The 72089-nt window shown below is 45.4% G+C and overlaps 3 protein-coding genes and 1 pseudogene across 3 annotated transcripts; all 4 read left to right on the top strand.

The window, feature by feature from the left end:
- The first annotated feature begins 20439 nt into the window (after positions 1-20439).
- On the top strand, positions 20440-21873 carry LOC136506871 (uncharacterized). Its single transcript, XM_066501770.1, has 2 exons — positions 20440-20579; positions 21492-21873. The coding sequence occupies exons 1-2, from the start codon at positions 20440-20442 to the stop codon at positions 21871-21873; spliced, it is 522 nt and encodes a 173-aa protein (XP_066357867.1).
- A 12844-nt stretch (positions 21874-34717) lies between these two features.
- Positions 34718-37637, top strand: LOC136506870 (uncharacterized). Its single transcript, XM_066501769.1, has 2 exons — positions 34718-36107; positions 36317-37637. The coding sequence occupies exons 1-2, from the start codon at positions 34885-34887 to the stop codon at positions 37527-37529; spliced, it is 2436 nt and encodes an 811-aa protein (XP_066357866.1). The 5' UTR covers positions 34718-34884; the 3' UTR covers positions 37530-37637.
- An 822-nt stretch (positions 37638-38459) lies between these two features.
- LOC136506869 (uncharacterized) lies at positions 38460-40406 on the top strand. Its single transcript, XM_066501768.1, has 2 exons — positions 38460-39275; positions 39660-40406. Exons 1-2 carry the CDS (start codon positions 38460-38462, stop codon positions 40404-40406), a joined length of 1563 nt encoding a protein of 520 aa, XP_066357865.1.
- Positions 40407-40606: 200 nt separating this feature from the next.
- Positions 40607-50050, top strand: LOC136506868 (carboxylesterase 15-like; annotated as a pseudogene).
- Positions 50051-72089: the final 22039 nt, after the last annotated feature.

Genomic DNA, 72089 nt, shown 5'->3' with positions numbered 1-72089 from the left:
TCCTTTTTCTGTTAGGGTGTGTTTCATGCTGCGATGCCCACGTATGCCACTCCTTTGTAGCTACGACTTGTTAGTGCAACTAGCTAAGGGTTTCATAGTGAAACCCTGCCACACTTCCTAAGAAGAGGTGTAGTGGGTCTCGCGAACCTCGGCATTGGGAATCATGGCTCGGTGGGTAAAGATGTACAATTTCTACAGAAATAATTAACCTGTTATAACAGCCGTGATCACCGATACGAGCGGTCTGGATCCTTCAAGATTAGTGGTTACTGTGGATGGTGGATGGTTGGGAATTGTGATAAATATGACTATACTTTAATATCACTTGGGAATTGGGACTATTCATAAAGTAGTGATTCAGGATGCTAAAATTTGATCAACTAAAATTGCGAACCGCAGTCAAACAATGTCAAGCCTTTTTGAGCCTCATAGATCCCTTTGATATACTTGCTAAGCATGGTGAGCTTACACTTGCTTTACATCCAATGAAAATCCCGGATGGGTAATAGATAATGGATATGAAGAGTTCCCGGAGGATGTCTAGGACTACTAGGGAGACGTTCACTAGTTGGAGTCCCTGTGGCAGTTGGGCTAGTTATTCCGCTGTGTTTGTAATAATATTGCCATTGAGCAAACTTTGTATTAACTTTATGATGAGATATGCAATGTAATAAGTACTTTACTTTGATACTATTGCAATTTGTGATATATGTGTGTGTTTGGACATCCTGGGCGCACATATATGAGTACTTGGTTTTGCTATGCAAAATTGGGTGCAACAAATTGGTATCAAAGCTATAACTGACTGTAGGACGATCAACCTAGTTAGAAATGGACGTTTCTAGGATCACATTATCTTTATTTTACTACCTTTAATTTGCTATAAAATTTTTGCTTATATTCTGTTCTTTATCTGTTGCCAAAAATTATTTTGTTCTAATACTCAACCTTTTCATTCTTATAGATGGCCCGCACCAAGCAGACCTCGTGCAAGAGGACTATCGTGATGCCCACCAGGAGGACCAGGTTCACATTGGGCAAGCGTGTCCCGGCACATCTGGTGGAAGCTCTGAGGAACCAAGAAGAGGAACTGCCTGTGGAGGTGCCCGTGGGGGAACCTCTAGAGGATGTGCTGGAAGATCTAATGGATGAAGAAACAGAAGAGGGGCCCATGTTCAAGGAGCCCATTGAGATAGAGGAGTTTGAGGAGGATCCTATGGAGGAGCATGAACAAGGTGGCCAGGAGGGAGCTGGTGACCCCGATGATGGAGATGACTCTGATGATTCTGATGCTAATGGAGGTGATGATGGTGGAGATGTTGGAGATGGTGGTGATGGTGGCGATGATGGAGGAGACGGTGGAAATGGGGGTAATGATAGTGATGATGATCACAATGCATTGTTGGCTCAGGGGCGGACCGCGGAGATCCACTACGACTTGGAGGGTGATGCCTACTACCACCCCAAGCTTCTCGCACTTGTACATCGCTACCACCCAGGAGGCACTATTCAGTATAGGATGGAGCATTGGACCCACCTCGACTACACCGGCTTCTGGGAGACAGAAGTGTACATCCGAGAGGGGACTTGGGTGCACTACATCCACCACGCCATCACTGCACGGCTCACACGTGCGGCCATCATCAGGGACGCAGCTCAACAGGCATTGGTGGTCAACCGCGACCGCCACTTCGATGACATCGCCTAGGAGGATGACCGATATCTTCCCCACCGTCGGAGCAGCCAGTCTACATGCAACATCGCTGCACCACTTGGAGAGGTGAACCTGAAGCTGAGGCCTACCTTGTTGTGCTTGGCTGAGACCAACACTGACTTGGATCAGGCCCTGGATGAGCTCGATGTCATGGGGAAGGCCTATCTGCAACTTGCCCGTGAGAACGCTACACTGAAGCAGCAGCAAGGAGGTCCAGATGTGGAAGCACCAGGAGTACCTGCTCAGTCGCCCCCGAGGAACAGAGGAGAGTTTGGAGACCCCAGCACCAGCACCAACGTCGACCCGTACCCATAGGAGAGTCTTAAAATATGTAATAAACACGCGCAGATGCGCGAGAGAGTGTTTAGTTTCTTTCTTTTAATGGTTGAACAAGTGTTACTTTCATGGTTGGATGTTTATCATTATGAACAATGTTTGATTTGGATCTTTGATATGATTGTAATGACTTGTGGGCATGTCCATGGTCATTTAGTTAAGGTTAAGGTTTAAGGATATTATGAATAAATAGTTGGGTTTCGTTTTATCATGCTGTCAATTCTGTATCATTCTGAGCAGTCTGTCTTTATCAGTTCATATCTCATGTTCTAGTTGTCCAATGGTCATGAAAATTTTATGGAGATAAGTATACTTCAACATCTTTCTTTTGGCTCTGGAATCACCTCAATACCTATCATAAATTGTGAGATACAGCTGTTGTAAGTTGAGGTTTCTGTGCTGTCAGAATTCTGGAGCAGTACTACTTGTTGTCTGTATTTGACTAAGTAAACGTCAGAATCTGAAAAAGTGTTCTAAATTAAAGTTGTAGAGAATTTCATAAGATTTCCAGAAAGGTAAAATATGAAATCAGATGATAAACATAGAGTGAGATATGCTCGTTTTACTAAACTGCTATTGTCCAACTCGCCGAAAAAGTTCAGAACAAATATCTTCTTGTATACCCTACATATATCTCTTGTCTTGATCTTGTGACACCTACTCTTGTTACACCATTATCTTTTAAGGGTTATATGCTTGGACATGTGAGACTTATATGATGCATCTACAGATGGTGAACACCAGGAGGAACAACCAGGGAGGCGAGGACCCGCCACCACCTCCTCTAGTCACCATGGAGCAGCTGATGATGATGCAGACATAGTTGCTTCAGCGGATGGCCCAGAACATGCAGAACATGGGGCAAGGGAATGGGAATGCACCCCCTCATGTCAGAGATAAGAGGGGAGAGTTCCTGAAAGGACACCCACCTATATTCAAGCACTCTGCCGACCCACTCCAGGCTGACGACTGGCTACGTGCCATTGAGAGGCAACTGGAGATTGCCCAGTGTGATGATAAGGAGAAGGTTTTATATGCTTCAGGACAGTTGCAAGGAGCTGCACTGGATTGGTGGGACTCATTCCGCTTTGGCCGTACCGAAGCTAATCCCATCACTTGGGCCAAGTTCCGCAGTGCCTTTCGCTCTCACCACGTGCCTGCGGGACTGATGAAGCTAAAGAAGGAGTTTTTGGCTCTCAAGCAGGGGAGCATGACTATTGCCGAATATCGTGATAAGTTCATACAATTGTCACAGTATGCCCCGACTGAGGTAGATGAGGACGGAAAGAGGCAGGAGCTATTTATGGAGGGCTTAAATGATGGTCTCCAGTACCAGTTGTTGTCTCATACCTTTGCTAACTTCCAGCAGCTGGTGGATAAGGCTTTAGTGATCGAGAACAAGTGCCGCCAGATGGAGGACAAAAAGAGGAAGTCTCAAGGACAGCAATCCGGGAGCAACTCTCGCTTCCGTGCCAACCCTCAACAAGCTCAACCTCAGCAGCGCTATCAAGGTCAGTCAGGTCTCAACCGCAACCAGCAACCCCAGCATGCACAACAGCAGCAGCAGCAGTACAAGGCACCAGCTCAGCGCCAGCAGCAGCCCAACAATGTACCTATGAGGAACAATGCCCCCAATGCTCCATAGAGGAATGGCGCACCAAAAGCGCCAAATGCAGTTAATGATAATAAATGCTTCAATTGTGGAGAGCCGGGACATTACTCCAACAGATGCCCCAAGAAGACGGCTAACTCGCAGCAGAATTATGTTTGGGGGAAGGTGAACCATGTGACTGCTGAAATAGCTCAGGAGGCACCAGATGTGGTGATCGGTACATTTCCGGTCAACTCAAACTCAGCTACAATACTTTTTGATTCTGGTGCTTCGCATTCCTTCATAGCATATACATTCATAAAGAAGCATGGTATTCCAGTAAGTGTTATGAAGAAACACATGTTAGTAAGCTCACCTAGAGGGGTAATGAAAGCAGAGTGGATATGCTTGGCTGCTAGTCTCAGCATAAGGGGGGGTAGAATTTCAAGCAAATCTTGTAGTCATAAACTCATCTGGTATTGATGTCATCTTGGGTATGGATTGGTTAAGGTTGCAGAAGGCAGTTATTAATTGTGGCAATAGTTCTATGAATCTTACCACTTCATCCGGAGATGAAGTTGAGTATGTGGCAACTCAGTCAGCTATAGAAATCTGTCGGGTTAATCAGTTGGAGGGCACAACCTTAGAAGATATAAGGATAGTAAATGAGTACCCAGATGTCTTCCCTGAGGAATTGCCAGGTATGCCACTTGAACGAGACATCAAGTTTATAATTGAACTTTTACCTGGAACTACACCCATAGCTAAGAGACCCTATAGAATGGGAGTGAATGAATTAGCAGAACTTAAGAAACAATTAAGGGAATTGTTAGATAAGGGTTATGTTCAACCTAATTCTTCACCCTGGGGTGCACCAGTGCTGTTTGTAGAGAAGAAAGATGGTACACAGAGAATGTGCATAGATTACAGGTCACTTAATGAGGTCACAATTAAGAACAAGTACCCACTGCCTAGAATTGATGACCTATTTGACCAGTTTAAAGGGGCTTGTGTGTTTTCCAAGATCGACCTTCGATCTGGATACCATCAGTTGAGGATAAGATGCACTGACATCCCCAAAACTGCTTTTGTGACCTGATATGGACTGTATGAGTTCATAGTCATGTCTTTTGGTCTAACAAATGCACCTGCTTACTTCATGTATCTGATGAACAAAGTGTTCATGGAGTACCTTGACAAGTTTGTCATTGTGTTCATTGATGACATATTAGTGTACTCTAAGAATGAAGAAGAACATGAAGAACATTTGAGGTTGGTGTTGCAGAAGCTACTTCTTTTAGCCAGAACTCACATTTGCTAAACTTGACATAAAGCTTAGAGAACATCAGCTTTATGTCAAGTTTAGCAAATGTGAGTTCTGGCTAAAAGAAGTAGCATTCCTTGGTCACATAATCTCTAATGGAGGAGTAGCAGTGGATCCCAAGAAGGTTAGAGATGTGTTGAGTTGGAAGCCACCTAAGGATGTTAGTGAGATTCAGAGTTTTCTTGGTATGGCTGGGTACTATAGGAGATTCATCGAGGGATTCTCTAAGTTAGCCAAGCCCATGACTGCTTTGTTAGAGAAGAATGCCAAATTTGTATGGACTAAGCAATGTCGGGAGAGTTTTGAGGAGTTGAAGAAGAGACTGACTTCTACCCCAGTGCTCATCTTACCTGATCTCACCAAAAGCTTCTCCATCTATTGTGATGCCTCACGGCAAGGTCTAGGCGGCGTTCTTATGCAAGAAGGTAGAGTTGTTGCCTATGCATCCAGACAGTTGAGAAAACATGAGTTAAATTATCCGACTCATGATCTAGAGTTAGCAGCTGTGGTACATGCTCTTAAGATTTGGAGGCATTACCTGATAGGTCATAAGTGTGAGATTTATACGGATCATAAGAGTTTGAAATATATATTCACACAGTTAGATCTGAATCTAAGGCAGTGCAGATGGCTAGAGTTAATCAAGGACTATGATTTGGATATACACTATCACCCGGGAAAGGCTAATGTTGTAGCAGATGCCTTGAGTAGAAGGAGTTATGTGAACATGGCCTATACAACTCAACTACCTAAAGAGTTGTGTGAGGAGTTCAAATACCTGAATTTGGGTATTGTGGCTAACACCATGGAGTTAGAGGTAGAACCTACTCTGGAACAAGAGATTCGTAAGGGACAGCTGAATGATGAGAGGATCAAGGATATTGCGGAACATATAGTGATTGGTAAAGCCCTAGGATTCCACATGGATGATCAAGGGACAGTATGGTTTGGCAAAAGGATTTGTGTGCCAGAAGTGAAATCTATTAGGGAGTCCATCTTGAGGGAAGCTCATGACTCAGCCTATTCTATACACCCAGGGAGTACTAAAAAGTATCTCGATCTTAAACAGAGATACTGGTGGTATGGACTAAAGAGAGATGTAGCTGAACATATGGCCATATGTGACCTGTGCCAAAGAGTAAAAGCAGAACATCAGAGGCCAGCAGGTTTGCTACAGCCTATGAAGATACCCGAGTGGAAATGGGAAGAAGTTGGAATGGACTTTATAGTTGGATTACCCCATACATAGAGAGGATTTGACTCTATCTGGGTAATTGTGGACCATCTGACAAAAGTGGCACATTTCATTCCGGTCAAGATAACTTATTCAGGTGCAAAGTTGGCAGAGTTATATATGGAAAGGATTGTATGTTTACATGGAGTACCAAAGAAGATTGTTTTAGATAGGGGTACACATTTCACATCACATTTTTGCAGAAATTGCATGAGTCCATGGATACGAAGTTGAACTTTAGCTCAGCTTACCATCCTCAGACAGATGGGCAGACCGAGAGAACAAATCAGGTCTTAGAGGATATGCTAAGAGCTTGTGCTCTGTAGTATGGGACAAGTTGGGATAAGAGTTTACCTTATGCCAAATTCTCCTATAATACTAGCTACCAAAAGAGTCTTAAGATGGCACCATTTGAGGCATTGTATGGCAGAAAGTGCAGAACCCCATTGTTTTGGAATCAAATAGGGGAAAGTCAAGTCTTTGGACCAGATGTTTTGCAACTGACAGAAAAACAAGTACAAACAATAAGGCAAAACTTGGATGTAGCACAATCTCGACAGAAAAGCTATGCGGACACGAGAAGAAGAGATTTGGAGTTTGAAATCGGTGACTTTGTTTATCTCAAAGTTTCACCTATGAAAGGAGTTAAGAGATTTCATGCCAAGGGAAAGTTGTCACCCAGGTATGTGGGACCATTCAAGATCATTAATAGGAGAGGAGAAGTTGCTTACCAGCTAGAATTACTAGAGAAGCTTTCTGGTGTTCATGATGTCTTCCATGTGTCGCAACTTAAGAAATGTTTGAGAGTACCTGAGGAACAACTACCTTTGGAAGAACTGGATATCTGAGAGGATCTATCATACAAAGAATATCCAGTGAGAATCTTGGAAACAGCGGAGAGAATCACAAGGAGCAAGATAATAAGAATGTGCAAGGTTCAGTGGAACAGATACTCCGTGGATGAGGCAACTTGGGAAAGAGACGAAGATCGGAGAACTGACTATCCCAATCTCTTTGAACCATCCGAATCTCGAGGACGAGATTCATCTTTAGGGGGGGTAGGTTTGTAACACCCAAAAATTTTACTACAAATTAGCAATTAATTCATAGCATTTATTAAATTTTCTAGGATTTTTTAACTTAGGCTAAATAATAAATATTGGATAAATAAAATACACTATAAGGATTAGAAACAATGGTTGTTGCATTCATGCCGAAGCATATGTTTTTAGGTTGAGTGTAGGGCTAGATGATTTGAAGTTGAATTCAAATTTTATTTGAATTTGGCTTAGAATTAAAAATAGAGAAAATAGATTTGGAAAAAGTTTTGTTTTTGAAAAAAATTTACCTTTCTTCCATTCTGGCCCAACCCCAGATTCTGGCCCAGTCTTTTTTTCTACCCCTTCCCGCACTGGCCCGCTAGCCCTTCCTCCTTTTTATTTCTCTAGCGTCGGCCTGTTCGCTCTAGCCCACTCGCCTGCCTGGCCGCACCGACCCACTCCATGCGGCCCTTTTCTTCTCCCGTGCTCGCATCGCACAGCGCGGCCCAGCTGGGCGCACCGGCCCGCTCGGCCTTCATCACCCGAAGCACCACGCCGCTCGCCCTCTCATTCTCTCTCTCACTGCGCCTCCAGCCCCTCATGTCAGCGCCTTCTCTTCCTTTCCTTTCTTCTCTGTCCTGAACCTTTCCTTTCTTCTCCTCGGCACTTTCCTTCCTCGGCGCCCACCGTTGGCGCTGCCGGCATGGAATCCCACCGCTGTCGCCACATATGGCAGGCGGCCAATCACACCCAAATCGTCCCGCTCCCTTTCCTTCAAGTGCTCACTGACCGGCCTATAAAGCCCCACGCAGTCCCTTCTCCTTCTCCCATCCTATACTCGCAGCCGATTCCCACCGCCGCCATAGCTCTCCCTCGCCCGCGCCTCCATCACCGACGCCGACGTGACTCTAAGCTTCGCCATGACCTTCCACAGCCGTAGGTATCTCGAGTTCCTCGTTTTGGCCTTGATTCGCTTGGATTCAACCTCACCTACACGCTCTCTCTCCAGAGCACTGCCGCTGTCGACCTCGCCACTGGAGACCACCGTGAACGCCTTTGCCGGACTCGTGGTGAGCTCTCGACCCTTCCCGTGCCCTTTCTTTGTTTTTTTTCGCTCTGGAGAGCCATACCGGCGAGAGCCAGTCATGTCGGCCATGGCGCCGCCGTGTGAGCCATCATCTCCGGTGTCCTTCTATTCCTTCACAGCAGCGCCGTTGGATCTTGAATGAGCGGTCGAGATTGCGTACCCCTTCGGGGATCATAACCGGTCCACCGGTTGGACCATGGACTCGGTCTGCAGTGCCACATTAGCGCGCCCACGCACGCGTGGTGCACCGTGCCAACCAGAGGGCGCCACGCGTCCGCCCAGTCAGCCGGTGACGCGGTTAACCACGACCCGCCATGCACTTTTGCAGAAAAACCCTTATGTTTTTGTAGATTCAACCCGCAGTCCATTTTAATTCAAAGTAATTGTTTTTCTGTCCTATTTTTATTCACTTTAGACCCTGTATTTTCCAGATTTAGTACCCACAGTCCTATAACCGTGAATATTCATATTTTTAATTGTTTTAATTCAAAAATAGGTTCAGCTTATTTATAGAAATGCCATTACATCTTAATTCATGCATAACTTTCGCGTTTTATGTCTGATTTGAGTGATTCTTTCGCTCACGTGTTCGTAGCAGTACGTAGAATAGATTTATAAGCTTTTCAACTTATGTTTTTACTGTTTGATGTACTGTTCTAATAGAAGTCTATCTTGTATGCATGTAATGATTGGTATGATGCTTGATTGGTGATTGGATCACGATTAGAGGGTGAGCCATTTGAGGTGACTGAGGACCCACAGCAGGATCAGCAATACTTTCAGGACAACTTTGAGGAAGGCAAGTGTACCAAAGGCCCCTTGTTACCTATGAACTACTACCATTCATATTCATGCATGTGTTTAATTTGAAATGCCTTTAAGGACTTTACCTAGATGATTACTTGTACCACATATCCTTGATACCTGGGTTTTTTGGGTAGGTATTTTGGATAGATGCTGCAGCGCTTAACATAAAATAATTGTTAAACATGATTAAAGGCTATATGCAATGTGGTAAACTGGAACTTTTTAGCAACAGATAGGGGGCTAGAGTACGGGGTTGAGTACTCTAGTGTCTCTCCATAAGGACTTAATCCCAAAGCGGCAACCCAGGAGGGACCGTACAACCCCGAGTGTCATATGGCTCTGACTTTAACCTGTTAACTAGATTGTACTAGCTCGTCTGTAGCTCCAGTAAGGGTAAGAGAGTATCTTTCCTTTTTCTGTTAGGGTGTGTACCGTGCTGCGATGCCCACGTGTGCCACTCCTTTGTAGCTACGACTTGTTAGTGCAACTAGCTAAGGGTTTCATAGTGAAACTCTGCCACACTTCTTAGGAAGAGGTGTAGTAGGTCTCGCGAACCCCGACATTGGGAATCACGGCTCGGTGGGTAAAGATGTACAATTTCTGTAGAAATAATTAACCTGTTATAACAGCCGTGCTCACAGATATGAGCGGTCTGGATCCTTCAAGATTAGTGGTTACTGTGGATGGTGGATGGTTGGGAATTGAGATAAATATGACTATAGTTTAATATCACTTGGGAATTGGGACTGTTCATTAAAGTAGTGATTCAGGATGCTAAAATTTGATCAACTAAAATTGCGAACCGCAGTCAAACAGTGTCAAGCCTTTTTGAGCCTCATAGATCCCTTTGATATACTTGCTAAGCATGGTGAGCTTACACTTGCTTTACATCCAATGAAAATCCCGGATGGGTAACAGATAATGGATATGAAGAGTTCCCGGAGGATGTCCAGGACTACTAGGGAGACGTTCACCAGTTGGAGTCCCTGTGGCAGTTGGGCTAGTTATTCCGCTGTGTTTGTAATAATATTGCCATTGAGCAAACTTTGTATTACTGTATGATGAGATATGTGATGTAATAAGTACTTTACTTTGATACTATTGCAATTTGTGATATATGTGTGTGTTTGGACATTCTTGGAGCACATATATGAGTACTTGGTTTTGCTATGCAAAATTGAGTGCTACAGTGGTACATTTCTCGAACTTTTTCTATATTTCTTTAATTTATTTCATTTAATTGAATTTTCTTGGATAATTCAAATTATAACTGCTAGTCATTCGAATAATGAAAAAAACTGAATGGAAAAATGATATTCATGTTATTTAGTATAATGTGAGGCCGTATCCAGGAACAGACCACCAATTTCGAACATCTTGTTCATGAAACATGACCATGAACTTGCGGTCGAGTTGTTTTAAATTCTATAAAAAGCGAACGAAGTCCGAAAATTATGAAACTTGTCAAGATGTCAAGATATCATATGTGGAGGTTGTGATAAAAAATTGAGGAGGTTTCGCCCAAGTTTGTCACGTACGATGCTTACCACCTCGTCGGCCTCTTCACGAAATCATGAAACTTCTTCGGAGATTCTTCGGTTTGCAAGCATCGTACGTGACAACTTACGTGAAACCTTCTCAAATTTTTATCAAAGCCTCCACATATGATATCATGACATCTTGACAAGTTTCATGATTTTTGGACTTCGTTTGCTTTTTATAGAATTTAAAAACAACTCGATCGTAAGTTCGTGGTCATGTTTCGTGAACAAGATGTTCGAAATTGGTGGTCTGTTCCTGGATACGGCCTCACATTATACTAAATAACATGAATATCATTTTTCCATTCAGTTTTTTCATTATTCGAATGACTAGCAGTTATAATTTGAATTATCCAAGAAAATTCAATTAAATGAAATAAATTAAAGAAATATAGAAAAAGTCTGAGAAATGTGTCACATTGAAACATGGAGTACCAGGTATTGTATGAGGACTGAAGAAAAAATTTGGAGGTCAAAAGTGAAAAATATGGTTTGCCGAGTGTCAAAAATGACACTCGGCAAAGGAGCCTCTTTGCCGAGTGTCAGGAGAATACACTCGGCAAAGGATTAACGGCGGCTGCCGGCCGTTAACGGAGACGGCCCTTTGCCGAGTGTTCTGGTTTGCCGAGTGCCGAGCATCGGCAAACCACCTCTTTGCCGAGTGTTATTGTTTGCCGAGTGCACGGCACTCGGCAATCCACCTCTTTGCTGAGTGCTTTCTCTCTGGCACTCGGCAAACAACTTCTTTGCCGAGTGCCCGATAAAAAGCACTCGGCAAAGTCTGGGACACTCGGCAAAGAAGCCGTCTCCAGTAGTGAAAATTCAGCAATGGCTGATAAGAAAATTCAGCAATTTTAATGGCACACAGAAAAATCATAAAATTTCTAATGGCACTGAGGGAATTGGTTCTTAACATTCTAAGTACTCACAGTGCTGACGAACCAACAACAGATAGCCTCCCACATTGACAATGTTAGTTTATTCAAAAAGTAAAAGTAAATTAAAGCAGGGCATCTGTAACATGTGAGAACTTAGAATATCACCATGACACGCAAAGGGCAGCGAATGCAAAGAGTTTTCCACTTTAATCTTTGGATAGATCCTATTTCTTTTGAAAAATTCAGCACGGGCACAGCTATTTCGCTTAAGGAGAACGCATGCGGTTTTACACAAGAAAACTCAGAAGAGTCACGTTAAGGATTAAACCATATATCTCAGGGATTTCGCTTAGCCTTCTTTGGTTTTTTGTCTCTGAAGTTTTGGAAGGGCTACACTATATGTAATTAGAATTGGAGCACTTGTGACTAAATATCCTTCTTTCGACTGTTGAATTGAAGACATTGCGGGTTGTTTGGACGATAGTGGCCCAAAATTTTACCTGGCTAGGCAAGGCAAGGCAACGCCTGCCCTGTTTAGTTTCCATCCAAACAAGCCTTGCATGCAGATCGATCTACCAGCAGTTGTGGTGCGCGGTTGGATGATTAATACTGTGACCATCACGAAAGGAGGGGAACATCAAAGGCGGGAAAGTTCAGAGACAGGAATAACTAACAACAAAGCAGGTATATTTCGTCTCTAATACACGTTAGCACTTTGGAATATTGCCACGGACATCAAAGGGCTGGGCAGCAAGAAGCAACACATAGAAACAAAGTTGTAGTAGCTACTAGAGAGTGTGACCGCTTTTCTCTTTTCTTCTTTTCTTTTCTTTTTTACTTTTGTTTTTGACAAAGTGTGTGATACTAATAATAGAAATAAAGTAGGGATATTTAAATGTTTGTTCCACTGTTTAATGGAAGGCACACATTATTGCATTGTAAGGAAACACCCAACACGCATGCATTATAAACACTAGTGATCGGTATAGGTGTAACATCAGGGGCAGTGATACACAAACACCAAAAAAGAAAAGACAGACTTGAGTGGTGGTAGTGACACTCTCAAAACTAGACATAGACACATCAAGAGCTAACAAAGCTGCTACTTGGGTAGATCCAAGAAACATGATTGACATTTTGAGAGCTGTGCAATGGTGGGACGAGTGGCAGCTGCGCATCCTCGTCCTCGGCAGCCTGGGTCTCCAGTGGTTCCTGCTGCTGGCAGCCCCCATGCGCAACTACACAATCCCTCGCTTGTTCAGATTCTCCATCTGGGCGGCGTACGTGAGCGCCGATGCTCTAGCGATCTACGCGCTCGCCACCCTCTTCAATCGCCATTCCAAGGCGAGCAGCATCAGCTGCAGCTGCAGCTGCTGTGACTACGGGAACAAAGGAAGCTCCCTGGAGGTCCTGTGGGCGCCTCTCCTCCTCGTCTACCTAGGTGGACGGGAGGAGATCACCGCCTACACCATCGAAGACAACGAGCTGTGGACGCAGCATACCGTGACCATGGTGGCTGGACTCGAGCGACCGGAAGCTTGTACCGCACGGTCTTGGATGCTATCACCTATCAATTGGTGAAGGTTTTCAAAAAAGGTAAAAACGCTGACCTCTCCAGTTACACAAGCTTCACCAAGACGGACTACTGGACTATAGACCAAATGGAGAGGCTGCTCAAGACGAAATATTACTCCAAGAAGACGGACAACACCACCGCCATTTCAACTGATCACTACGGGATACAGTAGCTTTACTTGTCAAAGGCTTTGCCGAGTGTAACACTCGGCAAAGAGCACACGGCGTATATTTTAACGGCAAAGAGCTCTTTGCCGAGTGTCAATCATCGGGCACTCGGCAAAGCCTTTTGCCGAGTGTCAATAAACACTCGGCAAAAATAAACTCAGCAAAAAAAGTTAACGGGATGGCACGGTGACGGCTCTTTTGCCGAGTAAACGATGGAAAAACACTCGACAAAGTTTCTAAACTTTGCTGAGTGTCAAGCCCAAAACACTCGGCATAGTTCTAAACTTTGCCGAGTGTCAAGGCCAAAACACTCGGCAAATTTTTAGACACTTTGTCGAGTGTCACACCCAAAACACTCGGCAAACAAGCGGGCACTGGCCAGATTTTATGGTCACTTTGCCGAGTGTCCATTAGAATACACTCGGCAAAGCCAAAACACTCGGCAAAGAAGGTTCCCAAAATAACAGAAATTGGCCTCTTCACCGAGTGTTTTGGCTTGACACTCGACAACGTCTCTCTTTGCCGAGTGTTACACTCAGCAAAGCGACCAATACCCCCTTTTTTACTAATATGTCACATATAATGGACCCCTCTCAATTCACAATAAACCATCACAATTCACAATAAACCATCATCACATGCATAATTATGTCACAGGCATAATAAACCATCATCACAATTCACAATAAACGATTATCACAATTCACAATAAATCATCATTATAGGCATAATAAACCATCATCACAAGTCACAACTAAGTCACAATAAGCCACAAACGCAAATGCAATCACTGCGGAGGCCCTTGAAACCACTGCGACAAATCCGGGTCTTGAGGCTGATTATTTGATGTCGCCGATTGATTCTGCACAAAAGAGAAGAGATTGCATGTGTGAGACAAGATTGATATTTATATGTGATGCACTTAATATCTAAGGTTCCTTGACACATGGAGATTGCACTTAATTCTACACAAAACAGAGAACTATGGAGCCCAAACTAATCCTAAGAGTTTAGTTGCAATATTGCAAATGCACATGCCCAATATCATCCAGCCAACTCGTGGACCAAAACCTTTCTAAGCAAAGCATCAAGACTACCCACGACTCTACATCTCTACCTAGTCACAAAAACATGCAAAGTATTCAATCGAAAGTTCTCTAAGTCAATTTGTGCTAAGATCTAAAGTTATCTAAGTCATTTTGAGCTAACATCTAAAGTTCTCTAAGTCAAAGTATTCAATCTGTAATATAAGGTGTCAAGTGACTCACAGGAGTAGTTGTGGGTGGCTGAGGTGGTGGGAATACATCGGTGGCGGTGGCAAAGGTTGACCCATACTATATGCAAAATTCTGCATGTATTGGAACATTTGGTCCATCCTCAACCAATTTTCTTCCTCGATCCTCTGCCGCTCGGCCTCTATCCTCTGCTGAATCATATGCTCCATCGTCAGCCATTGTTCTTCCTCCATGTTCTGCCGCTCAGCCGCCACCCTCTGCAGAATCATCTCCTCCATCCTCGCCTCCATCTCCCGTTGCTTCGTTTCTGCTTCCACCCGGGCCTATAATATTTTATCCAATGTTACAATGCAAAGCTAAAGTATGTAACAATCAACAAACGATGAATAAAATAGAAATAACCTAGAGAGCCTCCATCTGGAACTGTGTAGTGGTTGGCCGTGGGTGTATCGCCGGGTTCGAGCTCGTGCTCCTTGCTCGGATCTAGGAGAGAGTGGGAGTAGAGGCCGCATCGATTGTACTGTCGTCAATCTAGTACCGGCCTTGCTTCTTGCCTCCTCCCACCCTCATCACAATTTCTCCATCAAGATCCTAGGTGCTCGGATCGAACTCTGACCCATGAACCTCCCTTGCCATCGCTGTGTACTCAGTGACGCGGCTGTGGATGCTGGGATCGCTGTACGCCTCGGGAGGGTCCTCCGGGTTGAAGTCGATGTTTGCCGTTGCCTTGCCCTTTTTGGACAGAACCCATGCCTTGAACTAGGAGCAAGGCTGGCCATTATGTGACGACGACTGCGGCAAAAATGCAAAATGATTAGAAATTATGCAAAATTGAGCGTTAGAATAAAGAAATAAATTCGCGTACCCATTTTTTCCTGTATTCATCGAGGCTTAGGCTGCCTTGATGGTGTGATGCACGTGGCATCAGCAAACGCCGATCCCGGCAAGCGTTGTGCGTCTCCACCCACCCGGGCTCCAACCACTTGTCCACCATGTATTCCCAACACAGGGTATGCTGGGCGCACCAGTACGTAGGCACCTACGTCATCAAGTGTATGACATGTGAAAAAATAAAATTAAGCGTAATTAATCTCATAAAAAGTAAGTATTAATATTCTATATTTACCTTCAAGAATTGTTCCCGGGTCAGGTTCATTGTTCTTGCCTCTTCTTTTTTAACCTTCACCCCTCTGTATTGAGCATAGTAGTCGATGATGGCCTGGACGCGCGCCTCGTAGTGCATGTGAAAGGTCCTTGTTTGATTTTGGTAATTGAGTGACAACTGAGGTGGACTAATTGTGTTTATGTGAGATACACAGGTGATTAGTCCACAGGTACATGTGTGTGAGCAACATATGACATGGAGGTGAAAATGGCTTGGAGATGTTGCAAAGCTCACACATGTGATGATGAAGGAGCTTATTGCACATGAGACATGACATTGAGTTATGTGATCAAGGTGGAGAAGATCAAGACAAGACTTGGCTTGATGGACCGGTTGCAAGCGTGAAGGGCAAGTCGAAGGCTTTGGAGTGATGGACCGCGTGGCGGTGAAGCTTGAGCAAGACTTGGCGCCGATGGACGATGGCAACGGTGAAGAGCAAGTAAAGTCAAGATCGATGAACCAATATGATCACGTGATGATATAAAGTGGATCATATCATTGTTGATCATGTTGGTGCATGTGTTGCATCAACATTGAAGGAGATGGAATGGAATGCGCAAGGCAAATGTATAACCTAGGGCATTTCATTTCACCGGTCATAGGTGTGTAGAGAAGTTTATGACCGGGTTTAGGATAGATGGCCGTACTATCAAGAGGAGCAAACTTGTTTGCATATCGGTCATCTAGTGCCACTCGAGTGATCTAACTTTGCATCGTCGCTAGGATCGAGTGGCGTGGCAAGTTGAGTGGCTAACATCCTTTGGGAAATGATTGTGAAAAGCTAACACACATACACATGGTGGTGTACACTTGGTGGTGTTGGCACATTCGGCGCTTTCGGGAAAATGGAATGCCTATTTTCTATTGCACCGGATGCAAATTCTTGTGGTTGGCACATTGGAGCAAGGGTGAAGAAGTTAGAAGTGAAAACGAGTTAATCGCAAAGACGCTAGCGTCGGTCAACTGACCGGACGCTGGGTCTAAAAGCACCGGACGCTGGTCACGTGGTGACCAGATGCTGGGGTCCTGCGTCCGGTCAGAGGTGGCCGAGAGCATGCAGCGTCGGTCTTCGACCGGATGCTGGCACTAAAAGTGACCGGACGCTGGCTGGGTGTGTCTAGTCAGGCTGACGTACAGTGACGCAGAAGCTGGAGTCTGACCGGACGCTGGGCTGCGTCCAATCACGTGCGATCGGACACGTCCGGTCATGTCTGGTACCTTATTGGAAACGATCGGACGCTGGGGTCCAGCGTCCGGTCAGTTGAAGCTGCTGCGTCCGGTCAGGTCAAGTGACCATTGAAATCAGGACACGTGGCCGTCTGCGGGCGACCGGACGCTGAGGTCCAGCGTCCGATCAACACGATCGGAGCGTCCGGTCAGCCCGACTTTTGCCTAGTGAAGGGGTAACGGCTAGTTTAGCCCTTGGGGCTATAAATAGAAGTGGGCTTCGGCCATGGCTGGTGCTGAGCACCTAAGGGGACTTAATGTCCATGCTTGTGAGTTCTTGGGAGCCCTCCATCACACATATACTTGATAGTGATTATTCGATTGTGTGAGTGAGCGATTCTAGTGCGATTGCATCGTGAGGTTGCATCGAGTGGCACTAGGTGATCGAGTTGCAAGCCGGTGGTGCTTGTTACTCTTGGAGGTTGCCACCTGCTAGATGGCTTGGTGGTGGTCTCCGTCGAAGCGCACAAGAAGCTTGTGCGGCGCACCGGAGAAGTGCTTGTGAGGGGCATTGTGCTTGCCCCACGGGAGCCACGAAGACCAACTCTAGTAAAGCGTGTCATTGAGCTACCCTCACTCAAGGGGTAGGTTCTTGCGGCGCCCGACGTGCGGGCTTAGCGGGTGATGCTAATTAGCCGCCGAACCACCAAGTGAGCGGTCAACACAACGGGGACTAGCGTGTTGGCAAACACGTGAACCTCGGGAGAAAAATCATCGTGTCAACCTTGTTCTTCCTGTTGGTTTGCATCCCCATTACACAAGCTTGCAATTACTTTTATACATATTAAGCTTGTGTAGTTGCTCTTGTAATTAGATAGCTTGTGTAGCTTGCTAATTACCTTCTTGCTTGTGTAGCATAGAAGTAGCTCCCTTGCGTGGCTAATTTGGTTTTAGTAACCTTGTTAGTCACATTGCTTAGTTTGTGTAGCTAAGTATTTGCGCTCTCTGATTAGGCATTGGTTGCCTTGTTATTGAGCATTACTAGTGAGCTTAGTTAGCTTTGTGCTTTTGCTTACTAGCATGTGTAGGAGCTCCCTTGTTGCTTAAAGTACTAGTGGCATAGGTTTGTGTAACCTTGCTCCTAGAATTGTTTAGGAGAGCTCTAGCTAGCCCGGCACCTTAGTTGCATGATTAGTATCTTTGCAAGGTGCTAGTGAACATATATAGAGGGGTGTAGCCTTGGCTAGACCGATAGTTTTAATTCCGCACTTGTTTCGGTTAGCCAACGTGATTAAGTTTCAAAAAGGACTATTCACCCCCCTCTAGTCGCCATCTCGACCTTTTCAGCATGTCCTTCACGAGCTTCTTGGCGCCTTCTTCAGAGATGGAGGCCGCCTTGGCCTCGTACCCCTCCTAACATCTGTAGAAGTCCTGCATATAGACGCGATGTATACAGTCATTACTTCAAGAATGTCCAGTGAATGTGATGTATTGAGCAATGTAGTGCGAGGAATACTTACCCACAACTAGCCCTTCACCCGCTACGCCTTGTTGGGGAATACCCTGCCGTCATGATCAGCGGCGTCATGGGCGGCGACGTAGTGGTCCCACGTGTTGGCCGACTCCTTCTCTTTGCCGAACTGCACTAAGCCAGGGAAGTGTAGCTTGCACAAAAGGCCAAGGATGCCGTTGACCTTGCGGTTGTGATCACCCCCACTGACCTTAATCCAACCCCTGTCCAAGTGATTAAGATAGATTATTAGTTTTCATTGTAATTTTCAACATATCAAATGAAAAATTAGTGAGAACATCTAAAGTTACTTACTTTTTCCCAGAGGGTCGAATCATCGGGCGTCTCTCAAGAGGTATCGGTTGCCTCAGGAGGGTCGAGGGACCTCGCAACCAGACCTGGGAACCAACTGCCTCCTCCTCCACCTGCTCCTGCTCCTCCTGTACATCCTCGTCACCAGAGGCGTGTGCGGAAGGTACCTCCTCCTCCCCAGATGACGACGAGGAAGCTACAGGCGATGGGGGCCTCGCCCCTTTAACATTCCCTTTACCCTTCCCTTTACCCTTCCCTCAACCCCTGCCTCGACCCCTCCCTCGACCTTTCCCTAAAGCTGACCCTGAACCTGTAGCTTTGTATTTTTTGTAAAGCACCGTGATCTTCCTCGTACCGCCCACCATTGTTCAATCGCCTGCAATTAAAAAGAGTAAACCAATCAGCACAGATAAACAAAACATACTTAGAAAGATATGCAAAATAAACTAAACATACTTCAAAAATAACATGGTATGACAAATAATAAATAAATTAGTACGGCTCATACATCTATTAGAAATAATCATCATGATCGAGATTAGATAGATCATAAGTCTCATCATCACTATCACGCGTGTCGATATAATCATGCCCGTGCTCCGAAGGAGGAATGTCGTCATCATTGTTATTGCCTAAATGTAATCACTGGGACTTCACGGCCATTAGGCGTGCAATGGCATCCAGTTGAGAAACCTTGGTATGCTAGTGTAGGGGTTGCTGTGCCGCAGACATGTCGTAATACGCCTTTGCGGTAGCCTCTGGCTCCTCCTCCCTACGTCCTTCATTGAAGTGTGCTTCATGATAGTCATTTAACATGTCTCCTACTCTAGCATCATCATCATATTCCTCGATGCGTTGTCTCACAACCTCGTCTCTCCCACGATCGGCTTCACCATGGTAGTTCCACCTGGTATAGTATGTCGTAAATCCATTCTTGCAAAGATGTTTACCCAAGACCACCTTGGTTTGCCGACGCATGTTTGCACATTTGCTGCAGGGCACCAAGTGACACTAGCTCCTTTAACCCTTGCAAATGCTCATTTCAAGAAAGCATCGGTCTTGTCAATCCATTCATCGGTCAACGAAATCGGACTAGAGCGGCCCGTGTACATCCACTCACGGTCATCCATCCTTTAGCATACCAGCAAGTAATATAAAAAATCACGTTGCATCTACACGTTCCTATACTGTCTAATAGGTGAAGATAGGTCCTAATCCCACCCGAGGATGTGTAGATGGGGTTAGTTTCCATACTCTACTCCTATCCGAGATAGAATTTCGGTAGCACCTCCCGCTGTTCTCCAAATACATGTCCTGGAAGGGAGATTGTGTATCCGGAGAATATTAGGGAGATGCTGCCGAAACTCTATCACGGATCGGAGTAGAGCATGGAAACTAACCGTATCTACACATCCTCGGGCTGTCCAAAAAACGTGGACAATTCGAAATAGATACGGTTATAGATATGCAAAGATCTGCATATTTCTAACTGTATCTCTTTCGAACGAGAGACGCCTAGCATGGTTATGTAATATACGAACATGATACAGAAAGAAGGGTCTTTTATGCCTCACCTTACTGTCCTACAAAGTGACGAGTTGAGGACGTTGCAATAGCCTCTCCTACAATAAAACATAATAGTGTCAAATCTAAATTTCGACTGCACCTCCCCTGCACGGGGAGGTTTCCAAAACCTAGAACAAATAAAATGGCACGATGGCCGACAACCACATACACTCGGAAACAAACGGCACGATGGCCGACAACCACATACACATCTTATACCTTGCAAAACGATGGCAAGTTGTGGGGTGGCGGGAGGGCAAGGCGGAACCAGGTGGCAGGGCGGGGCAGGGAGCGGCGGCAAAAACCTGCAAGTTGAAGATAATTGAGAGGTAAATGCATCGGGTCAGTAAGTTTATAGCGAGATCATTAAAAGAATGGCAATCATTGGCATGGAAATATGCTCAAGTTAATAGTACAACATCACTGTTTGCTGAAGTGATGTTGCTTGTATGTGTATGTCTAGTTTTAACAATTTCGACATATGGAGATTGCAAGAGCTAGCTAGCATGGTTCTTGCGCCTTATCTCCTAGGCAGCATGGATGATGCAAACGTTATTTCCATTTGAGCTTTTACAGATCCATCAAATCAGCCTTTTGATCTCAACATGATATGGTTCGCGCCTGGCTAGCTATTAATATATATGAATTGTATCCAATCTGGTTGTGTTACAGTTGAATCCTTACTCAATTCAGGACCAATAGCAACTAAACACATATCAAGGATTCAACGGTAACACAACACTCAGTGCTGTACATTTCCAACTCAGATTTGCAAACTTGCCAAATAAAAAACAGAGGTGAATGATTTGGTACAACTCGATTCAAGCTGGAGAGTGAATGATTACTGCTTGTGTGTGTATTTCAAATCACACAAGCTTAAATTTGGTACACGTAGCGTGACAGCTAATGGTTACTAGTGGCAGTATGTCAACCCTTCACCTCTAGATTATTACCGTTGGGTAACCACATAGGTTTTGGGATAACTACTACGACTCTCTAGCAATCAATCATATGCCAACAAATTATAAAATAATTACGCTTGCTAAGTATCTAGAAGTAGCTGGTAACTAGTGAAAATTATGAATAAATTTCAACTCTTTTCTATTTAAAAAATAGCTTTTTCTGGAAATAAGAGTCTCAGTTTCATCATGTCTCAACATCAAATATTTCATAATTATTGACTAGTTACAAGAAATAATCATATAAGCATAGTTATTACTTAACTAAAAAATGATATATAGACTACCTGGGGCGGTGGCGGCGGGCTCCCGGGGCGGCGGCGGGGTCCCTGGGCGGAAGCGGGCTCCACACGGGGCGGCGACAGGCTCCCTGGCAGCGGCAGGGGGCGGTGCAAGGGACAGGGGGCCGCCGGGGCGCCGGCAGCTAGGGGGAGGGTGGCAGCGGGGTCCCTGGGCGGCGGCGGGCTCCGTACGAGGCACCGGCCGCTGGGGGGAGGGCGGCGGCTGCCGGGGCACAGGGCAATGGCGGGCAGGGCGGCGGTGGGGTCCTAGGGAGGCCGGCGAGGGTCCGGGCCGGTGGGCGTTCAGGGCGACGGCTGGGGCACAGGGCGGCGGCGGTGGCGTGTGTGAGTGCGTGATTGTGGGCGGGCACGTGTGTGCGTGAGTGTCGTGTGCGTCAGGGGGTGCGGCTGGGGGTCATATGAAAGGTATGCCGAGTGCCCTCGATCTGGGCACTCAGCAAACTAAAGATATGCTGAGTGTCCACATCGGGGGCACTCGGCATTGTTTTTTTTTATTTTCAAACCATCTGATACTGCGCAGTGGGGCCGGATCAACAAAGTTGCCGAGTGTCCCCTGTACGACACTCGATAACTATTCTTTTTGCCGAGTGTCAGGTAGAGAACACTCTCGGCAAAAAAAAAAAAATTCAAGTTGCACCGTCCTCCTTCATAGCGTGTTCTACTAAATTTGTTATGATGGACTTTGAAAGTATCTTGTCAAATTCACTTAACAATGCATATTTGATTTTTCTACGAATATTATTCCATTATTTCATGCAGTTATAGCTCAAATTCAATTTATATTAATTAAAATTCTATAATTACAGTTAATAAATTAAAATTATCAAATGGATCCGAATAATTCCCAAAATTTGACATGGACCAATCTATGTTGTCTATTGCCTATACAAAAAGTTTTGAAGTCAAACCCCAATACGACCGTCACTTTGACTCCAAATCTTACCAGATCCTTCTCAACTCCTTGATTCTTCTTCGGAGATGCTTCGGTTTGTAAGCATGGTACGTAACAAATTGTGCAAAACCTTCTCAATTTTTTCCATAGTCTCCATGTATGATATCTGGAGATCTCGACAAATCTCGTGATTTTCAGACTTCATTTGTTTTTTTAGAATTTAAAAACCATTCGGCCACACGTTCGTGGTCGTGTTTCATGAACAAAATGTTCGAAATTTCTTTTTATTTCCCGGGTAAGGCCCCAAAATGGACTCAATAACATGAATATGATTTCTCCACTCAATTTATTCTATTATTTGAATCACTTGCATATCAAATTTGACTTAAACCAAAAAATTCCTCTAAATGCAATAAATTAATTAAATATAGCAAACACATCGAGAAATATATCAAATTTTAACATGTAGTACCACATGTTGTATGTGGAGAGTAGAAAAAGTTTGGAGGGCAGGAGAGAAAAAAATTATTATTTTACCGAGTACCAATAAAAAACACTCGGCAACATTATTACTTTACTGAGTGCCTGCGCAGAACACTCGGCAAACCTTGTCTTTGCCGAATGTGTCTAACGGACACTCGGCAAAGTTCTAACGGCAGGGCCGCACACCCAAGGCCATCACACGGCCATCGCACGCCCAGTGCATGTGCCTGTACTTTGCCGAGTGTCTGTGTTTGCCGAGTGTTTCGTTGTAGTTTGCCGAGTGTTTTCTTTTAAGCACTCGGCAAAGTTGGGTTTTGTTGAGTGCTATTTGTTTGCCAAGTGTTTCATTCAAAACACTCGGTAAATAAGATATTTGCCGAGTGTCCAATGGAATGCACTTGGCAATTATACTGTTTTCGGTAGTGGATGATCAAGATCAGCAAGGCCTGACGATAGACAACACCGCCGCCGTTTCGACTGATGATCAAGATCAGCAACGCCCGAAGATGGACAAGACTGCCGCCGTTTCGACTGATGATCAAGATCAGCCGAAGAAGGTGGCCAACATTGTTGTTTCTTCGGCGACGAAGTAGATCAGGAGCGCCTGATGAAGACGGGCGGCAGCACTGATATTTCTTCGGCGACTTAAGATCCGCAAAGGAAGGCGAAGATGCCCAACGTGGTGATATGGCGAAGCCTTCGTAAGACGCCATTCGACGCAAGCGTACTCATCTGGCACATCGCCACCGACCTCTGCTTCCGCAGCAAGCCTCCGAGGCACTTTAGGTGCAGGCCTCCGCATGGCGAGGTGCTTCGTGAGGTGTGCCCAGAGGCAATATCCAACTACATGGCCTACCTCCTCATGTTTAGACCCGACATGCTGATGACCGGCAACAGGCGGGATCTGTTCACTAAAGCCACCAAGCATATGGATCGCATCATCACCCAGGCCAGCAAAGAAATGACAGAAAAGGAGAAGAAGCAAAAGCAACCACTCTCCGATGAAATCCTCCTAGACAAGATCAAGGAAAAAGCAGCCAGCCTAAAAAAAAAAAGAGGCATATAGCGTCATCGACGACGCTTGCAACCTCGCAAAGGAGCTGCTCGACATCGAGGACGAAAATGACCGTTGGCATTTGATGCACCTAGTGTGGGTGGGCATGCTGTGCTACTCCGCCAGCATGTGCAGGGGCTAGCTGCACGCCAAGAGCTTGGGAGAAGGCGGGGAGTTCCTCTCCTACGTCTGGCTCCTCATCTCGCTCCTAGGGGCCAGGACCTTGGCAGACAAGCTTCAGATGCCGGACAAAGAACCTGGGGACGACGTCCTGGGCGAAGAGCCAGTACAAGACAGGCCCGTGACCATGGCATGTCGACTAATATTGTTGGTTGCTACATACAATCCTCTGGTCTCGTGTCCTACCTATTTCTGACTCTCTGTTTCGATCTTTTTGTTTGCTTCTTCTTCGTTTTTAATTTTATTTATTATATATTGCCGATGGAGTATATGCGTTTGCTGCTTGCTTCATCCGCGGGCTGGATGTAAGCTGTTTGAGGTCGTCGGTCGTGTACGTCTTCAATCGTGGCCGGTGAAATCCAGATGCGAGAAATAGAGAGGAGAGAGAAAAGTTGGAGAGAAATAAGAGGAGATTGTGTGCATTAATTAGAGGCGTTTTGGTCTTTATACAGCAACTTTGATGGCCATTAGTCCATCCATCCAAACAGGGTAGGGATGGACTAAAAGATCTAAAGAGGTCTTAAGCTAGTAGCCTTCATTTTCTCAATCCAAAGTTGTGCTGCGTGTAGTGCAATATCTGTTGTAACCGCTTTATCTTTTGTATCACTACCCTAAATACGCCATCGCTGTCAGGTGCTAAAGAGCAAACAGTGATATATATTGCATCTGGTGCACCGGCTGTTATGAACGAGGCACCGTGACTTGTTTTACATGGCACGGCTCAGACGACGTCAATTAACTACTGGAGACGTCCTCTTTGCCGAGGGCTTCTGGGTTTGCCGAGGGCTAGATCTCGGGCACTCGGCAAAGGGGGTCTTTGCCGAGGGCCAGCCCCAGGAGCCCTCAGCAAACAAACGGCCCTCGGCAAAATAAATCTTTGCCGAGGGCCTAGCCCTCGGCAAATTGGCCCTCGGCAAATATGGCCGGATGGGTCACGGCGGCCACTGGCGTCAGTCTTTGCCGAGTGCCCGCCGTCAGACACTCGGCAAAGATTTTTTTATTTTTTTTAAATATTCTTTGCCGAGGGCCATTGGCTAGGCCCTCGGCAAAGACCCCCATTGCCGAGGGCCAGGCTAGACCCTCGGCAAAGAGTTTTTTTTTGTTTTTTGAACCCAGTTTTTTTGTGGTGCTATAATACATTATTTAAATCTCAATTTTAAAATTTGGGCCAAATTTGACTTTTCTTGATATATTTTCCTAATTTATTTCTTTTCGTTGATTTTTTTAGAATATTTCAAATTTGAACTACAGGTGGTTGGAATAATGCAATTTAGTGATTCGAAAAATGTTATTCATGGTATTTGGTGTATGTTGAGTCCCTATCCACGAACTCGCATCAAATGTCGGGCATCTTCTTCACGTAACATGACGAGGAACTTATCGGAAAAGTGTTTTTAAATTATATAAAATTCATACGAAGTCCGAAAATCATGAAACTTGTCGAGGTGTCATGTTATCGCATGTGTAGGCTGTGGTAAAAATTTGAGAAGGTTTCGAGCAAGTTGTGACGTCGGATGCCTAAAACCCAGACATCTCCACTTGTCGAGGGCCCGCCCCGAGGAGGAGGAGAACCTCCGCACCATCCGCCGGCCACCGGAGAAGGAGGACCCCGTGCCACCCACCAACCCCGTCCACGCTGTCCGCCGTGCCCACCCCCGTTCCGAGCAGAAGGTGGGAGAAAGGGAGGAAGAGGAGAAGCGGAATAGGAGAAGAGAGGAGGCCGAGAAGAGAGGAGGAGGAGGTGCCCCGCCCCAGCCCCTTGACGTCGCCCCGTCCGCGACCCTCGCCCTGTCCGTGGCCTCCGACGTCCCTCCGACGTCTAGGTATGCCCTTCCCTCGCTTCATGGTGTACATTGCTGGTGAAGGAGGATGTCTAGGTGGAGGTCGAGGTGGTGGCGGCGTGCAATGGTGGAGGTGTAGGTGGAGGTGGAGGTGGAGGTGGAGAAGGAGGGTAGTGTGTTTGTTGAGGTGGTGGTGGTGTGGTCGTTGTGGTGGATGTGGTGGTGTGGTCGTTGTGGTGGATGTGGTGGTGTGGTCGTTGTGGTGGATGTGGTGGTGTGGTCATGGTCGTTGTGGTGGATGTCGTGGTGTGGTGGTGGTGGTGGTGGTGGTGGTAGTGTGGTGGTTGTGGGGTGGGGGTGTGGTCGTGGTGGTGTGGTCGTGGTGGTGGAGGTTGTGGTGGTGGTGGTGTGGTGGTGGTGGTGGTGGTGGTGGTGGTAGTGTGGTGGTTGTGGTGGTGGTGGTGCAGTTGTGGTGGTGGAGGTGGTGGTGTGTTGGTGGTGGATTAATATATATCTGGCTATCGGCCATCGTGCCGTATTTGTTCCCTTGATATGTGGTTGTCGGCCATCGTGTCGGTTTTTTCTTGCAGGTTTTGGAAACCTCCCCATACAGGGAAGGTTTTGCCGAAATTTTCAACTTATAGTATTGTGTTTCTTCTTTTGCAGAGAAGAGCACGTCAGATGGACTCGGTGACCCCGATCCTCTTCGTCTACGTTGTGGGTCTGCCTGCACAGCATCGCCTTGTCACTGCCCCGACTCGCCATTGCCCCGCTAGCCTAACTCCACCGCCACCCTAGGTATAAATAAGCCCTCCTCCCATATCATTGTCTTAGATTGTGTAACCCAGTTAAGCGTCTCCCGTCCGAAAGAGATACGGTCGTAGGTATGCGGATCTTTGCATATCTATGACCGTATCTATTTCAGATTGTCCACGTTTTTTGGACAGCCCGCGGATGCATAGATGGGTTAGTTTCCATGGTCTGCTCCGGTCCGAGACCGAGTTTCGGCAGCTCTTCCCTGTTGTTCTCCGGATACACACTCTCCCTGACAGGACGTGTATCGGGAGAACAGCAGGGAGGTGCTGCCGAAATTCTGTCTCAGAGAGGAGCGGAGCCTGGAAACTGACCTCATCTATGCATCCGCGGGTGGGATTAGCACCTATCCTCACCTATTAGACATTAGGAACACCGCGTAGATGCAATTGATGGTCACAATACTCTGTGATGTAAATGTTAAAGGATGGAGGACCGTCAGTGGATGTACACGGGCTAGAGAAGCGGCAGTGACTACGACTACGAATGGGTGAAGGGGACAGATCATTTCTTGAAACATGCATTTGGCCCAGGAGCAGGAGGACATTCTCTAGTTTGGTGTCCCTACAACAAATGTGACAACAGGAGAAAGGTAGATGAGAAGACCATGGGTAGACATCTTGTGTTCAATGGTTATACGCCTGGCTACCAGCAGTGGATCTATCATGGTGAAGCAGATCATATAAGAGCGGAGGTGGTGAGAGCACGCCTCGAGGCTTTTGATGATGATGCCGGGGTAGCAGACATGCTAGATGACGCCCACCAAGCTCACTTCACTGAACGACGTGAGAAGGAGGAGATGGAGGAATCTGCAAAGGACTTCTACAAAATGTTGCACTCGGCAAAGAAACCCCTTCACGAGCGTACAATGATTTCTCAGCTGGATGCGGTTGGACGCATAATGGGGTTGAAGGCTGAGTTAAACCTGAGTCGAGAAGGCTTCGATAAGATGTTGGCCGTGTTTGGCACCATGCTACCGGAGAAGCACACTTTGCCGACGAACTTGTATGAGGCAGAGAAACTCCTTCGTATTCTTAAGATGCCGTATGACAAGATACATGTTTGTTCGAAGGGGTGCGTCCTATTTAGGAAAGAACACAAGGACGCAAATTACTATCCGAAGTGTAAATCCTCTAGGTACCTGGAGGTAGACTCTGGTGATGGTCAGAAAAAGCAGCTTCTGATCCCCACGAGAGTGCTACAGCACCTTCCTTTCCTGCCAAGGATCCAACGGCTATTCATGATCGAGGAATCCGCAAAACATATGACATGGCACAAAGATGGCAAACGGTACAATCCTGGGAAGATGGTACTTCCGTCTGATGCTGGAGCATGGACGTACTTCAATGACAAACATCGTGACAAAGCAGCTGAGGCCCGTAATGTACGTGTCACGCTGGCAACAGATGGGTTCAATCCTTATGGAATGATGGCTGCCCCATACACATGCTGGCCCATTTTTGTTATCCCGCTCAATCTCCCTCCCGGCATCTCCTTTCAACGACATAACGTATTCTTGTTGTTGATAATTCCTAGACACCCGGGGAGTAATATGGATGTGTTCATGGAGCCTGTGATTGATGAATTGATCCACACTTGGGAGAAGGGGGTATGGACATACGACCGAGCTACAAAGACAAGCTTCAAAATGCACGTTTGGTACCACTACTCCCTGCATGACTTCCTGGCGTATGGGTTATTTGCTGCCTGGTGTGTTCACAGGAAGTTCCCATGCCTAATATGCAAGGAAGCTATGAGGTTCATTTGGTTGAAGAAGGGTGGCAAGTATTCGTCTTTCGACCAGCATCGTCAGTTCCTTCCTCTAGACCATGAATTCAGAGAAGACATCAAGAGCTTTATGAAAGGTGTCAAAGTGACAGACCCTAAACCGCACTTGAGGACTGGTGCCGAGGTTCGTGCTCAGATAGATGCTCTCATGCCCAATGAAGAAGGTGGTTTTGTGGGATATGGTGAGGAACATATGTGGACTTGTGGACTCATAAGTCTGGCTTGACGAGGCTCCCCTATTTCAATGACCTTCTTCTGCCACATAATATTAATGTAATGCACACTAAAAAGAATATCGCCGATGCACTTTGGGGAACTCTCATGGACACTGACAAGTCTAAGGACAATGTTAAGGCTAGAGTGGACCTAGCGACGTTATGCGATAGACCGAATCAAGCGATGCAGCCTCCTAGTGGCCGAAACAAGAACTGGAAAAGGCCTAAGGTCAATTTCATCTTGCAAATCGATCAAAGGAGGGAAGTACTAAAATGGATCCAGACGTTAATGTTTCTAGATGGATATGCAGCGAATCTTAGCAGGGGAGTGAACTTAGGCACTCTACGAGTCAACGGGATGAAGAGTCATGACTACCACATATGGATTGAGCGGCTTCTTCCGGCGATGGTCCGAGGCTATGTCCCTGAGCATGTTTGGCTAGTGCTAGCAGAGTTGAGCTTTTTCTTTCGCCAGCTTTGTGCCAAGGAGATATCTCGGACCGTCGCTCAGGACTTGGAAAAAGCGGCACTTGTGTTGCTCTGTAAGCTGGAGAAGATCTTTCCACCCGGCTTCTTCTTGCCGATGCAGCATCTGATTGTGCACCTCCTGTCCGAGGCACGTTTGGGGGGGCCCATGTAGGCCCGTTGGTGCTATCCAATTGAGAGATGTCTAAAGACTCTTCGCAAAAAATGTACAAATAAAGCCAGAATTGAGGCTTCCATTGCAGAGGCATGCCTTCGGGAGGAGGTGGCAAACTTCACAATGCAATACTACAAGCCGAACCTTCCTAGCAATCATAATCCACTCCCTCGTTACAATGCTGGCGAAAATGAATCGACCCTCAGCCTTTTCCAAGGCCAACTTGGCAGCGCAAGTGGATCAACCCCGAAGCTATTGGGAAATGAAGAGCGGCGTAGTATCATGCTATATGTGTTGAATAACCTTACCGAGGTGCAGCTATTCATCAAGTAAGTTCTCAACGAACTTGTTTCAATACGCCGTCACTATTCTGCATCCAACCCCATTAATTCTCGTTCGGACAGGGAATTTGTTCATGAATTCTAGCATCAATCAAGGGATCCTACCTCACATGAACAAGACACCCTTGTTTCGCGGGGTGCGCGAGCGGGGAGGCCTAATTTTATTTCTTGGTTCAAACAAAAGGTAATGTCCAATTTATCTCATACGTTCGATCGTCCAAGGTGATCATACGTTTGATTAATATAACGATATATCATGCTTCACCTTACAGGCCCAGACCAGTTTGTCCATGAGTGATGAGTTGAAACAGGTTGCAAACGGCTGTGACATTAGGGTGAAGTCATTTACCGGCTATGATGTGAACAGATATCGCTTCCACACAACAAGTTACAAGTAGATTCGGCCCAAACGAAAAACCACAAATAGCGGAGTTTGTACGCCCAACACTTATGGCCTCGACTATCATGGTAGAGTTGAGGGAATCTATGAACTCTCATTTCATGGAGACAAACCTCTTAAACCTATCATGTTCAAATGCCACTGGTTTAATCCTCGATCAACGAGATGAACCCCTCATCTTGGGCTAGTCGAGATTCGAGAAGATTCCATCTATCCTGGAAAAGATGTCTACATTGTGGCTCAATAGGCCGTGCAGGTGTATTATACTCGATACGCCAACCAAGACAAAGAGGATCTTAAGGGTTGGGCTATTGTGCACTAGGTATCTCCACACGGTAAACTACCTGCCCCAAATGATGATGATTACAACTTCAACGCAAACACATATGATGGACAGTTCTATCAAGAAGATGGGCTACCAGGCACGTTTGAGATAGTCTTACCCGAAGCAATCAAAATGGTAGTAGACAATGAAATGGTTGATGGCGAGGTCGATGGAGATGTGGTGGTAAATGCCAAGGACATAGCAATGCTTGAGCCATTACTTCTAGGCAATGACTACGATGACAACATAGAACCTTCGGATAGTGTTGCCCATTTGGACAATTTTGACAGTGATGATGAGACCTATGATCCCAATCATGAAGATTATTCCTAATACATGTAATACTATGTTTTTTTAATTTGTATTTTGTTTATATATTTTGAATCTATTTCTAATATATGTACTAATTAGTCTTGTTCATTCTTTGTGATTGCAGGTGATTGAACAAAGATGGCGAGCAGACGTCCATGCCATAACATGCCCTCGGTTTATGGGAGAGACCGCCCTCTCCTTCGAGGTGAGGGGTCGTCGTCCGGGGCAGTGTCCATAGGAGGTGACGAGAGGAGGACCAGGGGCAGCAAAGGCAAGAGGCAGCGGTATCCTCCCTCACCACGTGACGAGGTGCTAGAGGAGGAGCACGTGATGGCCACGGCCACATCCTCGTCGAAGGACGTGAGGGGTCAGCAGATGGGCAAGGGAGGCGAGGCGCTCGAGGGTGAGGGAGGCGAGGGGCTCAAGGGTGACAGAGGGGGTACCGCTACCCGGACTCCCTACGAGCGAGGTCCCATGAGCCTCCCTCCGGTTCCGCTTCCTCACAACCACCCAGTGATTCGGCCTATGGCAAAGAGGTAAGTAACTATAGATGTTATCACAACTACTTCATAAGATATGTTGGAAATCATAAGAGAAACTGATAAATTTTCTTAATCACTTGTGCAGGGCCTGGTTGGTTTTGTCAGGTACTCCAGCACGCACCCCCATGAGCATCCTTGGTGTCTTGTGCAGGAAATGGTACCCCGACATTGTGCAACTGTCCGAAGAGCCGGTGGTGCGGGAGCCGGCCTCCAACTGGGACAGGTACGCGCTGGTCACGGATGACACTTACCGCAACAAGCAGGAGCGGGTATTGGCGGAGTTTTGGGTAAGTTTGTCTCGCACAACATTGCTTAATACATCTCATTCATTGGTTAAATATTTTATTGAAATAATGAATGGATACATCAGTTTTGTATGCAGAAAATTTCAAGGCCGAAGAAGGACTTGAGGCCCAGGCGGATCGGGTGGCTGCCGCAGCTTGTAGGAAGTACGTCACCGAGATGCACCACCATGGGCGCGTCCAAGCCCACATAGACTACTACAGGTCGGTACTTAAGCAGTCCCTCCCCAAGCCTCAAGCGAGACTGATTACGCTGACCCGGGACCAGTACCTTGAGGTAGGTGAATAACATTCATAATGATTCGTTTTGATATTAAGTAGGTTCAATTTCATCATCTTATATGTCAAATACTCGATGACTTGTAGGTGATTCCTTGGTGGTGCCGATCGTATCCCGAGTGCTGGGCCATGATCGTGGACAAGTGGTTATCACAGGACTTTGTTGGCACGCACGAGAGGCAGCGGGAACAACGTCTGATGAGGCAAGGTCCAACTCACCATCAAGGTAGCCGCAGCCTCCACAGATACAAACAAGCATACGTAAGTGATTTCTTTCATTTATTTTGATGCTCAATTCTGCTTGATTTCTCACCATCTTCCCGTCTTTCTCGCAGGAGGCTACGCACCCGGGCAAGGAGGTCTCGGAGTTCTCTGCGTGGGCTATGTCCCACATGGGCAGGGCATCGTCCTCTGTCTCCTTCGACCCGGCTGCCCCGCCCTAGGTGTACTCTGACCCAAACGTATACACTAAAGTCCAAGAGTACACGTCCTCGGTAAGGGAGATCTATGTGGAAGATTACAATGTGCGCAATGAGCCCATTGATGCAGAGACGATCATGATGCAGAGCCGTTGTTTCTTGCAGGTTTTGGAAACCTCCCCGTGTAGGGGAGGTGCTGCCGAAATTTTCAATTGAGTCTAATCTTTTTGTATTCCTAGATTACTAGATGCAATCTCTAAGTTCCAAAACTGTTTTCCCTAATTACTCACACATGCAATCTCTACTTCTTTGTGCAGCCTCCGTCCGTGGGTTCCAATCAATTTGGTAGTGCGTCACCGGGTGATCCCGCCTTTCCTTCACCACCGTCTCATAGGCTACCTTGATGAGGACTAGTGCTAGGTGATGTGGTTGGACTTTATTGTAATATTTGTGGTTTATGGTTCTGACTTGTGCTTGGATTTCATGAACTTGTCGTAATAAACATGTGAATGATGATGAACATGTGACTTGTCGTTGTAATATATTGTGATTTGTGGTTCACAATTATGGTTGTGATATATTGTGAGAAAATGGGTTCTGTGTGATATATATATGTGATGGTTGATATATATATGTATATATATGAAATGCTTGTGTCGATGGAATGCAAAAAACAAAAAAAAATTTAAATTTCTGCCTCTTTGCCAAGGGCAATGACCAAGGCCCTCGGCAAAGAAGGGTCCTTTGCCGAGGGCCGTCCCATTGCCCTCGACAAAGATTTTTTAAAAAAAAAATAAAATTTCTGCAACATTTCTTTGCCGGGGGCCATGGTTGGAGGCCTTCGGCAAAGACTTTTTTAAAAAAAATAAAATTTCTTTGCCGAGGGCCTGCGTGGAGGCCCTCGGCAAAGATTTTTCAAAAAAAAGAATAATTCTTTGCCGAGGGCCGTCCCATTGCCCTCGGCAAAGATTTTTTGGAAAAATTATGCACATTTTTTTGCCGAGGGCCATGGTTGGAGGCCCTCGGCAAAGATTTTTTAAAAAAAAGAATAATTCTTTGTCGAGGGCCCCCGAAGACGGCCCTCGGCAAAGACTCCGTCCCAGGCGCCGGCGTCGTGACGGCTGCTTTTCTTTGCCGAGTGCCGCTACAGCCCTCGGCAAAGGCTTTGCCGAGTGCCCGATAAAGGGCCCTCGGCAAAGATCCTCTTCGCCGACTCAAAATTCCGAGAGCTCTTTGCCGAGGGTCGCCCTCGGCAAAGCCTTTGCCGAGGGTTAATGGGCCTTTGCCGAGGGCCTCAGGCCCTCGGCAAAGAGGCCCTCTCCAGTAGTGATTGGTGATTCATCTCAGTGCTGGATGGTTGTCTTCTTGGGTTTTTAGACTTTTATTAAGCCATATACCAAGTGATAGTACTACATACTATACATACGTGGGAAGAGATCATTTCTTTTGGGGCCTGGAGCGACCACCACTTTGCCTCACCCCTAGGATCAGGCTTGAAACACCAGCACCAAATCTATCCCGCGTCCAACCCTTCCAATCTTCCTTGCCACGCTCTTCGGTGTGTTTGGATGCTGCCTCCCAGGCAGCGTCCCTAGGCGTTGGATTTCGATCTCCTGGGGCTGCAATTACTTGCCTGGCAGGCAAGTCCAGACGAGGACGGCATCCAAACACGCCCTCGCCACGTCCTCCCTCTCCATTTTCTTTGTCGTGCCATTTACACCGACCATAAGAGTCGTTAGGCCTAGTCGCACGCGCGTTGTGTTGGGACTACGGTGCAGTGACAAATAGCATGTACCATTGGGCTAACAGGTAGGACCTAGAATATTATCACAGGCACACGCAAAGTGCAGTCTTGAGAGTACAGCACAAATAAATAAAGTTGTGTGGTACACGCCAAAGCACGCAGAATATAATCCCAACGGTGGAACCGAATGCTTGCATTGGTTCGGCTGTTAAGTAATACTCCCTCTGTCCTAAACTATAAGTCATTATAACTTTTTTAGAGAGTCAAAACATCTAAATTTGACTAAATTTATATAATAAAATAATAATATTTATGATACTAAATAAATATCATTGGATTCTTCATTAATCATATTTTTATAGCATACCTATTTGATGTCATAAAGCTTTGAAATTCTCTTTATAATTTTAGTCAAACTTAAGATGCTTTGACTCTCTAAGAAAATTAAAATAACTTATAATTTAGAATGGAGGGAGCAGTAAACTACAGCCTTCACATCGACAGAGAGTATATATATAGCATGCGTGAAACAAAATGCATGGTTTAAAGCCATATTCCCATACATACATATGATATGATTAAAGCAAATACGCGTGGTAAAGTTCTGGTGAAATGTGTCGAAGAAGCAGTCATTCCGACAGCAACATGTGATAAAAAGGGGAGAGACATGAGAGAGATGAGGGCAGGAAGGCAAACCGGAAAACCCATCGACAATGGTGGCCAACTGGCCATTCCAACAACTGCTCGCTAAGGACTCGACTCCAAAAAAAAACTACATACCTAATACAATACATTGAGTGATATTGAGCAGACACACGTCCACGGAGAGGGAGGGATCATCTATCATCGAGCAAGCAGCTAGCATGCATCTCTCGAGCGCTGCGCAATGGTGGGACGAGTGGCAGCTGCGCATCCTCGTCCTCGGCAGCCTGGGCCTGCAGTGGTTCCTGGTGCTGGCTGCCCCCATGCGCAAGTACAGCATCCCGCTGTGGCTGCGACGGTGCATCCAGCTGGGCAGCGGCTGCAGCGACGCCGTGGCGATCTACGCGCTCGCCACCGTCTTCAACCGGCACGCCAACGGGGCGGTGGCCGGCGGCTACAATGGCGAGGCGGACGTGCGCAAGCCGCCGAGCATGCTGGAGGTGCTATGGGCCCCTGTCCTCCTCATCCACCTCGGCGGGGTGGAGGAGGTGTCCGCCAGCAACATCGATGACAACTTGCTGTGGATCCGGCAGACCGTGACCCTGCTGTCCCAGGTCACCATCGCCCTCTTCGGCTTCTACAAGTCGTGGCCTGGGCCTGGCTCCGGCTCTGGCGATAGAAGGATGCTGGCCTCGGCGGTCCTGCTGTTCATCCTTGGCATCCTCAGTGTGTTGGAGAAGCCCTTGGCTCTCAGGGGAGCTAGGATTGATCCACTCACGGCCATGTCGTCGGTGATGAAAGGAGCGAGGGTCAAGCCTAGCGCATGGTGGAAGTGGTGCTTCACCGAGCTCAGCGACAGGTACAAGTGCTGGAAAAAGCTGCCGGAAGGCGACGCGCCGATCGTGTCGCAGAGCGACCAGGTCGAGATGATCCTGTCGGACCTGTCGCTGTTCGCTGCCGAGGCCACCCTGCAAGCACAGAGCAGGGGTGGTGGTGGTGGTCACGAGAAGAAGATCCTGGAGCCTCTCAAGTTAGAGAAAGACGAGAGGCTCAAGCCCATGCTTCGTCAGGCGTTCGGGCTCATCTACACCAGAGCCAACGTGATGTTCACGCCCGCCTACTTGGCTTGCCATGTGCTGCTGGTTCCATCCCTGCACATTGCCGCCATCATGCTCTTCGCGACGAGCCAGCAGAAGCTGCAGCCGCAGCAGGGCCAGAGGTACAAGTACAACAGCGGCGGCACTGTTGATATCAAGACCACGTACGTTCTCCTGTGCTTCACTGCTCTCGTGGATGTCCTTGGGGTGTTGATCAGTAAGCTGTGCGACTCGCTCATGTTCAGAGGGAATGTTCCAGTGTTGTGCGAGAAGCTTGCAGGGTATAACCTCATAGGCTCAGTGCTCCAGACCACAAGGACGACGACGACTCTTGGGTGGCTAATCAGGTGTGCCAGGCGCATTTGCTACAGTATCGTTTTGTTTTTATTCGGTAATAATTGTCTAACTGTTGACTAATTAGGCTCAAAACGTTCGTCTCGCGAAGTACAACCAAACTGTGCAATTAGTTTTTGATTTCATCAACATTTAGTACTGCATGCATGTACCATGCATGTACCGCAAGTTTGATGTGACGAGAAATTTTCTTTTTGCATAGTGTCAAAGTTGGGAATTTGGTGCAACTAAACAGGACCAAGGAAGGTTATTCTCGTGAGGAAAAAGGGAGTGCGTCGTTGGGCCCTTTGGTCTCGGATGCTATCACCTATCAACTAGTGAAGGTTTTCAAAGAAGGTAAAAACGCTGACCTCTCCAGTTACAGAAGCTTCACCAAGACGGACTACTGGACTATGGACCAAACAGAGAGGCTGCTCAAGACGAACAATTACTCCAAGAAGATGGATAGCACCACCGCCGTTTCAACTGATGATCAAGATCAGCAAGGCCTGACCATGGACAACACCGCCGCCGTTTCGACTGATGATCAAGATCAGCCGAAGAAGGTGGCCAACATTGTTGTTTCTTCGGCGACGACTGAAGTAGATCAGGAGCGCCTGATGAAGACGGGCGGCAACACTGATATTTCTTCGGCGACTGAAGATCCGCTGAGGAAGACGAAGATGCCCAACGTGGTGATATGGCGAAGCCTTCGTAAGACGCCATTTGACGAGAGCGTACTCATCTGGCACATCGCCACCGACCTCTGCTTCCGCAGCAAGCCTCCGAGGCACTTTAGGTGCAAGCCTCCGCATGGTGGGGTGCTTCGTAAGGTGTGCACAGAGGCAATATCCAACTACATGGCCTACCTCCTCATGTTTAGACCCGACATGCTGATGACCGGCAGCAGGCGGGATCTGTTCACTGAAGCCACCAAGCAGATGGATCGCATCATCACCCAGGCCAGCAAAGAAATGACGGACAAGGAGAAGCAGCAACCACTCTCCGACGACATCCTCCTAGGCAAGATCAGGAAAGAAGCAGCCAGCCTCAAAGATAACGAGGCGTACACCATCATCGACGATGCTTGCAAGCTCGCGGAGGAGCTTCTGCGCATGGAGCACGCCGATGACCGTTGGTATTTGATGCACCGTGTGTGGGTGGGCATGCTCTGCTACTCCGCCAGCATGTGCAGGGGCTACCTGCACGCCAAGAGCTTGGGAGAAGGCGGGGAGTTCCTCTCCAACGTCTGGCTCCTCATCTCGCTCCAGGGGGCCAAGACCTTGGCAGACAAGCTTCAGATGCCAGACAAAGAACAAGGGGACGACGATCTGGACGACCAAAAGCGGGAACAAGAATACCAGGGCAAGAAAGGTACGATGCCTGTGTGGGATTGGGATCCGGAAGCCAGAATGTTTCACCGTCAGCCATATTGATTTATTTGTTGTTTATTTCCATATCCATTGCTATGTTGCTCTGGTCTAGCTAGTGTGCATGCTGCTTGCTACTATTGCAGTCGGTCGTGTGTGTGTTCATTCGTAGTCTAATAATAATACCAATAATGATAGTCTGTTGAGCCTGTACGTCTAGTTTAGCAGTGACATTATATACACAACAATATTGTTTTTTATATCATCACTACGTCCGTAGGAAGTGTTTCTCTGCGAATGCTAAATGCTAAATGATTTGTTCACTGCTACAGACAGGCAATCCCGGCCTAATCGCTGTTAGCTAAACTATAGCACTAGTTAGTTAGTATCTTTGTTCAGTTAAGATCTAGAAGTCAGGTTAGAGGATAGTGCAAGTACGGAGGCGTGCTCATGCTTGACACGGTCTGGTCGAGTCGGTCTGGAGCGTCACGGTGCGCGCTACAGCGCGTGGTGCGCGTCCCACAAAAACGGCATGGCACACGGTGTGTAGCGTGGCGCGGGGATACGCGGAGGTATGTTCCGTGATCTCATCATGTATCTCTATAAATAGAAAGAACAAGGACCGAAAAGGGCTGCGACATTTGGCAGCAACAAACCCTAGTCTCAAATGTTCTCATCTGTTATCTCGCCGCGGTCACCGTGGAGACGCCGCCGCTGCGTTCTAGTTTGTCGCAGGGTATAGCCCGCGCCAACAACTGGTATCAGAGCTCCAGGTTAGGCGGTAGGAGGCAGGAGAAGAGAAGCAAGGGTGGTTAAGTCCACCGGAGTTGAGACGGAAAAGTAGCCAGAGTTGTCGTCGGAGATGGGCGCGTCGGGCGAGAAGGAGAAGTGTTGGAGCGTGCGTTCAATCAAGCGGCCGGGAATCTCATCTGGCCGACTTTGACATGCACGAATTATCAAGAGTGGGCATCTCATGTCCAGTGCAACCTTGAAGGGATGTTCCTTTGGGACGCGATTGAAGATGCGAAGGTTGAGCGACGCAGGGACAGGTTGGCTCTTGGAGCCATGCTCCGCGGCGTGCCAACAGAGATGCACTCCATGCTCCTGAAGAAGAAGAACGCGAAAGAGGCTTGGGATGCACTTAAGATCATGCGTCTTGGAGCCGACCGCGTGAAGGAAGCAAATGCCCAGAGGCTACTGACGGAGTTTGAACAGATCACGTTCAAGCCAGGAGAAGCGATCGATGAGTTTGCAATGAGGATCTTGAAGTTGGCCACAGATCTGGAGGGTCTAGGAGAAAAGATCGATGACTCTCGAGTTGTGAAGAAGTTTCTCCGTGTGGTGCCTGCACGCTACAACCAGGTAGCAGTCGCAATTGAGATGTTCTGTGACATGAGCACGCTCTCGATCGAGGAGCTCGTCGGTCGCCTAAGGGTGGCAGAAGATTATTTTGAGCCCTCTGTCGAACAAGTCACAGAGAAGATGCCAAAGCTCTTGCTAACCGAAGAGGAGTGGCTGGCGAAGAACAAGAGCCGAATGGTGCAGGAATCATCTTCGTCATCGGGTCACAGAAGCGGCGACAGCCGTTATGTCCGCAAGGACAGATCCAGGGCGCGTGGCGGCGGTGACGCACGTGACTCCGGAGCCAAGCTCACATCCATGGGGACACCGAGGCGCAAGGGGCGGTGCAATAAGTGCAAGATTTATGGGCACTTTGCCAGGGAGTGCAAGACCAAGCCGAAGGAGGAGAAGCAGGAGGCTGCTCACCACGTCGCAGGTGATCCTGAAATGGGTGCACTGCTTGTTGCTCAGGCATGCAATGTGACACGCACACGGTCAGCGAGCGCGCACTAGGTGTTCCTGAGCCAGGAGAGAGTGTTCCCGACCGAGTACAATGAAGGGGCCTGGATACTCGATACAGGTGCCACGAACCATATGACGGGGAATCGTGACGCGCTGGCAAGCCTGGACGAGTCGGTGCGTGGCGCCGTGTGCTTCGGTGATGGATCTACAGTGTAGATCCAAGGAATTGGCGTCGTGACAATTGCTGGCAAGAACAGCGAACATCGTGTGCTCACCGAGGTATACTTCATTCCATCGCTCAGATGCAATATTGTGAGTCTTGGTCAGTTGGAAGAAGCTAGATGCTATGTCGAGATCGACAGTGGCGTCTTGAAGGTGTTTGAGTGCCGTTAGGCTGCACAGCAGCAAATCGGCGTTCAGATCAGGGCAGTAAGGAGGAACAGGCTGTATGTCATGAAGCCGAACCTAACCGTGCCCGTGTGCCTGTTATCCAAGATGGAGGAGATGGCGTGGCTTTGGCACGCCAGGTATGGGCACCTAAACTTTAGGGCTCTGAAGGATCTCGCATCAAAGCAGATGGTAGAGGGTTTACCCCAGATTCATGGAGTTGAGCAGGTGTGCGATGGCTGTGTACTAGGCATGCATCACAGAAGGCCGTTTCCACAGGTGTCGACATACCGAGCTGAAGGTGGACTTGAACTAGTCCATGGTGACTTGTGCGGGCAGATCACACCGCCGACACTCGGAGGCAAGTCATACTTTCTGTTAATTGTTGATGACTTTAGTCGATTTATGTGGCTTGAGTTGTTGTCAACAAAAGATGAGGCTCTGGTGTATTTTAAGAAGATAGTTCTGGCAGCAGAAGTTGAGTCAGGCTGTCAGTTAAAAGCTTTCAGAACAGATTGTGGGGGTGAGTTCAACTCGCGTGCATTCATGACTTATTGCAGTGATCGTGGAGTGAAGCACAATACGACTACACCCTACACTCCTCAGCAGAACGGAGTGGTTGAGCGCCAGAATCAGTCTGTAGTGGAGATGGCGCGTTGCTTGCTGAAAGCAATGAAAGTTCCAGCCAAGTTTTGGGGAGAGGCTGTAAAGACAGCAGTGTATCTTCTGAATCGAGCACCAACAAAGACCTGAATGGGAAAACACCGTATGAAGCGTGGTTTGGACGCAAGCCCGGAGTAAAGCACATACGCACATTTGGGTGCACTGCTTTTGGAAAGAAGTTGGGACCCGGGGTTAATAAGCTTGCTGACAAATCAATTCCAGGGGTATTTTTGGGCTATGAGCCAGGTGCCAAGGGGTACCGGGTATATGATCCAGCCAGAGATAGGTTGATGGTGGCTAGAGATGTCATTTTTGATGAGAAGCGTCCGTGGAATTGGGAGGAGAAGAGCAGCAGTGGGACTGATGAAGTTTCAGCACCTGATACTTTTGTTGTTCAGTATTCGGATATTGTACCTGGTTCGACAATAGGCCAGGATTTAGGATTGGATGCTGATTTTAGTGGTGCACCATCTCCAGCCAGATCTGCTGCCTCAATTCCACCCGAGGGGGAGATAGGTGGATCGCCACCACATACTCCAATCTCTAGTACAGCCTCACAGCCAGCACATCAGATACAATGGGCGTCACCTCCATCTGATGTATCTGCAGGTTCAAACGAAGCACCAAGGTGATTCAGAACAGTGACAGACTTGTTGGACTCTACAGATGAAGTGGAGAATTTTGAGTACAGTGCACTATGTCTGACAGCTGTTAGTGAACCTACTTCAGTGGAGGAGGCTATGACCAAGGAATGCTGGAGACAAGCCATGATGGCTGAGATGAAGGCCATAGAAGAAAACAGGACCTGGGATGTCAGTGAGTTTCCCAAGGAGCAGAAGGCCATTGGTTTGAAGTGGGTTTTCAAACTAAAAAAAGACCCTGATGGCAAGATAGTCAAACATAAAGCAAGGCTAGTTGCCAAGGGTTATGCTCAAGTGCAGGGTGTGGATTTTGATGAGGTCTTTGCATCTATTGCCAGGATTGAGACGGTGAGGGTGCTACTTGCTCTAGCTGCAAAAGGAGGATGGGAGGTACATCACATGGATGTAAAATCAGCTTTCCTCAATGGTGATTTGACAGAATCAGTATATGTGAAGCAACCTCCAGGTTTCATTGTAGGCAAAGGTGACAAGGTTTTGAAACTCAGAAAGGCACTGTATGGCCTAAGGCAGGCTCCAAGGGCATGGAATGCAAAGTTAGACAAGGAGCTTATTGCTCTTGGCTTTACAAAAAAGCAAGCTAGATCAGGCTGTGTATAGAAGAAGCAACAGAGGCTCTTTTCTCATTGTAGGGGTGTATGTTGATGATCTCATCATCTCAGGGCCAAGTGTTAGAGACATTGAGCAGTTCAAAAATGAGATGAAGAAAAAATTCAGCATGAGTGATCTGGGGCTTCTTAGCTATTACCTAGGGATTGAGGTGAGGCAAGAAGATAGTGGAATCACATTGAGTCAGACTGCATATGCAAGCAAGATTCTGGAAACTGCAGGGATGTTGAACTGTAATCCAAGTGCTACACCAATGGAGTCTAGACTCAAGCTCTACAAGAGAATCGAGGATGAGGTTGTGAGGGCAACAGAATATAGAAGTATAATTGGTAGCTTAAGGTACCTTGTGAACACTAGGCCTGATCTGGCATTTTCAGTGGGTGTTGTCAGTAGGTATATGGAAGCACCAAGTCAAGCTCATTGGGGAGCAGTGAAGCAAATATTGAGGTATTTGAAGGGAACCAAGGATTATGGCTGCAGATATGAGAAGAGCACTGAACTGAAACCCTTCTTGCTTGGGTACAGTGATAGTGACTTTGCTGGTGATGTTGTTGACAGGAAAAGTACCACAGGAGTTGTCTACTTTCTTGGTGGCAATGTGGTCACTTGGGTGTCACAGAAATAGAAAATTGTTACTCTTTCTTCATGTGAAGCTGAGTATGTAGCAGCAGCAGCGGCAGCCTGTCAAGGAGTTTGGTTAAGCCGACTTGTTGGTGATCTAATGGGAACAAAGGAGGTGCGAGTAAAATTGCTCATGGACAATATGTCTGCAATTGCTTTGAGCAAGAACCCGGTGCATCATGATAGAAGTAAGCACATTGATACAAAATTTCACTTCATCCATGAATGCATTGAGGAGGGCAAGGTCGAGGTGGATCACATAGGCACTGCGAATTAGTTGGCCGACATCTTTACCAAGGCCCTGGGGCGAGCAAGGTTTGTTGATCTCAGAGAAGCAATCGGCGTCATCAAGGTGCAATAGGTTTAGGGGGTGAATTGTTAGCTAAACTATAGCACTAGTTAGTTAGTATTTTTGTTCAGTTAAGATCTAGAAGTCAGGTTAGAGGATAGTGCAAGTACGGAGGCGTGCTCATGCTTGACACGGTCTGGTCGAGTCGGTCTGGAGCGTCACGGTGCGCGCTGCAGCGCGTGGTGCGTGTCGCACAAAAACGGCGTGGCACACGGTGTGTAGCGTGGCGCGGGGATACGCGGAGGTATGTTCCGTGATCTCATCATGTATCTCTATAAATAGAAAGAACAAGGACCAAAAAGGGCTGCAACATTTGGCAGCAACAAACCCTAGTCTCAAACGTTCTCATCTGTTATCTCGCCGCGGTCACCGTCGAGACGCCGCCGCTGCGTTCTAGTTCGTTGCAGGGTATAGCCCGCGCCAACAATGGCACATGACTGTTGGGTATGTTGGAGCCGACAGTGATCCATCTTCACTAATGGCTCGTTAGGCTAGGATCCGATTAATGATTTTGGATTCCACAGACCCAACACTTAAAGACACCTATCACTGTTATGAGTGGAGGCATAACCGACAATGTCCCCCGTTAATTACATCCACCAACCGACTGTGTTCTAGTTGGGATATTGCTTCCCGTTTAGGCCACCATCCTACCACTACCGGAGGCGGCTTCTTTGCCGAGTGTCCCAGACTTTGCCGAGTGCTTTTTTTATCGGGCACTCGGTAAAGAGGCTGTTTGCCGAGTACCAGAGAGAAAGAACTCGGCAAACACCTGGCACTCGGCAAAGAGGTGGTTTGCTGAGTGCCGAGCACTCGACAAACAATAACACTCAGCAAAGAGGTGGTGTGCCGAGTGCTCGGCACTGGGCAAACCAGAACACTCGGCAAAGGGACACCTTTGTTAACGGCCGGCAACCACCGTTAATCCTTTGCCGAGTGTCTTCTCCTGACACTCGGCAAAGAGGCTCCTTTGCCGAGTGTCATTTTTTGACATTCGGCAAACCATATTTTTTTTCACTTTTGACCTCCAAACTTTTTCTGCAGTCCTCATATAATACCTGGTACTCCATGTTCCAATGTGGCACATTTCTCAGACTTTTTCTATATTTCTTTAATTTATTTCATTTAATTGAATTTTCTTAGATAATTCAAATTATAACTGCTAGTCATTCGAATAATGAAAAAAATAAATGGAAAATGATATTCATGTTATTTAGTATAACGTGAAGCCGTATCCACGAACAGACCACCAATTTCGAACATCTTGTTCACGAAACATGACCACGAACTTGCGGTCGAGTTGTTTTTAAATTCTATAAAAAGCAAACGAAGTCCGAAAATCATGAAACTTGTCAAGATGTCAAGATATCATATGTGGAGGCTATGATAAAAAAATTGAGAAGGTTTCGCGCAAGTTCTCACGTACGATGCTTGCAAACCAAAGAATCTCCGAAGAAGTTTCATGATTTCGTGAAGAGGCCGACGAGGTGGTAAGCATCGTCACTGGTACAGAGACGACCTTTACTCCCAGTGGGGAACCCCCTCTAGTCCCGGTTCCCCACCCGGGAGCAAGCATCCGGGACTAAAGAGGGGTCCTTTAGTCCCGAGTCAGGAACCAGGACTAAAGAGGGACCTTTAGTCCCGGTGGGTAACACCAACCGGGACTAAAGGTGCCTCCTGACATGCCATGAGGCCGGCACCCTTTAGTCCTAGTTGGTAATACCAACCGGGACTAAAGGTTATTTTTTTCTTTTTTCTTTTCTTTTCATTTTTTTGTTTTCTTTTCAAAATAGGTTTTCGAAGTCGTATTAGTATGTTTCGGTTCAAGCACAATGAACGTATTAAATGACACAATTCAAGCATAGAACTATATATATATATATATATATATATATATATATATATATATATATATATATATATATATATATATGCATGCATGCATGCATATGTGTATTTTACAGTTGTTGTGATATAACAATTTTCCTCTCATCCTCTAGCTTGGCTTCCATGGCAGTGTTGGGTCGAAGTAGAACTCGCCCTTGGAATCGATGGCCTGGTCATTAAAAAATCCGGCTATAGACTCTTGAATTGCTTTGATCTGGTCTTGTCGTATGACCTTTTCCTCCAACCATCGAGCCTATAGGTTTGAATTAAAGGAAAATAAATTAATATATGTACATAGATATATATATATATAAAGACATAGTAACACAATCAATAATAATAATTAAATGAATATATAGTGTATTTTTAATGTACTTTGAGTCTCTTTGTAGGAGTTCTTTGGGAGAGCTCCTTGATAAACTTGCAAACATAGTAACCATAGTAGTTGTTCCCCTGTTCCTGCCTTAGACACCACTTTACGAGAAAAAGATTTGTCATCCAATCTGGTGATCCGGTGAAAGCTATATGTTTAATTAATAAAGATGATGCAATTTAGGGGACTTACTTTCAAAGGGATTACATTCAGTGGCGCTTTGCATTTTCCCATGTGTTGCTTCTCAATAAAGGTTTTCCAAACACTGCCCAATAAAAAATTTGCCACATCATTAGATATAGTTAATCATCATGTTTGTGTGTATATATAGTTGCTAGAGATACCAAAATTACCTCTGAATAATATCTATCATATCTTGGTAGTCTTGTTGTGGTTTTCTCATCGAGTCATAGATTATCAAGTGACTTTTCACCAGATCGATGTCCATCAATATCCAGTGATTGCTGCATGTGTTTATAGGATATAATGCATAACACTCATTAATTAACTAGAATCAACATATGAGCCATTAAGGATGATCGACATTATTAACACTCACTTGAAGTTGTAGGGAAAGAGTATATCCTTCTTGTGGCGTTGGTTCACTAAGAAGTTCATGAGGTTACTCTATGACTCGGACTTCCAATTAGGCTTTGGAGTAACTAGGTCTTTGAATACTATATGGGGATCAACAAAACCAATTTCATTGCAGCCTTTCTTTCTGCACTCTGTTATTATAAATCTGCATATATATAGTACTTGTTAGGATAATTTATATGCATATACACCATATGATGAGTTTAATAATAGATCGAAAGAATTATTACTTACAGGCAATAGCAGCTAATGATAACTTTGTCTAGAGAGGTCAGGTGGCATAGTTGATGAAATTCTGCAAAGTCAACATACATAACATCATCGCCACGGAACCAATGTTCGTCTCTAATTCTGACACCAACGCAGAAGTATCCACCGGTAGACGCCTGCATGTACCACTTATTTAGCAGGTACATTTGCGTCCCCAGATCACCTAAGGCTTGAGGGTTGTATAGACTCTGGCCTAGTACAAATTTTTTCTTCCAAATATCAACCTCCGCCGCACTCTCAATGTTTCCATCACCAAACATATGGTAAAGGTCGAGACCAGTCTCTTCAATAAATTCACCAAGGTGATCCAAATCGATATCCGGAGGTATGTTTGTCTAATGCATTAATCCTAAATTCAAACCATATTCATTACCAACAACTAGCGGGGGGACTGATTGGTGCGATTGTTGTCCGAGTTGTGCAACTCCTTTCCCTGCCCGCTTCTTTTTCTATACCGCCTCAATTGACTTCGTGAGAGCGCGGTCATAGTCCGTTAACGTTGCTTTGGATGACTTACGAGATTCCCGCTGTTGTTGTTGGTAAGAAGCCACCTTTTTTCTTAGAATATCTGGAGCTACGAAGAAGTACGATTTCTCTGGGTTACTCCTTGCTTCTTGATCCTTTTTAAGTTTGTCATAGAATCTAGACATATCTTTTTTATATGCATCAGTTACTTCTTCCTTCTCTTCATATATTATTTTGGGAATAGCCCTTGGTTTCACGGTGGCTTTCTTTGCCGGCGGGGGCTGGTTCTTCGTTTGCGGGGCTAGCCTCTTGCTAGTACTTGGCTTCTTGGTAGGTGGGGGTGGGGGAGGCATTGGAGACCTCCTTGGAGGTGGTGGCAGCGGCATTGGAGACCTCCTTGGAGGTGGCGGCTACGGCGTTGGAGACCTCCTTGGAGATGGTGTGGATGCAGCCTCGCCTTCCAACACATTGTCATCGTACAGAGCACTATGATGATCTGGCGATTGAACAATTGGACTTAGGTTGGGGGAGGATTTGCTACAAAAAAAGGAATGACATATTATTATGAGCAGATTGTTAATTATTTAAGCTAATATAAATTAATGATGTAGTGTTTTCATCCGCACCTATGGTGAGGTAGTTCAGGAGGAGGTGTAGGCGACATCTCGGGAATGATGATGTAGCGCTTGCGCCATAGAATGAATGTCTTCTCTGCTTCTCTGAGAGCCTTCTCGCCATCTCCTCCAGGAATGTCAAGAGGCAAATCACTAAAACCTTTTTCAGCTTTATCTACCGAGATGGTAGCATATCCTTCTTGGATTATATTCCCATGAATCCTTGGTGTCTTGGTTCGGTCGATAGGATTAACAAGACCGATAGCCACCTTGATTGTGGAATTCCCCTTCGGAATGTGTAGCTCACACGATGTACAAGGTTCAGTGACATCATCCATAGGGAAGCGTAGTCCTGTGTCCTCTTGATTTGGTATCTCCATGGAAGCGCAACTGCTTTTCAACTGAACAGATTGGCTAATGTTGATTCCTGGCTCTGATGCCTGCTTGCTTGCACTCACTGCTATTTGCACTTACCTTCTGATTTCCTCCTGCATTCTCGCTTCAAGGTTTTTTTCCTGCTCCTGTGCTTCACGCACCGCTTCCTCCAACCTTTGGAGCCACTGTGCCTCTTCTTCCTTCTTTCTCTGGCGGGTTCTGTAGGACGGTCTGTCCTGAGGGAATCCATGCTCCCATGAGACACTTCCTTTGCCTCTAGTTCGGCCACCATGATCAATAGTCCCGATGGCGTATGTTAGTTCATCCTTCTCTCTGTTGGGCCTGAACGCACCACTAGTAGTAGCTCTCTGAGCATAAAATAATATTTCTACTGCTTCTTGCAGTCTTGCACCATAAACGCACTTCCGTGTCTCCTCATCCAGTGTTCCCCCATGAGCGAAAAACTAATTCTTTGCACGCTCTCTCCACTCGAGTGATTCTGGTGTGATACCCTTGGCAAGAAGGTATGCTTCCATTTTGTTCCACTTCTTAATGGCAGTCGAGTGGCCACCTGATCCCAAGTTATGGTGGTATGTCTTCTGTTGGGCATTACGTTGGTTCTTTATCACCCGACTCACACCCTCTTCCGACGTCTTGTACTATACAAACTCATCCCAATAGGGCCTCTACTTTGAGATCGGGCCTGGGATAGTAAAATCTGGTGCTATGTTCTTCTTAACATACAACATGTATAGGTGTTTCTTCCAAGTCTAAAACTAGGTGGCCATCTTCTTCATTGCCCAATCCCTAACTCGCTCCTTCAATTCATCACCATCTATTATATCATCATAACCATCTGTTTGGAGCGTGAAATGTTCCAAGACATCATTCCAAATTAACGTCTTATCACGATCAGAGACAAAACTGATATGAGGAGCACTGGTCTTCTTCTTCCATTCGTGAGTACTGATCAAGAGCCGGTCCCGTACAAGGTAACCACAGTGGTGCACGAATTTCATTTTATTTGGCCCCCCGGTTCGCCTGTATCCACATTGAACTCCGAGATGATGAAGCGGCCCTGCAATGGCTTTTTGGGACCTCGAACATTTTTACTCTTCGTTGTAGTTGTTGATGTCGATCCAGAGGGCTACAAAACATAAACATTATTTTTAATGTCATGAGCACACATAAGACATATGATAATATAAATAGCTAATAATAAAAAATATATACTTGGCCAATATGTTGTTGCTCATTTTGTTCAAGAGCTAAGTACTGACTCCCGTCATCTGCATCCTCTTGCATGTTATTTTTAGCACCATCATCATCGGCAACTTGAGTGCCAGTGTTGATCAAATTCATCATCAACTCCTCCTCATCCATGTTTCTCGGGTCGGCCATCTAGCTTCAAAAAACAAAACTAATATATAGTACATCAAATCTTTGCTTACATGCGTAAAATCTAGGAACAATATGCATTATTAAATCTTGCCCCTCGGTCACGGACGCAATTCGCCACACTAGGGCGAACTGCATTGGTACTAGGGCGAATTAGGGCTATACATAAACGGCCAAGGGCAAATTGCATCGGTGACTAGGGCGAACCACGTCGGTGACATTAACAACGCGGTTCACCCTAGTCACCGATGCAATTCGCCCTAGTGTGATTGTTTAGCGTTAACGATAACGATAATACGAATGTTGATCGACTAGGCCATGAGAGAGGGCGGTGTGACGAGAGTGGCGGTGCTCCGCTCTATCGTATATATGTTTGTACACATGGGTGAACGAGGGCAGCGGTGCTCCACCGTATAAACCCTAAACCCTAGGGCGAACGAGGGTGGCAGTGCTCTACCGTATAAACCCTAAACCCTAGGGTGAACGAGGGCGGCGGTGCTCCGCCGTATAACCCATAACGAGGGCAGCGGTGCTCCGCCGTATAAACCCTAAACGTCATGGAGCTAGCCGAGGAGTGAACTTCTTCTTAGCGACCGCGCCGCATGTCATGGACGACTGCCTCGGCATCGTGCAGCTTCTTAGCGATAGCACCATGACGCGCTCCACGGAGTACTCTATGCTCCCTCTCTAGGGCGAAGTGCCATCAAACCAGCCCGTCCAGTGGAAGGACGTCGTCTACAACGCCGCGCACGCGCTCCGCCCCTGCATGTACAGGCCCATCGACGACAACACGACGATAGCCAATAATAAGCTGTCGGTGCTCGTCTACTTCCACGGCAGCGGCTTCTGCCTGTGCAGCTTCGAGCTGCCCAACTTCCATTCCGGCGTGCTTAGGCTCGCCGCGGAGCTCCCGGCGCTCATGCTCTCCGTCGACTATCTCCTGGCGCCCGAGCACCGCCTCCCCACGATGCACTGTGACGCCGAGGCCATCCTGTCGTGGCTCCACACCTAGGCCGAGGCCGACTCGTGGCTGGCCGACGACTCGGCCGACCTGGGCAGGGTGTTCATCTACGACGACTTGGTCGGTGACAACATCGCGCACCACGTCGCCATTCGGTATGGCAGCGGGCAGCTCGCCCTTGACCCCATCATCCGGATTGCTAGGTGCGTCTTGCTCTGGCCCTTCTTCGCCGTCGAGGAGAGGACGGTGTCCGAGGCGGCCGGCCTTGTTGACAAACATGGCACGGCGCTGTTCGACCAGGCATGGCGCCTGGCGCTGCCTGTCGGCGTGACCCAGCGGCCAACCCGTTTGGGCCGGACAGCGTCCCGTTGGACGACGTCGCCTTCCCACCGCTGCTCATCGTGGACCCGGACCAGGACGTGCTGCATGACCGCATACAGGACTATGTCGCTAGGTTGATGGCGATGGGGAAGCCGATCGAACTTGCCGTGTTGTCGTGTTTAGAGGGGGCCAGGGCCACGGGTTCTTCATCTTCGACCCGGAATGCGAAAGCTGAGAGAACTCACCTCACGACTGCGGAGGCGCGCGTGGTGGAGGGCTCGTCGGCGCGAGGTGGGGTGGCGACCGGCGGCGGCGCGAGGAAGAAGAGGAGAAAGGGCGGTTGTTCGACGAGGAAGAAGAGGAGGGGATCGATCTGCGCCAGGCACTGGCTCATATATACTAGGGAGATTTACTCCCGGTGCCAGCCACCAGCTGGGAGTAAAGGTCCTTTACTCCCGGTGCGTGTTACCAACCGGAAGTAAAGGTCCCTTTACTCCCGGTACTTGTTACCAACCAGGAGTAAAGGTATACCTTTACTCCCAGTTGGTAACACACACCGGGAGTAAAGGGTTTTTTTGGCGGGCCACGAAATTGCAGCCCACCTTTACTCCCGGGTGGGCTTGGCACCCGGGAGTAAAGGTGGGCTGCAGTTTTGTTTCCCGCCTGTTTTGAGCAAATTTTTTTAATAAAATGCAATAGTCTTGTTAAATACATAGTAAATTAAATAAAAGGCATAAAATTATTTTATTAAAAATATGGATTTTTTTTCTTTATTGCACATAGGAAAAATCTATAACCTAACTTTTTTTATTTTTTGTTATAATTATAAAACATAATGTAACTAATATTTATTATTTCGTTAATGCAAAAATGTAGTGTTTAATTAAAATTATTAAAACTATTGGTTTTGGACAAGAAATTTGTTTTCACATCATTTTAACGTTAATATTTTAATTTTTCATCACTCAATATCCTAATTTAACTTTTCAAGAGAGAAATCCCACCAAATCAAACATTGATTTAATTTGAAACACGACATAATAAACTTCTGAATTCACAATTATTACATAATATCTCAAACACACACTACATTAAATCACTATATCATCAAGTGGGCATAGCACAGTGAACTTCTGCTTTACGTATGTCCCCTAGTTATGATCGCGTCGTAACCATGGAGTGTCCTCATCATTTACCAAGATGCTAGGGTCTTTGTTCACTTTGAAGGGCGGAATTCGGTCATCCTTTTCATAATCTTCTGACATGTCCGACTTATCCTCAATTCCCACGATGACTCTTTTCCCTGAAAGAACTATGTGACGCTTTGGCTCTTTGGTTGAGTCATTATCGTTTTTTCCTCTTTTTGGTTTGGTAGACACATCATTGACATAGAACACCTGATTCACATCCTTGGCAAGGATGAATGGTTCATCTTTGTACCCAATATTACTAAGGTCTACTATTGTCATTCCATACTCGTTGTCTACTGTTACCCCGCCTCCGGTCACCTTGACCCATTGGCACTTGAACAATGGGATCTTCAAAGTAGGTGCATATTCTAGTTCCCATATTTCATCTATGCGGCCATAATATGTCTGCTTATTCCCATTTGGGTCTGTGGCATCTATGCAGACACCACTGTTTTGGTTGGTACTCCTTTTATCTTGGGCTACTGTGTAGAATATGTTCCCATTTATCTCGTACCCTTTGTATGTGACGATATGCCATGATGGTTGCATAGCCAATAAATATAGTTGCTCATGGATGCTCTCATCACCTTGACATTTTTTTTGCAACCAACCGCCAAAAGTTTCTATGTGCTTACGTGTAATCCAAGCTTTAGTCTTCCCTGGAAACTCAAATCGTAAGAGATCCTTGTGTGTCTCAATATACGGATCTACCAAAGAGGAGTTCTGTAGAACTATGTAGTGCGCTTTATTGAAATAATCATCCTCCTTACCAATATATGTTTTCCTCCCTAGTGTCCCCTTTCCGCTTAGTCTCCCCTCATGTCTCGATTCAGGAACACCAATCGAGTCAAGGTCAGGAATAAAGTCAACACAGAACTCAATGACCTCTTCTGTTCCATAGCCCTTGGCGATGCTTCCTTCTGGGCGAGCACGGTTGTGAACATATTTCTTCAGGACTCCCATGAATCTCTCTAAGGGGAACATGTTGTGTAGGAACACAGGACCGAGAATGAAAATCTCCTTGACTAGGTGAACTAGGAGGTGTGTCATGATATCAAAGAAGGAAGGAGAGAACACCAACTCAAAACTGACGAGACATTGAACCACATCATTCTATAGTTTAGCTAGATCAGTTGGATCAATTGCCTTCTGAGAAATTGCATTGAGGAATGCACATAGCTTCACGATGGCTAGACGTACATTTGGAGGTAGAATTCCTCTTAATGCAACTAGAAGTAATTGCATCATGAGAACGTGATAGTCATGGGACTTTAAGTTACAGAATTTCTTCTCTGGCACATTTATAATACCCTTTATATTCGAGGAGAATCCAGATGGTACCTTGATGTTGTTTAAGCATTCAAACATGATTTCCTTCTCCTCTTTGCTTAGAGTGTAGCTGGCAGGACATAGGTAATGGCGTCCATCATTTGTCTTCTCTGGATGTAGGTTGTCTCTTTCTCTCAAACAACGCAGGTCCTGTCGTGCTTCAAATGTGTCCTTAGGCTTTCCATACACACCCATGAAGCCTAGCAGGTTCACACAAAGATTCTTCATCAGGTGCATCACGTCGATCGAGCTGCGGACCTCTAGGACTTGCTAATAGGGTAGGTCCCAAAATATGGACTTCTTCTTCCACATGGGTGCGTGACTGTTAGCGTCGTTCAGAACAGGTTGGTTGCCATGTCCTTTTCCAAAGATGACTTTCACATCATTGACCATATCGAGTACATCCTCACTGGTTCGGTTGCGAGGCTTGGTCAGGTGGTCTACCTTCCCTTTAAAATGCTTGCCTTTCTTTCTTACGCGGTGATTTGTAGGAAGAAATCGACGATGGCCAAGGTACACGACCTTTCAACATTTTTTCAAGAATACCCCTCTAATATCACCGAAGTAGTGTGTGCATGCATTATATCCCTTGTTTGACTGTCCTGAAAGATTACTTAGAGCAGGCCAATGATTGATTGTTATGAACAACAATGCTCGCAGATCAAGGTGTTCCTGTTTGTACTCATCCCACACACGTACACCTTCTTTATTCCACAAAATGAGAAGTTCGTTAATAAGTGGTCTCAGGTATACAACGATGTCATTGCCAGGTTGCTTCGGGCCTTGGATGAGTACATGCATCATAATGAACTTCCGCTTCATGCATAACCATGGAGGAAGGTTGTAGATACTTAGAGTAATAGGCCAAGTGCTATGACAACTGTTCTGCTCTCCAAAAGGATTGATACCATCTGTACTTAAAGCAAACCTTAAGTTTCTTGCGTCATTTGCAAACTCCGGGAATTCTCTATTGATTGCTCTCCACTAGGACCCATCAGCAGGGTGTTCTTTGTGCCATCGCAACAATTTTGCATGTTCTTTGTTTCTGAACAGATGTTTCAAGCGTGGTATTATAGGAGCATACCACATAACCTTGGTGGGGATTTTCTTCCGCGGACGTTCGCCCTCAACATCACCAGGGTCATCTCACCTGATCTTATACCACGATGCATGGCATACCGGGCATGCATCCAATTTCTCGTACTCTTTGCCACGGTACAGGATGCAGTCATTAGGACATGCATGTATCTTCTCGATTTCTAGCCCCATAGGACAGACAACTTGTTTTGCTTCGTAGGTAGTGGCGGACAATTCATTGTCCTTCAGAAGCTTCTTCTTTTGGATTTTTAGTAACTCTCCAAATCCCTTGTTAGATACACCATTCTTTGCCTTCCATTGCAGCAATTCTAGTGTGGTTCCCAACTTTTTTTGCCCTGCATCACAAGTTGGGTACAACAATTTCTTGTGATCTTCTAGCATCCACTCGAACTTGATCTTCTCTTTTTCACTTTCATATTCTCTTTGTGCGTCACGAATGACCTGACAAAGATCATCATCAGGCTCATCTTCTGCGGCTACCTCTTCTTCAGCTTCTCCCATTGCAGTATCATTGAAGCACACACCATTGGGAATAATATCATTGTCGTCCCATTATTCTTCTTCACCTTCTTCCCTTACAACGCCGGTTTCTCCGTGCTTCGTCCAACAAATATAGTTTGGCATGAAACCCAACTTGAACAAGTGTGAATGAAGAGTCCTTGAGCAAGGATATTTCACCGTATTCTTACATATGGCACATGGGCAGCACATGAAACCATCGCGTTTGTTTGCCTCGGCCGCACGTAACAAAGAATGCACGCCGTCAATGAACTCTTGGGAGCGGCGATCAGCATTGTACATCCAATGCCGGCTCATCTGCATTACATGACATAAATACCATATTAAAACCTAGATCATAATTAATTATTTATACAACATGCGTGCCACCACAAAAGGTACAAATTTATGAAAGCATCGCTACAATGTAGACAATCCCAACTACCACTAAAAGAACTAAAGCTAAAATACATTTCAGGAGCACAAGGATTTCGCGACCAATCTCAACTAAAATAGACAGATCCCCCGATTGTGCAACATCTTTGGGCTTCTTCGGCTGGATCACTGCCTCATTAGCCGCCGTATCTGCCTATTGTGAAAGATATTTTTGCATGAGTTCAACATACTCTTCCTCCCAGTAGAAGCCTGAACATCGTCCACTGCCATCCCACTGAAATTAAAACAAAAAATTAGAACTTTAATCACAACCATCATGAAAATAGGTATAAACTAACCATAATCATAAAATACGATAAAATAACTCACATTGCGATCCGGTCACTTGTAGAAGATACAACCATTGTTGGGACCCTCCTTCACTCGGTACTCCATCACAATCTTCGTCTCATCACGACACTTGCTGCATGGAATGAGAGGGAGGCCCGACCTAAGTCGCTTTGGAAACCCCTGAGAGGCCGAGGACCCGAAAGCAGTTGCCATCTACTCTCTATACTCATTTTTTAATACACTATAAATTTCTCATTTTATAAACAAATAAAATTAAAAAACTATAAAATTATCTATATCTCTAAATAATGAAGTGTGCTATGCATGCTAGAAATAAAAAGTGAATACTAATTTTAAATACCTACTTTAACCTTTCTTCATCCAAATATGCAAACTATAAGTTATTTTGAGCTCAAATTGTTTACAAATAAAAAAACACCATAAAAAGAATATATATATAGTGAACAATATGAGATAAGCCAATGATGAAAAATGAAAGTATGAGATTGGTAACCTTTACAACTGAAGAATCGACGGAGGAATCGAAGAAATCGATGGAGAAATTGAAGAATGGATGGAGGAACAATGGAGGAAGGAAGCAAGAACACTAGTGCAGTGAGCTTGAAAATGTGCTGAGCTCGGGCTCGGGGAGGAAGAAGGAGGTGGCCGGGATATAAAGGGGGGACCTTTAGTCCCGGTTTGTGGATCCAACCGGGACTAAAGGTAACTTTCAAACCCCCGGCGCAGCCACGGCCCGGGAGTAGACCTTTACTCCCGGTTGGAGGCACCAACCGGGAGTAAAAGTCTATCTTTAGTCCCGGTTGGTGGTTCCAACCGGGACTAAAGGTCCCTGCCACCTCTGTTTGGCATAGTAGCCGTTGGGTAGGGACCTTTAGTCCCGGTTGGTGGCTCCAATTGGGACTAAAGGTCTCTCTAGTCCTGGGCGCAAAAAATGCCAGGACTAGAGCCCATTTTGGTCAAGGATCAAAGGTCTATTCTCTACTAGTGCGTATGTGACAAACTTGCGCGAAACCTCCTCAATTTTCAATTATACTTGTGGTTGTTAATGGTACTTCTATTTGCAATTGTGGTTGAAGACGATGGAGCACTTGGATTACTTGTGAACTTATTTGTGATATATTGTGAGACATGTGACGTTTGTGATATATATGTGATGTTTGTGATATATATGTGGTGTTGGTGATATATATGTGCTGTTGATGATATATATGTGATGTTTGTTATATATCATCTGTTTGTTTGGATGGGATGTAAAAAACAAATAAAAAAACTGTTTTCAGTCACTTTGCCGAGTGCAATGGCCATGACACTCGGCAAAGTGACTACCTGGGAACTACCTGGGAACATGCTTTGCCGAGTGCAAAGGCCATTGCACTAGGCAAACATCACAGATTTGCCAAGTGCCACGGGCTAGGCACTCGGCAAACATCACATGCTTTGCCGAGTGTCTTGCCGGCGGCACTCGGCACAGTGGCCACCTTTGCTGAGTGTCTAAGTCAACGGCGCTCAGCAAAGCGGGGACCTTTGCCGAGTGCTTGACCTTAACACTCGGCAAAGCCGCTGTCACGGTGGCGCTCGCCGTCACAGCCACTTTTCTTTGCCGAGTGTCGGATTGGCACTCGGCAAAGTCTTTGTCGAGTGCCCGACAAAGTGCACTCGGCAAAGAGGTCTTTGCCGATAAACTGTTTACCGAGAGCCCTTTGCTGAGTGTAACACTCAGCAATGGCTTTGCCGAGTGTATATCGGCCTTTGCCGAGTGCCTGAGGCACTCGGCAAAGAAGCCGCCTCCGGTAGTGTACAGTTCTAGTTGGGATATTGCTACCGGTTTAGGCCACTAGCTGGCATTGACATGCTAATACCATGTTGTGGCTTGATTCAGCAGTGTCATAATGGTATCATTGTAGGGTTTTGGGTTGACTCGACAATGTTAAGGACCGTTGGATCCATCTCTTACCACCCACTAGTGTAGGACTGAACATTAGTCCCGGTTGGCAAACCCCCTTTAGTCTTGGTTACCTAGCTGGGATTGTGAATCCAGAACTAAAGGCCCCCCCTTTTAGTCCCGTTCTAGGAACCGGGACTAAAAGTGGACCTTTAGCCCTAGTTGCTATTACCAACCGGGACTAAATGGTTCCCCAGACCTTGCCTTGGGACTAGCATGTTTAGTCCTAGTTGGTGTTTCCAACCGGGACTAAAGGTTCCTTTTTTTCCATTTCTTTCCTTTTTATTTTATGGTTTATTTTTAATTCAATTCTTTTTTGTTTCGATTAGCTTTTCATATACGAATTCTACGTTGCTAATATACGTCCATAAATATGTACGTGTAATGTTCCGTTCGAGCAGTATACATAAATAACACACTAAAATGTATGAAACTATATATACAAATATTTCAAGAGGTTGTACGTGCATGGAATATGTACATAATAAAGTCACAAAAACTTTGTACTCATGTCCTTGGGATGTCATTCAACCTATCTTCAGTTGTATGGCTACTAGGTAACAATTATTTAGGGTCGGAGTAGTATGCGCCTTTGGGGTCTATGACCCAATCCATAAGAAATCCTGACAATGCCTCTTGAATTATTTTTGATCTGGTCACATCGCAGAACCTTTTGCTTCCTCTATTCAACCTTCAATTCAAATGAAAGGAAAAGTATGAATATATATATGATTATATATATCAACACAATGGTAATAAATTGTGTATATACTTCGAGGATATCTTCTTGAGTTCTCCTTGAGTATTACATGAGGAACTCACAGACGTAATATCCACAAAAGTTGTTTCCTGAACCCTACTGTAGACACCACTTTACGAGAAAAAGATTCATCATCAACCAATTGTTTACACCAAAATTTGGGAGAAGAGCGCGGGAACTCACAAGCTTCCAGAATTATGCCAATCAAGGAGTCGATGGAGTAAAGGTTGATATCGGCTGGATCGAATGTGACACTGGATCGATTCTTTCTGAATGACGTCAGCAGATGACGATGATGGGATATGACTGGCATCAAAAAGATACATATCGGACTCTACAAAAGGGGAAAGATTAGAGTCCGAGTTATCTTAAGATAGGAATATTTCTTTCATACCAAAGATTGTAACAAGTCGTGCTTGAGTAGGATTCATGTCTAGACTCCGGGTATAAATATCAAACCCTGGCTATTGTAAAGGACATCCAATCAATCAAATACAAGTCAATTTACTTTTTTGGCTCCCGCCACCCCTTAGGAGTAGGAGTAGAGTAGATCACAGCGAGTTCTTTAGCGAGTATGGCTGCATCGATCCGGTCGACCTCCACTGCTTGTCTGTAAGTACCATCATGGTTTATATCTCTGTTCATATGGCTGCATCAATCCAGTTGACCCCCACTGCGACTCTAGTATAGGCTAGTTATCGACTCTTGCCTAGCTCAAGTATGGCCTATGTGATTCTGCCTCACACCCGACTGCTTGAACAAGATCAAGGTCAAGTTATCGGCTCTACCTTTGAATGACAGTCTTTGGTAGATTCATTAAGTTACCGATATTGCTTATTGCTTTCATTGATTATCTAATTACAGCAAGATTACTCTGCCCGATTGAGATTGATTTAGATCGGCCTGATATCTTATTTGACTCATCGTTTGCTAATCTAAAACTGATCTAATCTACACTTTAAATGATGAGCTATGTTTTTCATCAGTTGTTTTACATCAATCTTAATCGTTCATAGCGTGCGGTTAAGGCATGTTCTATCTTGAGTAGATCTATCAGTTAGCGAGAACCGTTTCATGGCCCATTATCACGGCCTGTGGGATTCTGCCTCTCACCCCACTGTTAGCACCGTGGAGTGGGGATCGTTAGTTGGTAGATCCGTTCTTGAGAAGGCATGACCTTAACTGTGCGCTATGCCTAAATCGGTTGTTTGGCTGATATCGACCGCTTTCACAAGCAGCTCACATCACGAGACCGTTGAAGTAGAGATAAGTTGAAAGATATGTTAGCCCCATGATCTTATTATTGTATTATGGACTGCATGATTCTGCCTCATGCCCCACTGATATTAGTAATGAGTTAGGGTCATCAAGTCTATTGTCGTTTCTATGGCCTGCATGATTCTGCCTCATGCCCCACTGGTCATGGCGATAGATGAGATCTAACATGTTCATTATATTTATCTTTATTAAATGGTTAAGTGGTGTTGAATTATTTCTTTATATAAAAAGGGGTTCGGTTACTTGTAATCATTGGCTCCGTTTAAACCAATCATCATTGATATCTTATTGCCATTGATTAATGTTTGCTTAAATGATATTTATTCCGAATGATAACCGATTCTTCTTATGCAACCCCATAAGCTTTAACCGATTTATTCTTATGAATATGCTAGAATCGACTATTTAGTCGATCTCCTCTCATATCGGCTCTTAGAGCCGCACATTCGGGACTGTCTGGCAACACCGACATGTTCCGCCCTTAATTACTGATAAAATTTCTCTCCTTGTCAATTGCAGGGTCAAATTGACTAGCATGTCTCGGGAGGATTACGCAGGATCGATCACCCTTGCACTGAAGCTAGGCGGATCTGCTCCATCGAGTGGACCCTTCCGGCTTGCTGCGTGTGTCCTTGGCACAGAGACGAAAATTCTATGTCGACACACATTTCTGGCATGCCTGGTGGGACACCACAATCGTCATGGTCGTTCACAACAATGACAACATCCTTATGGCACATTATGAAGACCTACCTGATGAAGATAAGGATACCATCAATGAAGCTACAGAAGAATTTCAGAAGAAGTGTTTGTTGTCCTACACCAAAACATGTGACAACACCATTATTCAGAAATTTCCACTACCAAGAGTTCTACTACACGGGCAGACAGACACAGTCGAAGCTGAAGATAGGCATTTCTTTACGGAAGCCATAAACAAATCTGTTCAGGATGCTCTATCAAGCCACAATGAAGCTTTTGTTGACGCATTCCACAATGCAATGAAAGAAGCGATTCATGGATTCCCAGTTGGTCAAGGCGGATCGATTTATTACAATATTCCAGATCCATCTACCAAGGGACTAATCAAGTCGGTACCGACCATCAAGAAGCAGCACCAGCTGGTAGTAGTGATGTTCGAACAGTTCAGGGATCACCTGAACAAACTCAAGGAACTGTTGCGAATCAAACACGGTACAATTCTGGACCACCAGTATAGCTTGTGCAACAGCCGATGGGGCAAAGTCAGAACTAGGTGGTCAATTTTGGCACATCAGGCCATATACCATCGTCGGCTCAGAAGATAGCACCATCAATTCAAAGGATCCGTAGAGATATAGATCCTTATGTCTATAATCAGAGACTTCAAGCAGCAAGCCAGCAGAAGAACTAGCAAATTGACATTCCACAAGGGTATCACTATGGCACAGATTATAACACTCTCCACATGATACTGAATCCAGGATATCAAGGCATATGGGATTTCAATCCATAGATGGGTCAGCAAATACCGAGGAATCCAAATCCGCAAGCTCACGAGTTGGTGCTGAAGGTGGCCGAGATGATGAAGAATCAGTTCGGTCTGAAGCCAAAAGGGCTGACCTTTTTGTACAAACGCCCATATCCAGAGTGGTATGATTTGGTCGCTCTTCCTACAAATTACAGACTCCCAGAGTTCACCAAGTTCACTAGTCAAGACAGTACGAGCACAATAGAACATGTTAGTCGGTATCTTACACAATTGGGCAAAGCATCAGTTGAGGATGCCCATTGAGTTTGTTTCTTCTCCTTATCCCTGTCAGGGCCAGCCTTCACTTGGTTCTCGTCACTACCAGTCAACTCCATTGCCAATTCGGCTGACCTAGAAAAGAAGTTTCATACATATTTTTACATTGGGACTGGAGAAAAGAAGATAACTGATTTGACAACCATGAGGCAGAGGACTAATGAATCGGGCACTGAGTTTCTTCAGAGATTCTGAGAGACTAGGAACCTATGCTTCTCATTGAACTTGGCAGATGATCAGTTAGCTGCTTTAGCTATCCAGGGAATGCTGCCAATGTGGAAAGAAAAGTTGCTAGGGCAAGAGTTTGACAACCTAGGTCAGTTGGCTCAATGAGTGACAACGCTCAATAGCCAAATCCAGAGTATGCGCAGGGATACCGATTCTAGAAAAGTACCACAGTAGCCGAAGCTTATAATCCATATTCGATTGATGACGGCTATGAAGATGAAGAGGAAGAGGTTGCTGCAGCTGAATGGAATTGGGGCAAGAAGACAGTGATGGTGCCAAATCCTTGGGGAAGAGGAGTCGAGGAGAGCTAAGACTTTGATGTCACAAAATCGGACAAGCTCTTTGACTTCTTACTTGAAAAGGGCCAGATCAAATTGCCGGACAATCATGTTATGTTGCCCCCTGAACAATTAAAGAACAAGAAGTTCTGCAAATTTCATAATGCTACTTTTCATTCCACCAATGAATGCAGAATTTTCCTGCAACATATACAGAGAGCTATTCAGCAAGGGAGGCTCAAATTTGATATGCCTCGAAAGATGAAGGTTGATGATAATCCTTTCCTAGGAGATCAAAATATGGTTGATGTCGGGCTATTCAAAGGAAAAACTCAGGTTCTAACATTGGCCAAATCAAGAGAAGCTGGAATAGTTGATCCCAAGATGCAAATATTGGCCGATGAATACAGAGAGATTAGAAAACGTCGTGATCAGCAAAAGAGCCGATATAAGCAGGGGGAAACGTCAAAGGATGGAGCGACAAAGCTGCGAGTTATATCTCGCATCCTGTTGAATAAGTGGCAGCGGCAGAAGGAAAAGGATTATCAGCGATGGTTAGAGGATCAAGAATACCAGCGTCAACTAGAAGAAGAGAGGTATGAAAGGAAGCAAGCCGAATCACACTGGAGTTGTCCTTTCTTCAGATACTTCTGGAACGAAGGTTTGAAATTGCCTACCAGACATGACTGTCCAGAATGCAGCAATCAATATTGAGAGTTTAGGCAATCTCAAATCAACCGCTGGTCTATCCATGCCCAGGATGCATATCATCATAACAACATGGATCGGCGCTTAAAAATAATAAAAGTATTCATGATCGGCTTGGAAAAAGAGTTGTTGACCAAGACTGGGCTGATCATGAAGAAGGAGGCAACCAAAGGGAGCTTGTCTGGCAGGAAGGCCAATGGTGCCTCAGAGGATTGATAAGAAGCTAGAAGAGAAGGGTGCAGTGCCTAAGGAATAAAGAGATGGAACAAGCTCAGGCATCCGGTAAAACTCAAATGTGGCATACCAAGCAGACAGCCGATAGAAAGCAACCATCGGCTAATATCCAAATGGCTTTTCTATTGCCATCAGAGTTTAGAGGTCCAGCGAATCAAGAAGTTTATTCAGATTTTGATGAATCGGAGTATGAAGAGATAGTTGCCAAATTGACGGTCGTGCAGCAAGCAATATTTGACAGGCCGGTCAAGCATCGGCACTTGAAAGCATTATATATGAAAGGTCTTGTTGATGGAAAGCCGATGAGCAAGATGTTAGTAGACGGGGGTGCTTCCGTCAATCTTATGCCTCATACTACTTTCCGTAAGCTTGGCAAAGGACCAGAAGATCTGTTGGAAACCGACATGATGCTCAAAGACTTCGGAGGTAACACGTCTAAGACCCGGGGGCCAATAAACATCGAACTGACAATTGGGAGTAAAACTCTTCTCACCACGTTCTTTGTCATCGATGGGAAAGGATCATACAGTTTACTCCTCGGTCGTGACTGGATTCATGCTAACTATTGTGTGCCATCGACCATGCATCAGTGTTTGATTCAATGGCATGGAGATGATATCGAAGTGGTTCGTGCTGATGAGTCTATAAGTATTGCAACAGCTGATCCAGTCTTTTGGGAGCTGGGAGATTTCAAATGTTTCTCTGGCAAAACATGAGAAGGAGGCTTCGTTAAAATCAGCAATGAAAGCCAACAGCCGATGCAAGCGATCAGCTCTGAGAGTTTGTTTTAGTAGAAAAGTCACAGCTTCACGTCGGCCATTGGATGAAAGGAAAAATGAGTATTAAGTCTTGGAGACGGGTTTAGGCCAACGTATGTGTAGGCTGAGTTAAAGTGTAAGTATGACTCAGAGTTAATGGATTTCTTAAGAGAAGTTCTGATTCACTTAATAGGACGCTTGATCTGGGTTGATTACTCATCTGACCTTTTATATTAAAAGTTCTGTGGGACGTTATCCTAACGTCTGATCAACACTTGGTAGCTGATTCATTCTTGGCTCTAATAGCTAGTACCAGGAGAGTATCGCCTCTAGTTCAAAAGGTAAACATCTTCAAAGACAACAAAAGCCGATACGATATATATCGCCTATAGAGCAAAAACAAAAGAAAAAGCAGTCATACACAAAGACATCGAGCAAATGAAGGAGGGAAATCAACGGATTCTCTTAATAAAAGTCGTGTTTTCAGACTTAACTAGATTGAGATTAGAAGTCTGGAATCGGTTGTTGTAAATCGGCTCTTTGGCCGAAACAAAAGATACAACGAGACAGCAGGAAAGTATTGTCATACATGTATTAACCTATGAATTACAGATTCAAGACATCCTAGATGATTTTCAATAGCTCTAGCTGGATGACGTTGACTTCCGTGATCTTTTGCTTGTACTCTTCAGCTGTTCCAGGAGTATTCTCAAGACTGCTATGAATGGCTCCACTTCTTTTTGCTTTGGCCAGTAGTTCCTATTTCTTCTGTTTGACAGCATTGGGGATTTGGGCCAGAGTAAACTTGCGACGGTCAATAGTAGCTTTCACGCTTTCTAGTTCCTTCTCAAGTTCAGCGCGTTTGATTTCCAACTGAGAAAGCTCTAGATTGGTCCTGGAGGAATTTTTAGATCATCAATTAGCCGCATCAACTCTTTAGCCTCTTGCTTGTTGGAGCTATCCTGGGCCATCAAAGCTTCGTGGTTGGACAGGCTTCTCTGAATCTTTTTCGCCTTTAGAGCTTGATCTTCAAAAAAAGACAAATATAACAAGACTCTAGAGAGAGTTGGAGATGGATCACCCTTTATAGCCAAAAAGACTCTCTGCATCGAGTCGGTGTCTTGGATCAGATCAGCAACGTCCTTCTCGAGCATTGGCAATATGTGTCTTAGCTGCTTTCTGGTCTCTTCCAGTAGGGCTTCACTAGAAGAAGTGGCTGACGATCTGATTTCGTCCTCATCAAAATATTCCTCAAAATTGAGAGAATGGCTCTGGGCTGGAAGATTGGATGCCTATGTACAAGGGAAAAACTTGATTAAAAGGTTCGACTCGGTTTATCACGAAGTGAACGACAAAGAAGATATGGCACCTTCTCCGTAGTGGCCTCTATCGGAGGGGAAGGGACAGTTGATAACACTCCAATAACATCCGGTTGAGTTGGCTCTAAACTTCTAGCGATAGCATCTGCAATGACAAGGGAAAATTTTCAGTTCATGATCGTCGCGATGGAAAAGACGTATAACTTCCTTACCATCAAGAGTGCACCAGATTGGGAAATCGGCAGTCTAAACACCGACCACAGGATTATTCCCAACGTCAATTGGATCGTTGCCAATAAGTGAACTACTAGAGACATATTGATTACCTGAACAGCTGATGGTCTCATTCTACATAGTCTCTTCCTAGTAGTAGCCTTCTGAGTTAACCTTGGAACCACCTTGTGCTTTGGAGAACGACATATCATAGCTATGGAGGCAGCAGGGGTTTTCATTAATTTCTTCAGCAAAGGCGCAGCCGATCCCATTCTCGAAACTGGGCAAGGAGGCTGGTAAGCTATAGGACGCCCCTTCCTATCTAGGTTCGGAGGATTGAACTCATCAACCTAAAAAGGCCAATTAAGATGGTTAACAGAAGAATTTGTCAAGCAGTTTTCTTTAAAAGAAATAGCAAATTACCTCTCCGTCAGAAGGAAAATTTTCATCCAGGGATATACACAGAGGATGAACCAACCCACAGAAAAGGTGGGAGCACCATTCTTGCCACCAAGAATCGAAGGGAGTAGAAGAAATGCTGACTCTAATCCAATCATGCAAACAGAGGGAAGGGAGATCTGACCCCAGTTGGAAAACTCTACCAGTTTCCAGTACTTCACTGATATCTTCCCGAGGCTTCAGTATGTCCTTGAAGAATAGTTGAGGATGCAATTGACCGAAACCAAACTAACGGGCCACAAAAAATGGGTTGTAAAACTCATACGTGGGAGTATTGCCTAGTGTAAAAGAGCCTGTGGCCATTTTGCCACGACCATGATGGAACTCGGTTGGAAGAACATAGGGTTTGATAAAAGAATTAAAGATAGCAGCTGCCACATCTTCCGAACAACCTGACTCGAATTGAAACTTGAAAGGAAAGGCCAGTTCATCATTCTCATCATCATATGGTAACTAGGTCAAAAAATCTACACCAAACCCTCTGTAAAACTTCTTGAAGAGATGGCCAATGTCGAAATCAATTGCTATGGCCGATGCAGCCTCGCCATAGCTCATGCACTGACGAGTTCTTCCTTCTTCACCTCTTTATTCTTCAGCAAAGTTGGAAGAGGGAAAACTCAGATTCTTGAGATCAGGCCTCACAAATTTATGCATGTACAGGTTAAGCCATAGTTGTATTAGCCACCAGGGGCCACTGATAGTATGAACTGGTTCGTTCTTCAGTAATTGGGTAGTCACCTGGTACATCAGATGATAAGCAGCTCCTAACAGGTATTTCCCAAGAGGAATGTCCTTGCCTAATGCTAGGTGCTCTGCCATGAGTTTGTGATTATAGGTTGGACCACAAGATGACCCGTAGAAAATGAATCTTTCTAGCCACATGTTCAGGAAGGCCACGTACTCCCTTTCGCTGACAGCCGATCCATCTTCAACGTGATTTAGAGTCTAACTGGCCCATCCTGTGCAGTCTGCTATTTTGGCTAATTTCTTAGAGCCGGCACTTAGATACTCGTAAGGCTGCATTGGTCCAGTTATTCTGAGGCCGGTTAACATATAAACATCAGCCAAAGTAATGGTCATCGGGCCGTGGCCAAAGATAAAAGCGTTCAGGGCATTAGACCAAAAATAGGATGCAGCAATCAGAAGTGAGTCGTTCTTCTCCATCCCAGACAATGAAAGAGTCAAGCATTGATGCAGATCATAAAGCTCCCAATCTCCACCCTTTTTCTCGGACATCCTACGGAACCAGTTTCTCCATCCCTTAGGCATCCTTAGCCAATTTTTGAAAAGAGTTTTGGTATTCCAAGAGGACAAATCCACTGCAGATTGTTTGAAGGGAATTTGATTGGTTTCTTGACGGATGAAATCGGATGGATCGGGATCACCCATGGGCCCAAGAAAATAGATATTGGGGGAAACGGCTGATGGAATCAAGATTTCATTCCTCATTTCCTAAAAATTGGGCGGAATAAGTTTGAGAAGAAATACAAGATGGCGGCTGATAATTAGATAATGGGGACTTGGAGACATACCTCAGGGACGTGGTCGATGGTCGCCATCATGGTCGAAAAATTGGTTTGAATCTGGCAAGGATCGCCTGGATGATGACTCGTCGGGACAAGTGGTTTGCTAGGGTTTGGAGCCTTGGCGATGACGGTGTCGGCTGTTAAAGTTATCTTGAGGAAGAAAGAGAAAGCGAACAGGCCGAGTGGGTTGCGAAAATACTGTTGGGATGTTATATAAAGCTCGAGCTGGAAAGTCAGGAGTCACGCATATATCTCGGATAGTGTAGTTGCAGCGTGTAAACCTGTGAAGTAGAATTTTGGGATAAAATCATTTTATCCCAAAATTAGGGGGCATGTGTTTACACTAAAATTTGGAAGAAGAGCGCGGGAACTCACAGGCTTCCAGAATTATGCCAATCAAGGAGTCGATGGAGTAAAGGTTGATATCTGCTGGATCGAATGTGATACTGGATCAATTCTTTCCGAATGACGTCAGTAGATGACGATGATGGGATATGACTGGCATAAAAAAGATACATATCGGACTCTACAAAAGGAGAAAGATTAGAATCCAAGTTATCTTAAGATAGGAATATTTCTTTCATACCAAAGATTGTAACATGTCGTGCTTGAGTAGGATTCATGTCTAGACTCCGGGTATAAATATCAAACCCCGACTATTGTAAAGGACATCCAATCAATCAAATACAAGTCAATTTACTTTTTTGGCTCTAGCCACCCCTTAGGAGTAGGAGTAGAGTAGATCTCGGCGAGTTCTTCAGCGAGTACGGCTGCATCGATCCGGTCGACCTCCACTGCTTGTCTGTAACTACCGTCATGGTTTATACCTCTGTTCATATGTCTACATCGATCCGGTCGACCCCAACAGTGACTCTGGTATAGGCTAGTTATCAACTCTTGCCTAGTTCAAGTATGACCTATGTGATTCTGCCTCACACCCCACTGCTTGAACTAGATCAAGGTCATGTTATCGGCTCTACCTTTGAATGACAGTCTTTGGTAGATTCATTAAGTTACCGATATTGCTTATTGCTTTCATTGATTATCTAATTACAGCAATATTACTCTGCCCGATTGAGATTGATTTAGATCGGCCTTATATCATATTTGACTCATCGTTTGCTAATCTAAAACTGATCTGATCTACACTTTAAATGATGAGCTATGTTTTTCATCAGCTGTTTTACATCAATCTTAATCGTGCATAGCGTGCGGTTAAGGCATGTTCGATCTTGAGTAAATCTATCGGTTAGCGAGAACCACTTCATGGCCCGTTATCACGGCTTGTGGGATTCTGCCTCTCACCCCACTGTTAGCACCGTGGAGTGGGGATCGTTAGTTGGTAGATCCATTCTTGAGAAGGCATGACCTTAACTGTGCGCTATGCCTGAATCGGCTATTTAGCCGATATCGAGCGCTTTCACGAGCAGTTCACATCACGAGACCATTGAAGTAGAGATAAGTTGAAAGATATGTTAGCCCCATGATCTTATTATTGTATTATGGCCTGCATGATTCTGCCTCATGCCCCACTGATATTAGTAATGAGTTAGGGTTGTTGAGTCTATTGTTGTTTCTACGGCCTGCATGATTCTGCCTCATGACCCACTGGTCATGGCGATAGATGAGATCTAACATGTTCATTAGATTTATCTTTATTAAATGGTTAAGTGGTGTTGAATTGTTTCTTTATATAAAAAGGGGTTCGGTTACTTGTAACCATTGGCTCAGTTTAAACCAATCATCATTGATATCTTATTGCCATTGATTAATGTTTGCTTAAATGATATTTATTTCAAATGATAACCGATTCTTCTTATGCAACCCCATAAGCTTTAACCGATTTATTCTTATGAATATACTGGAATCGACTATTTAGTCGATCTCCTCTCATATCGGCTCTCTGAGCCGCACATTCGGGACTGTCTGGCAACACCGGCATGTTCCGCCCTTAATTACTGATAAAATTTCTCTCCTTATCAATTGCAGGGTCAAATTGACTGGAATGTCTCAGGAGGATTGCGCAGGATCGATCACCCTTGCGTTGAAGCTAGGCGGATCTACTCCAAAAGAGCGAACCCTTCCGGCTTGCTGTGTGTGTCCTTGGCACGGAGACGAAAATTCTGTGTCGACACTAATGAAGCATGGTAATAATGAATTGAACTAAATAAAGATGTGGTGACCTAGCTAGTACTTACTGGGTATTGGACTATATCCAGAGGCACTTTCCAATGACCATAATGGTGTTTCTGGGTGAACTTTTTCCAAGCACTTCCCAACAAAATAAATAAATGGAGTTATATCAATAAAATGGCATAAGAGAGTATACAATGTGCGATACCAAAATTACCACTGGAGAATATCTATCATTTTTTAGTAATGTTCTCGGGGTTTTGTCGCTGAGTCAAAGATCTTTACCAGACTCCCGGGCATATCGATGATCAGCAGTATCCAGTGAAAGTTACATGTTTATACATAGGCATAACTCATTAACTAAAGTCAACATGGAGTAAGCAAAATAAAATGAGACATTAACACTCACTAGAAGTTGTAAGGAAAGAGTATCAGTGTCTTGTCATGTTACTTATCTAAGAACCTAAATAGATTCTTCTCCACTTGAGTTTGCCATCTATCATATGGACTAACCGTGTCTCTAAATGTTTGATTTGGATCCAAAAAACCAACATCGGTTAACTTTTTTTCTTTCGTTTCAGCATCTAATATCTGCATTTATATAGTACAAAAGAATATATATAGTGTAAGGATAACTATATATAGACAATGAACTAACATGCAAGTTACTTTCAATTGTAGAAAGAATCACTTACAAACACCAGCCACTGAGAACAGATTTGTCGAGAGCGTCCCGGTTTAATAGTTGGTGTAATTCATTGAACTCAATATGTACAATGTCATAGCCATTGAAGTAATGCTCTGGTCTAACTCTAGCAAGAAGCCATGCCCCTTCTTTGGCACATGCATTTAAGTACCACTTGTTTAACAAGAACATTTGCGTACCCAGTGATGAATAGGACTTTGGGTTGACAAGACTCCTACCATACACATAGGTCCGGTAAATATCAAATTTGGCTGTTCGTGTCGATCCTCCCCCAATGAGTTGTTGAGGTGCGAGACCTGTTGTATCCATGAAGTCTTGGAGTGCATCCCTATCGATTGGACCACCTTGTGCATTTGTACAATCATCGTCAACAACTAGTGGGTCGATAGATTGCTTAGATTGCTGCTTGAGCTGTGCAACATCTTTCCCAGCTCTCTTTGGACCACGTCATTCTATAGCTTTGCTACATGCACTAGATTGATTACCTTATGAGAAATTGCGTTGAGGAATGCACATAGCTTCACGATGGCTAATCGTACATTTGGAGGTAGAATCTCTCAATGCAACCGGAAGCAATTGCATCATAAGCACGTGGCAGTCATGAGACTTTAAGTTTAGGAATTTCTTCTCTGCCACATTTATTATCCCCTTTACATTTGAGGAGAAGCCAGATGGGACCTTGATGCTAGGCATTCAAACATGCTTTCCTTCTCTTCTTTGCTAAGAGTGTAGCTAGCAGGACTTAAGTACTAGTGTCCATCATCTACCTTCTCTACATGCAGGTTCTCTCGTTCTTTCATACACTGCAGGTCCTGTCTTGCTTCTAGTGTGTCCTTAGCCTTCCCATACACACCCATGAAACCCAGCAGGTTCACACAAAGATTCTTCGTCAGGTGCATCACGTTGATCACGCTATAGACCTCTAGGACTTGCCAGTAGGGTAGCTCCCAAAATATGAACTTCTTCCACATGGGTGTGTACGTTAGCATCATTTGGAATAGGTTGGCTACCAAGTCCCTTCCCAAAGACTACTTGTACATCCTTCACAATATTGAATACATCCTCACCACTACGGTTGTCAGGATTTGTTTGGTGCTCTGCCTTACCTTTAAAAATGCTTGCCTCTCTTTCTTAGGGCGTGATTCAATGGAAGAAATCGACGATGGCCCATGTACAAGACCTTTCGACATTTTTTCAAAAATATACCTTCCATGTCATTAAAACAGTGCATGCATGCATTATATCCCTTGTTTCACTGTCTTGAAAGATTACTAAGAGCAGGCTAATCATTGATTGTTACGAACAACAATTGTCGTAGGTCAAAGTGATCCTATTTGTACTCATCCCACACATGTACGCCTGTGCTGTTCCACAAAAGTTGAAGTTTCTCAACTAATGGCCTTGGGTACACATCAATGTTGTTTCCAGGTGTCAACGTCAAAAAATCGACGTTGGGAACACAGTGATCAGTGCCGGTGAGGAAGCCGTGCGGAGCTGATCCTGAGCTTCTGTCCAGGCTTTGGGAGGGCACCACCTGACCAGACGGCTGTGACCTCAGGGCATGCCAGTCAATTTGACCTGCAATTGACAAGGGAGCAAGATTGATAAGTAATTTAAGGTGGAACATGCCAGTCATTCATTCAGACAGTCCTAAATGTGTGGCCAAGTGGCCAGTGAGACAAGGATAGAGAGTCGATATCCAGCATGTTCATGATACATGATAAGTAAAACAAGCATATCGGCAATCATCAGTTACTCAATTAAATAGATCTAACCTATCGATTATCATGAATGTGAAGAGGTGTACAAAAGATAGGCATGAAAGCATATGATTCGATTGAGAAACATACTAGCTTTTAACCAGGATAAAAACAAGTAAAAAGCATGTACAGAGCCAACATATATTCTCAAAAGATAGACTATCGGCTAAATAGCCGATTCCAGTGAAAGAAGGGTCATAGCATGCAACCACTCAATAGTTAGACGTGTATAAACCTATACACCTATCAGATCCAATCTACTATCTTCAATAGTGGGGGTCAGACCTAACCGATGTAGCCATAATAAAGATAACAAATTAAACCTTCAAAGCACGTAGATCTATAAACGCATAATGAGATCGTGGAAACATGCTATGATCGTGAAAGCATAGGCGATTGGCTAAATAGCCGATGCAGACATAGCATGTAGCCAAAGACTATGCTTGGCCATAAGCAATGCTTACTACTTGATAATTTCTGATCTATGATGCTAGTAGTGGGGGTCAGACCTAACTGATGTAGCCATAAAAGCACTTCTAGACCGGATCTCATCAGCTAGCAAGCCTTACCTAGGGCTAAATATGCTATGACCACACGCTATCTTCGATCAAAATTGGATTACAATGGCTAAGCTAACAAGAACCATCATCAGTGTAGGATGTGAACAATGTAATGCGATAAGATGATGATTCAAAAAGATACAAAGCCGATCGATCTCGAACTTAATCAGGCATGGGGTTCGAATCAAAACTCGTACGAGATCAGAGTTAACTAAGGGTAGCCATGTGGATTTTGATAAAGGATAACTATCAGCAATTGCAAGAGATCAGACTTAATCGAGGGCAGCCTTACAATTAACTGATGATAACTAACTTATATGAAGCTTGCAAGAGGTCAGACCTAAACGATGCAGCCTTACAAACAAGGTATAAGTCATGACAGATACTCATAGATAAACCAGAGGTCAGATCTAACCGATGCAACCCTGCTCACCGAAGAACTCATTGAAATCTACTCTACTCCTACTCCTAAGAGGTGGCATAAGGCAAAAAGTAAAGGTACTGGTTTGTATTGATCATTGGAGATATCTATTACAATGGCCAGGGTACAATATTTATACCCAAGGCCTGACTATGAGTCTGAGTCAAACAAGACTGGTTATAGAACTTGGAAAAGTGAACAAAACTTCCTAATCTAGGATAACTTGGACTCCAATCTTTCCCTTCTATGGAGCCCGATATGTCTTCTTGTTTCATGTCTTGCTGTCTCTGTCGGTAGGGTTCATTCCCTTGATGTCGTCATTTCGCTAGCTGATCTGGTAATC

This window comes from Miscanthus floridulus, chromosome 15 (genome assembly GCF_019320115.1).
Source record: "Miscanthus floridulus cultivar M001 chromosome 15, ASM1932011v1, whole genome shotgun sequence".
In the NCBI taxonomy this organism is placed as follows: domain Eukaryota; kingdom Viridiplantae; phylum Streptophyta; class Magnoliopsida; order Poales; family Poaceae; genus Miscanthus; species Miscanthus floridulus.
The sequence above is the reverse complement of the archived record's forward strand: the minus strand, read 5'-3'. Positions and strand labels throughout refer to the sequence as shown.

Coding starts and splice junctions, on each gene's coding strand:
- LOC136506870 (XM_066501769.1), top strand. CDS start 34,885: ATGCATCTCTCGAGCGCTGCGCAATGGTGGGACGAGTGGCAGCTGCGC. Junction 36,108..36,316: donor ACTCTTGGGTGGCTAATCAG/GTGTGCCAGGCG, acceptor CTTTTTGCATAG/TGTCAAAGTTGGGAATTTGG.
- LOC136506871 (XM_066501770.1), top strand. CDS start 20,440: ATGGCCGACAACCACATACACATCTTATACCTTGCAAAACGATGGCAA. Junction 20,580..21,491: donor AAGTTGAAGATAATTGAGAG/GTAAATGCATCG, acceptor AATGATATATAG/ACTACCTGGGGCGGTGGCGG.
- LOC136506869 (XM_066501768.1), top strand. CDS start 38,460: ATGTTCCTTTGGGACGCGATTGAAGATGCGAAGGTTGAGCGACGCAGG. Junction 39,276..39,659: donor GTGCACTGCTTGTTGCTCAG/GCATGCAATGTG, acceptor GAGTGCCGTTAG/GCTGCACAGCAGCAAATCGG.